Source organism: Salvelinus alpinus, chromosome 12, assembly GCF_045679555.1.
Source record: "Salvelinus alpinus chromosome 12, SLU_Salpinus.1, whole genome shotgun sequence".
Classification (NCBI taxonomy): Eukaryota; Metazoa; Chordata; class Actinopteri; order Salmoniformes; family Salmonidae; genus Salvelinus; species Salvelinus alpinus.
In genome coordinates, this window is record NC_092097.1 from 10419539 (window position 1) to 10489613 (window position 70075).

Here is a 70075-nt window from a genome sequence, read left to right on the forward strand (position 1 = left end):
GGTGTTTTCACACTGTTTGTTTGTGGGTGGTTGTCTTCCGTGTCTGTGTCTGTGTCTGTGTCTGTGTCTGTGTCTGTGTCTGTGTACCACACGGGACTGTTTTCGGTTTGTTCGTTTTATGTAGTCTGTTCCTGTTCATGCGTTCTTCACGTTATATGTAAGTTCGTGTTCAGGTCTGTCTGCATCGTTTATTTGTTTTGTTAGTTTGTTCAAGTATAGTTTTGTTCAAGTATAGTTTGTTTTTTCGTCGTGTTCTAATAAATTCATTATGTATTCACAACCCGCTGCGCCTTGGTCGAATCACTACTCCTCCTCTTCCTATGAAGAGAGAGAGGAACACCGTTACAAAACCTAACATAGCAACAAACTGGAGCAAAAGGTGCCTTCAGATCGAACGAAACCCTGGTCCGGCTGAGAGGGACTACCTCGGATAGGTTAAAACGGGAGGTAAGGGAAGACAAAAAAGTCAGATCCATAACTTCGGGATAAATAGTACTGTAGCCCTTGGAGGGCTCTTCCAACCCTCACTCTGTGTGTCACCTGTTTGAGGGAGTCTCTCCAACGGCTAGGAGACAAACTGTCTCTAGCATGTTAGTACAGGGGGGTAAGGGAGATAACGAGGTAGCCCTCTAGCAGGGCTCTTCCAATCCCTCCCTGTATGTCACCCATTGTCAGGTGTCGCTAACGATGCAAACCAAACGGGAGTTACCTGCAAATGGTGACGGCTGCTGATCGTTTACGGAAGGAAGCAGTTGGTCCTGGAATATGGGACTTTCGGTCAAGCATAAAAATGTGAGGGCAGTTCCACCAGACTCAATGATCTGCTGCGGGGCTCTTGTAAACGAATCCTGACCTTGACAGGAAGCCAATCTGAAAATGATGACTCGAAAAAATCCCTGGCTTTGGCTGGGAGGGGGGAGTTAAGTCCTGGGAGACGGCTGATGAAAGTGTACTGCTGGAATCAGTCTGATCACAGAGCGGCTGTGGTGAAACGTTTAAACACGCGTCCCCCGTATACTTAGCTAACTCTAAACCGCAAAGGTTTGAATCGAACACTTGCTCGGGCTGGATCTGCTAACAGTGGAGCACTAAATAGAGATGGAATGTGCTTAGCGGTTATGGACACTGCCAGGTGCGGGACTCTACACATTCTATGTGGGAGCTCTCCTCCACGCTCCCAGGCACATGTAGTGGAGATGACATGTGCATGACCATAAGCTGACACTACCAGGCCTCAGGCTTGCCTGAGTGCGGGACATCGCACATTGTCGGTGGGGAAGTCTCCTCTACGCTCACTAGACTCGAGGTGGAGACTAAACGCATTGGCCCCGCAGTGATAGGGCATTGCATGGATCTGGCTCATGCCCGACGGAGTCGGGAGAGGCATCTCCAGCTTGTCCCGGGAGGGAGGCCTATATCTGATGTGGGTGGTACCATCCACGGCCATTAATTTGCTGCGGACCCTTAAAATGTACGGAATAAGTTTAGATTCCTACTGGGCACGGATCACTGAATGTCAACTTGATGAAATTCAAAGGAGTGTGCCCACCTGTAGTACTCCTGCTCAGTACGAGAGGAATCGCAGGTTCAGACATTTGGTGTATGTGCTTGGCTGAGGAGCCAATGGTGCAAAGCTACCATCTGTGGGATTATGACTGAACGCCTCTAAGTCAGAATCCACCCTAAACGTAACGATACCATAGCATCGCGGATCTTCGGTTGTAAAATTGTTTGAGATAAAAATTGACAAACAAAATGGTGTGCTATATATGGCTTGTCAGTGGATATTCTGACAGCAGTTTGATGGTTGTAGGTCACATTCCCAGAGAGCTATTGAAATTAGAAACATTAAAAAACATTTAAAATTAATGTAAAATCATGTGAGATGAAAATGGACAAACAAAAATGTGTGCTACATGTAAGGCTACTCAGTGGATATTCTGAAAGTAGTTGAGGGTTGTAGGTCATAAGACTAAGGAGCTATTGAAATTTGAAACGTTTAAAAATTATCGTCAAATCTCATGAGATGCAAATGGACAAACAAAGGCCCAAGTGAATAAGTGTGTGAATGACACTGTCCTTCACGGGGGCATAGCAGGCTAATTTAATGTAAAATCGTGGGAGAAAATGGACAGATAAAAGGCTGTGCAATGTGTAGGCCCACTGAGTGTACTGTACATTCTGAACCTTGTTTGAGGTCAGTAGGTCACATGACTAAGAAGCTATTGAAATTCTAAAGTTTAAAAAATTAATGACTAAGGAGCTATTGAAATTTCAAACGTTTAAAAATTATCATAAAACTCATGAGCTGCAAATGGACAAACAAAAGGCTGTGCAATGTGTAGGCCCACTGAGTGTAGATTATTAACCTTGTTTGAGGTGTGTGGGTCTCATGACCAAGGTGCTATTGAATTTCAATTTTAATTTAATAAAATTAAATAGTGCGAGATGTAAATCGACAGAAAAAAGTGTGTGCAATGTGTGTCTATGCCATCGGGTTAGCTAGAACCAGTTTTGAAAGTTTTAGGAGTAATGGGGGGAAATGTGAAATGTCACTATGTTGACGGTCCCTAACTGCTGTTGGTGGACATAACGAAAACTACATGCAAATATCCGTCGAATATTCAACCTGAATCTGTCTTTACCTCGGTCAGGTTTTTCTTGATTTCATGAAGTGCAATGCGGCATACCTATGCAATGGAATTGTAAGATTACTTGTTAGATATTACTGCACTGTCAGAACTAGAAGCACAAGCATTACACTCGCAATAACATCTGCTAACCATGTGTATGTGACCAATAAAATGTTGATTTGATGGTGTGTTTCTCTTTTACAATGTCAATTATGCAACTTTAGCTCTATTTTTGTATCTGAAAACAAGCAATTCTATCGTACTAGCTGGTTGAACGCGGTACTGCGGCAAGCAGACTGTGCCTCTCCTTGAACGCGGTGGTGAAAGCGTTGCTGAGATCCCACTGGCTATCGAATGGCCAATAGCGTGACGCATGGGTCTTGATGGCTGCACGCTCGATTTTGTTTATCCTTGGGGTGGATCAAATTTCCGGGATTTTCCGGGGATTACTGTTTCCGATTTTTCGCTGCAGTAATTGCAGCTGCTGTACAGTATGGCCACAGATGGAACAAGGAGCTAGTTATACAAATATTTGCCACGCTGCTTCAAAAGTAAATATCCGGTACAAAATACAAACGTCAGTAGCTAATGAGGAACTGATTTCGGAAGAAGCTGGGCTCAATGTGTGCGGAGTCAAACGTCAGGCTGGGCTCAATGTGGGCTCAATGTGGGTGGAGTCAAACGCGTTTAACTCTAACCCATCCCGCCTCCTTCAAGATCACCCAAGTTGAGGTCAACGAAAGCGAATCTTAATCGAACCTAACCTACATGGATAAAAATACAAACCATGGAAGTAGGTGAGACTGTCATCATGCATATGGTACTTTGTAATATTCATGTTATACCAACTACCGCATCGATGTTAGCATAGCGTTAATCAATCTTATTTGGACTAATTTGCGTACTTGAGCAGTAAGCCTAGGTTTACATGTACAGTTATGTAATCGATTTGATCGTTGATTTAAAATGTTAAAAAAGTTTTGCGTTTCTTCAATGTATGCCTTGTTGTGTTTCGCTGGCTCTAAATGTGTATCGTTGATGACATCCCCTTAGTTACATAGTTTACACATAGTATATACAATAATGAAATTACCTGGTCCCAACATACATGGCAAGTCAAGAAAAGTCATTGTAACTTGTTCACAATGCAAACTGAAGTTAAATAAGAAAAACTTCAAAACACATTTATTGCTTTGAAACAGTGTCCAAAGAAAGATTTTTGGCATGTGAGTGCGTTGATGTGAAAAATTGTGTTTGCAATTGAAAATACATTTTACGGTCCAGCAACACCCATACATGTTGTGAAAAATACTTGGGCCAGTTCAGTTCCAACTGTGTTCAAAACTGTTATGCGTGCTGGAGTATAAAAGCTGTTGAATTGTACTTTTTCTTTACTTTCACATACACTGTGTTCACAGAAACATTGCTCTGATCTTGTCCCCTGGACCTTGGAGGACTTTTGGTGTGGATGATCAGGTTAGATATTCTTTAAATTATTCCACTGAACTGTACCATTTGATTGTCATTCCTCTATTGAAAATATTACCTTGTTCACACCACAGGACCTACCAAAGCAAGGTTTCTCAAACAACCGTGGGGTGTTTGTTTTGATGGTAAGATGCTGGCTATTCAGTATATTATATTAGTCCTGTTATCTGTTATAACATATGAAAAGTTATTTCTGTGCTTGCAGCATGCAAAGCACCCTATTATTGCTCATACTTTTTCTTGTTTATTATTCTTGACACTTTTTGGGACCTATTTCCTACAATGTTCACACTACATACACAATTCATACATCAAACTACTGCATAGCTGGATGCTGATGTGACATGCTGTGACTTCTTGGGGGGGGGGGTGTCTTTTACATCCGGAAATATATTCCTGGGGGGGGGGGGGGGGGTTCATTATTATTTACTATTATTGTTGTTATTGTCATAACTATCAAACTTAGCCTACTCTTTCTTAATGTACAGTATGCTCTGTACATTGCAATGGAAGTACAGTGTGATTTCACTGAGGTATGTATAAATTATGAAATTCTCATCACTAGTGGATATGTTTTTTAGGATCCCCATCCGATTATGTGATTTTCTTTTTCAAAGGAAAACATGCAGTAAATAAGTCTGGTGGTGCCTAGTTCTCCTGCAGAACTTTCCCATGCCGTAAGTCTTGAACATGATAAACTTAATTTGCATCCTTAAAATCACTTGTTTCACTGTAGCCAGACTGACCTGAATATATTGAATGTATGTAATGTATGTCATTCACTCACTAAGGTCTGAAGAAGAGAGGTTGAAAGATGGAAAAAGGCGGCGAAAACAAAACGCACTACAGGTAGGAGGTGTCATATGATGAGTGGTATAGTCTTAAACCAATGTTTAAAGACTTAAACCTCCCCTCTCCAATATATTTCAGGATGATATAGAAGACGCCCCCCACAAGAAGTCACAGCATGTCACATCAGCATCCAGCTCTGCAGGATCAGGTACTGTATAGGCTATTAGCTAAAGTAAGGTGCATTCTTGACACACATCCCTAGATGTTCCCTTACATTACTTAATGACCACAATCTGTTAACTTTCTAGACGATACTGATACTAACAAAATGCACGGCGAACTGGGAGCTGTGAACTGGGTATGTAGTCTACTGTGTGTAATGCTGAAGGCTTGATGTATGGAAAGATATAATAGCTGTGATGACTTAGTAGTTATAGATATCACTGAAAACCCCTTTAGTAATAGTGGCTCTTGTTTGCATGGTGGTATTGTGAAAGTGGGGTGTAATTGTTCTTGATCACCCAATGAGGCACTACTCCTAATATTAATTCTCCTTTTTCTTCAAGGAAGCAGATGTTCTTCTAAGGGACACTCTAGAGGCAGCAAGGTGGTGCGAACGCCAAACATTTAAAGGAACCGTTTAAATGGGATGAACGGGGTAGACCGCATTACAACCCTTAAAGAACAACGGTTGTATGATGGCCTGGATGAAGAAAAAAATATTCTCCTCAAGGAACCATTCCTGTTACAGAGATTATGAGATGTTCTATGTGGAGGCAGTTGACAACAGGAAAATGACTGTCTTTGCCTCTTGAGGAGCAGGAGTGAAGCCATTTTTGAGGAGTGGTCAAACCTTGTTTTTGTCTGCTGTTTTAATTGTGTTATGTTGTTTAGTAAAGATGACGTAGAAGTCACCCGAGTCTCTGATCTCTTTACTGTAGCTGGTATAACTTAATGTACAAAAGCACATGCAGCGTGTCAGTATGTCTATATGGTATAGTCTGTCTCCATTCTCATGAGGAAAGTAAATAGCATTATAACTCAGGATAGGTAGTAACTGTATATGCTCAATGAAATAATATAATTACAAAGTTATAACATTTATCAACACAATTTTAACAGTACATGACATGCATAACAAGTCTGTTGTTCACTGCGACATCAGTAGCTTGTCTCAAATGAAGCAAAAAGTGATACAACACATGTGCTGGTACGACTTTATATAATATTTCTTACGATCTTCAAAAATGAAATACGTTTGTATTCAGTGTGCGACTGTCAAACCTCAGATGGACAAAAAAAGGTAGGTGGGGTCAAGCGTGGGTGGAGTCAAACGTTTGACTCCGCCCACATTAAGGCCAGCCCAAATTGCACACTGCAGTCAGGGGTACTTGGATTTCGGCGAGTTATCCGGTAAAAAAAATATATACAAAAGTCAGTAGCTAATGAGGAGCTGATTTCGGCGGGGTTTGTTGCTGATAGCTAGCACAGGGACAAGCAGTAACCTATTGCTGTAGCCAGACACGACATGAAGCACCAATATTGTTGGATCCTTCATTTGTTTTTGCACTGACGTTACACAAACGTTACAGAACAGTCGGCCCCTTGAATGCTACTGTTATATATCTAACATGAGCTATCAGGGATTGAAATCTAACTAGCTACATCCTATTGTTGGGTTGCGTCAATCGAATCTGGTGTCGGAACAGAGTATGACGCTGAGTCACCGAATATGTTCTTGCTGAACTTTTATTAAGTATAATCAAACGATAAATGGTAAATGATAAATGCAATCTTCGTGTTCACGGGCTCACTGTAATACCACGCAGGGCAAAACAGAGAACTGGTCTGTTCCTCACAAGGTTCTTCTCAAATACTCTGACAGAAATAGTTCCCGCTTCTGAGCTGGCCTATCAGAGTAGAGGCTGAGTGTGGTTTAAACTTACTCAGCCTATCGTTGGCGCACAGGCTGGTCCCAGCCCCCAGGCGCTTCAGTTGACAGGCGTAGTTGTTGCTGTGCAGATTATCTATGTGATCGCACCCTAGAGACTGCGGCCGCAGGCTCAGTTCCTCTTGTTGTTTTCCAACCTAAAATTTACTCTTTGCAACACTTCTTCTATGCATGTGTCAATAGCTCAATATACCGTTTCCGCCCAAGCTTAACCACAGCCTATCAGCTAGTCACACTATATGGTGCACAACACACTATATGGTGCACAATACACTATATGATGCACAACTTGTCAGCTTTAGCTCAAACACAAGCCTGCATAGCAAACAAAACATATTTTCAACTCTCACACTATCAAAACTAGTCTGTGTTTGGCTAGCCAGCTAGCTAATGTTAGGGTAAGCAAGGTTAGGACTCTAGCTAGCCTGTTGTGCTAGCAATGATGCTAACCGTTTAGCTAGCAGGCATCACACATATAGGGTCACATTAGTTACAGTTTGGTGGTGAATTACATTATTCAACATATTGCTAGATTTTTATCGTTTTTATCAAACTAAAATAGAGACACAAAAACGGAACTAAGGTCAGGACGTGACAGTACCCCAAATCAAATCAAATCAAATCAAATTTTATTAGTCACATACACATGGTTAGCAGATGTTAATGCGAGTGTAGCGAAATGCTTGTGCTTCTAGTTCCGACAATGCAGTAATAACCAACAAGTAATCTAACCTAACAATTCCACAACTACTACCTTATACACACACACAAGTGTAAAGGGATAAAGAATATGTACATAAAGATATATGAATGAGTGGTGGTACAGAACGGCATGGCAAGATGCAGTAGATGGTATAGAGTACGGTATATACATATGAGATGAGTACTGTAGGGTATGTAAACATAAAGTGGCATAGTTTAAAGTGGCTAGTGGTACATGTGTTACATAAAGATGGCAAGATGCAGTAGATGATATAGAGTACAGTATATACATATGAGATGGGTAATGTAGGGTATGTAAACATTATATTAAGTGGCATTGTTTAAAGTGGCTAGTGGTACATTTTTACATAATTTCCATCAATTCCCATTTTTAAAGTGGCTGGAGTTGAGTCAGTATGTTGGCAGCGGCCGCTAAATGTTAGTGGTGGCTGTTTAACAGTCTGATGGCCTTGAGATAGAAGCTGTTTTTCAGTCTCTCGGTCCCTGCTTTGATGCACCTGTACTGACCTCGCCTTCTGGATGATAGCGGGGTGAACAGGCAGTGGCTTGGGTGGTTGTTGTCCTTGATGATCTTTATGGCCTTCCTGTGACATCGGGTGGTGTAGGTGTCCTGGAGGGCAGGTAGTTTGCCCCCGGTGGTGCGTTCTGCAGACCTCACTACCCTCTGGAGAGCCTTACGGTTGTGGGCGGAGCAGTTGCCGTACCAGGCGGTGATACAGCCCGACAGGATGCTCTCGATTGTGCATCTGTAGAAGTTTGTGAGTGCTTTTGGTGACAAGCCGAATTTCTTCAGCCTCCTGAGGTTGAAGAGGCGCTGCTGCGCCTTCTTCACAACGCTGTCTGTGTGGGTGGACCAATTCAGTTTGTCCGTGATGTGTACACCGAGGAACTTAAAACTTTCCACCTTCTCCACTACTGACCCGTCGATGTGGATAGGGGGGTGCTCCCTCTGCTGTTTCCTGAAGTCCACAATCATCTCCTTTGTTTTGTTGACGTTGAGTGTGAGGTTATTTTCCTGACACCACACTCCGAGGGCCCTCACCTCCTCCCTGTAGGCCGTCTCGTCGTTGTTGGTAATCAAGCCTACCACTGTAGTGTCATCCGCAAACTTGATGATTGAGTTGGAGGCGTGCATGGCCACGCAGTCGTGGGTGAACAGGGAGTACAGGAGAGGGCTCAGAACGCACCCTTGTGGGGCCCCAGTGTTGAGGATCAGCGGGGTGGAGATGTTGTTACCTACCCTCACCACCTGGGGGCGGCCCGTCAGGAAGTCCAGGACCCAGTTGCACAGGGCGGGGTCGAGACCCAGGGTCTCGAGCTTGATGACGAGTTTGGAGGGTACTATGGTGTTAAATGCTGAGCTGTAATCGATGAACAGCATTCTCACATGGGTATTCCTCTTGTCCAGATGGGTTAGGGCAGTGTGCAGTGTGGTTGCGATTGCGTCGTCTGTGGACTTATTGGGTCGGTAAGCAAATTGGAGTGGGTCTAGGGTGTCCGGTAGGGTGGAGGTGATATGGTCCTTGACTAGTCTCTCAAAGCACTTCATGATGACGGAAGTGAGTGCTACGGGGCGGTAGTCGGAAACCCCCAAAGGTGTGGATTCCGGCCGCAAAACCTAAACCCATAGGGGAGGGTCTGGGTGGGCATCTGTCCTCGGTGGCTGCTCTGGCGCGGGACGTGGACCCCACCATAGTCTTGGCCCACTCAAGTGGCGCCTTTGGAGCGGCGACCCTCGCCGCCGACCTCGGACTGGGGACCCTTTCAGCAGGCCCTGAATAGACGGGAGACTCCGGCAGCTCAGGACAGACGGGCGGCTCCGGCAACTCAGGACAGACGGGCGGATCCGGCAGCTCAGAACAGACGGGAGACTCCGGCAGCTCAGGACAGACGGGAGACTCCGGCAGCTCCGGACAGACGGGAGACTCCGGCTGCTCCGGACAGGAGGGAGACTCCGGCTGCTCCGGACTAGAGGGTGTCGTTGGAGGCTCCGGACTAGAGGGCGTCGCTGGAGGCTCCGGACTAGAGGGCGTCGCTGGAGGCCCCGGACTAGAGGGCGTCGCTGGAGGCTCCGGACTAGAGGGCGTCGCTGGAGGCTCCGGACTAGAGGGCGTCGCTGGAGGCTCCGGACTAGCTTCCTTCGTTGGAGGCCTCATGCCATGGATCCTCACCAGAGGCTTCGTGCCATGGATCCTCACAGGATGCTTCGTGCCATGGATCCTCACAGGAGGCTTCGTGCCATGGATCCTCACAGGAGGCTTCGTGCCATGGATCCTCACAGGAGGCTTCGTGCCATGGATCCTCACAGGAGGCTTCGTGCCATGGATCCTCACAGGAGGCTTCGTGCCATGGATCCTCACAGGAGGCTTCGTGCCATGGATCATCACTGGAGGCCTCGTGCCATGGATCATCACTGGAGGCCTCGTGCCATGGATCATCACTGGAGGCTTCTTGCCATAGATTATCACTGGAGGCTTCGTGTCATGGATCATCACTGGAGGTTTCTTGCCATGGATCACCACTGGAGGCATCGTGCCATGGATTATCACTGGAGGCTTCTTGCCATGGATTATCACTGGAGGCTTCGTGCCATGGATTATCACTGAAGGCTTCGTGCCATGGATTATCACTGGAGGCTTCGTGCCATGGATTATCACTGGAGGCTTCTTGCCATGGATTATCACTGGAGGCTTCGTGCCATGGATCATCACTGGAGGCTTCGTGCCATGGATCACCACTGGAGGCTTCGTGCCATGGATCACCACTGGAGGCTTCGTGCCATGGATTATCACTGGAGGCTTCTTGCCATGGATCATCACTGGAGGCTTCGTGCCATGGATTATCACTGGAGGCTTCTTGCCATGGATTATCACTGGAGGCTTCGTGCCATGGATCATCACTGGAGGCTTCGTGCCATGGATCATCACTGGAGGCTTCGTGCCATGGATTATCACTGGATTGGAGAGACACACAGAAGGCCTGGCTTTGGGAGAAGGCACAGGACTCACCAGGCTGGGGAGACATGCAGGAGGGTTAGTGCTTAGCACAGACACAGAACTCACCAGGCTGGGGAGACATGCAGGAGGCCTTGTCCTTGGCCGAGGCACCGGATGCACTGGACCGTGGAGGCGCACTGGCGGTCTCGAGCGCAGAGCTAGCACCACTCGTCCTGGCTGGATCCTCCCTGTAGCCCTGCAAGTGCGGGGAGTTGGAACAGGCCGCACTGGGCTGTGCTGGCGAACTGGAGACACCGTGCGTAGGGCTAGTGCAGTATACCCGGGCCGAGGAGACGCACTGGAGACCAGATGCGCTGAGCCGGCATCATCCCTCCTGGCTCGATGCCCACTCTAGCCCGGCCGATTCGAGGAGCTGTGATGTAGCGCACCGGGCTATGCGTGGGCACTGGGGACACCTTGCGCTTCTCCGCATAACACGGTGCCTGCCCAGTCACTCTCTCGCCACGGTAAGCACGGGGAGTTGGCTCAGGTCTCCTACCTGAGTCCGCCAATCTACCCGTGTTCCCCCCTCAAAAGAAATTCTGGGGCTGTCTCTCGTGCCCGTTACCTCGTGCCAATTCCTCGTAGTGGCGCCGCTCCGCTCTAGCTGCCTCCAGCTCTTCCTTGGGACGCCGATATTCCCCAGCCTGTGCCCAGGGTCCCTTACCATTCAAAATCTCGTCCCAAGTCCAGGAGTCCAGAACCCTCTGCTCCTGGTTACCACGCTGCTTGGTCCTTTTTTAGGTGGGTGGTTCTGTAACAATTCTCGTTGGTGGAAGGAGAGGAGGACCAAAATGCAGCGTGGTAAGTGTTCGTCATATTTAATTAAAACTGAACACTACACAAAACAACAACGAGGAAAAACGAAAATGAAACAGTTCTGCCAGGTGAACATACACTAAACATAAAACAATCACCCACAACACACAATGGAAAACAGGCTACCTAAATATGGCTCCCAATCAGAGACAACGATAAACAGCTGCCTCTGATTGGGAACCACACCAGGCCAAACACATAGAAAAACAACAACCTAGAAAAAAGAACATAGACTGCCCACCCTAACTCACGCCCTGACCAAACTAAAATAGAAACACAAAAACGGAACTAAGGTCAGGACGTGACAGAGGTCTCTTTCAGAATGATCCATAAGTATTACCCTGCAAATCATTACCCGAAGAAACTCAAAAAAGACATTAACATTGATTTTACTTTTTGTGTTGAGCATCCAGAAACAGTTTCACATTTATTTTGGCATTGTCTACATGTAAAACAATTATGGAAAGATATTCACAGTTTTATAATTATTAATATTCTTGATGATTTTTGTTTGTTGTGGGAGAATGTGCTGCTCGGTTTCCTTAACCGTAATAAAGATAAAGAACAACAATTTTACCTCATAAATCTAATTGTGCTAATGGCAAAATGTCATATTCATAAATGTAAATTCACTAATAAAAAAACACTTCCGTGTTTTCTATAAGGAATTCGAGCAGTACATTAAGACCATTCTACATTATTATTATAAGAAAGATGTTAAAACAATCAATGTGTGTTTCTTTTAAGGTCTTTGTAATTTGTTGTACCCCCTAGCATATGTTATCATTGTCTATTTATGTACTTATTGTATGTATACAGACTTTTCTACATTGGTAATAAAAAATACAAATAAAAAATGATAATCTAAATTTACGTGACTCAGCTGCCTGCTGCAGCGCTCTCATCACACACATCTCTCCGACTCTCCCCACCATTAGCCTAATTTCAGGAAAACAGCATACATGGCAACCCTGACCATACGCCTTAAAACAGATACAGATTTTCCTTAAACAGATTTGGTGTAACGGATGTGAAATGGCTAGTTAGCGGGTACGCGCTAATAGCATTTCAATCGGTTACGTCACTTGCTCTGAGACCTGAAGTAGGGTTTCCCCTTGCTCTGCAAGGGCCGTGGCTTTTGTGGAGCGATGGGTAACGATGCTTCGTGGGCGACCGTTGTTGATGTGTGCAGAAGGTCCCTGGTTCGCGCCCGGGTCGGGGCGAGGGGACGGTTTAAAGTTATACTGTTACATTGATGCTGTTGACCCGGATCACTGGTTGCTGCGGAAAAGGAGGAGGTTGAAAGGGGGGTGAGTGTAACGGATGTGAAATGGCTAGTTAGCGGGTACGCGCTAATAGCATTTCAATCGGTTACGTCACTTGCTCTGAGACCTGAAGTAGGGTTTCCCCTTGCTCTGCAAGGGCCGCGGCCTTTGTGGAGCGATGGGTAACGATGCTTCGTGGGCGACCGTTGTTGATGTGTGCAGAGGGTCCCTGGTTCGCGCCCGTGTCGGGGCGAGGGGACGGTTTAAAGTTATACTGTTACATTGGCAACCCGGAAACGAGAGAAAGGTCTATCTACAAATAGAGATAAATAGTAATTGCACCTTTTTGTAGGCACTAACCCCGCCACTAACATTTTGCAGGCACTAACAAAGCCTACAGGAAAAATGAATGGGGGTTTTGGATAAACGCCTCAAGTAAAGGCGAAGCAAAGGTAACTAATTTCCGGGGTTTAGGACTACAAGCTGGCGAGCTCTATAATTATATTATAATAATAATATAATTTATAATGCAAGGTGATTTGTAGGTCCTTCATTCAGTCGCCTGTGTCCTGGAAGATTTTTGAATTACAGCCTGCGCTGTTGACTCGCTCCTTTTCAACTTCAAACTGCAAACACTCAGCCATCACTTTTTATGTGCAGTTTCAAGTCAACAACCGCACTATTTTTTTCTTGTGACATTTAAAAAATATATCTTCTTACAGGAACAAAAATTAAAACGTATTTGCATCCAACCTGATTGTTTGTGTAGGATTCAAATGTAATTGACTGAACAATTATGCTTTTGGATTAAATGTATGGGACGCATTCAAGCTGATCACTTTTGTCAAATTGGTGACCATTGTTTAGTCACCGCCTTTCAAAGTGTGTTGCATTATGGGGATACAAATTGTCCAATGCAAGTCGCTGCAGTTGCTCTACAGTAGCTAAAGGCTTCCTGCAGCCATCGCCTGCATTGTGGGAGGCTCTATTGTCTTCATCATTTTTGTTTGACCCACACGCACTAAGACAAGACTGAAACAGGAACCAACTTTGCCGCGATTCAAGTCGCCTTATACAGGGGATATATACAAATGAATGTAATATAAAATGCTCTCTCTCACTTAGACACAGATCATTTCAGTTTGTGAGTGTGTGATATGTTTATTTCGACGTTATAAAGAAACACTTTTATAAAAAAACAATGGCAACAGTGCGGTGTCGATCTGAGCCTTGCTGTTTGAAAACCACATTAGTGTCCGACTTTCGGTTGTCACAGATGCACCTCCCCCAACTTCACATCTCCCACTGTTGTCTACAGTCGGTTGCTTAAAGCTACTCAAACGCCCCCATGGTTTTTACCGTGAAGCGCATGTGTCACGCTAGCCTCCGCTGTCACGTGACCGCTCTAGGACGTAGTCTATCTTTTGACACAAATATTGAACTATGCGATCATTCATCGAACTCGACATTTGCGGGAACAGGTACGCTACAATTCCATATAACGTTAGTGTTTAGACTAGGTTCGATTGAATAGTTTGAGTGAGAGGGATTTGGTATAGAAACGGACTTTATTGTGATTGTAAATGGACAGAAAAGCTTTTGTTTGGGTAACATTGTATGCATCAACGGCATGCTGTGGCTAAAGTTATACAGCTAGCAGGTGGAACTGTCAGACCTATTGTATGGGCATAGATAGTGATGGCCATGCACATTAGCGCACATGGTTTTCAATGGGGACTTCACGTGACATATTGCAGCGCCATAAGCTACGGTAGAGAGGACACTTCATGACAAGTGCATCATATTTGAGGGGGTCTTTTCTTTGTACATTTTTTGTTTATCAGACTAAATGGAATAATTGTAGGAAATAGCATCCATAAACTGGCTATTATTTCTTGTTATTTCTTATTCAATGTCTATCCTATAGTTTGGATGAAGTGGATAACGACACTATACAGAAGGGGTTTGTTAAATCATTTAAAATCACATTTTATTGGTACACATACACATATTTAGCAGATGTTATTGCGGGTGGAGCAAAATGCTTGTGTTCCTAGCTCTAACAGTGTAGTAGTATATAACAGTTCACAACAATAGACTAATGTAAAATAATGGAATTAAGAAATATATAAATATTAAATCGAGCAATGTCGGAGTGGCATTGACTAAAATACAGTGGAATAGTATATACATATGAGATGAGTAAATCCGTATGTAAACATTATGTAAACATTATTAAAGTGACTTGTGTTCCATTATTAAAGTGGCCAGTGATTCCAAGTATATAGGGCAGCAGCCTCTCAGGTGTATGGCTATTTAACAGTCTGATGGTGTGAACAGGCCGTGGTTGATGTCCTTGATGATCTTTTTGTCCCTCCTGTGACATCGAATGCTGTAGCTGTCCTGGATGGCAGGTAGTTTGCCCCCGGTGATGCGTTGTGCAGACCGCACCACTCTCTGGAGAGCCCTGCGTTTGCGGGTGGTGCTGTTGCCGTATCAGGCGGTGATACAGCCCGACAGGATGCTCTCGATTGTGCATCTGTAAAAGTTTTATGGGCCAAGCTGTTTTGAAGCTGGTGTACAAAACCAAAAGTAAGATGCAAAAAACAAAACTTAAGAAATGGAAGCATAGAAATAATGCACATAGAACAGATGTACCACTTCTTTAACTTGCTTTCAATGTGAATCACAGATCTATAACTCACATTTCTTTGTGAATATGGTCTGGTCTCCCCAAAAGTTACATATTGCAACTTCAGAAGTCTCTTAAAGAAGTTGAAAAAGTACATTTATGTTCACACCAAATGACCCAGCCTATGTTAATCTTTATTTTAAATATATTAGGCTATTGTACATTAACATTGCAGGTAGGTCAACATCCTGCAGCCAGAGCTGTGATCTTGGTGGTTTGGGATAGCACAAATCTTGACTCACCGTCATGCATCAGCTAAAAATGTTAGTGTCCATCCATACCAATAGTATGATTCACAGGAGAATTCAGTGGCAATGACCTTTGTTGTTTGCTGTGTAAACTTGATCAACACGACTATGATTTCAGATGTTTCGGTAAAGTTACGCAAACCATTTACGGTAGATGCCTCTTCTGTGTATCTTGTCAATGTTGACTTTACTCCTTTGAATGGGTTCAGTCTAGAAACCTGTGTTTCTCCATTGATCTGTTGTCTCTAACCTTCAACCCAAAACATGTAGGCCTAAAGGTTCAACCACAATACAATGAATGCGGGAAATGTGTAGAGAACAGGATTGGCCTGTTATCTACTGACAGAGGAGTTGCCTCTGCCACAATAAAAAAATACTTAATCTATCTATGACACATGTAGGAGGGTGATGGTGGTGGTGTCCATATGTTGTAGTTCCTGGTATAGCTAAGAGCTGACCATTTCCACCCACAAACCAAATATGCCACAGTATTAAGAGTAGGCTAGGCTGCCTCCCAGAAATCCTACTTGCATTGTCAGAAAAACAATCCACGACTGCAATCAATGTGTGTTTTAAGCCAGTGAATCAGCCACTGTGATTATGAGTTAATAACAACTGAATACTTAGCAATCCAAACCCAGGTCTGTAAATCAACTTTTTGAAGTTATTCCTGATCTGTCTTGCTCTGTCTCTCTCTCCTGTAGGAGCTGATCTGTGTTGGACCAGAGAATGTGGAAAGTTGTGTGGGCAACACTGCTGCTCCTGGCCACTGTGTGTGCCCAGAGAGGCTATGCCAAGGAGACCAAGGGAGCACCGAAGGTGGGGCACGTGTCAGTGGTCATAGTGGGAGGTACAGGTGACTTGGCTAAGAAGTACCTGTGGCAGGGCTTCTTCCATCTGTACGCTAACCAGGTGAGTAGCGGCTACAGTTTCTCCTTTTATGGCGGAGGCCTGTTGCCCAAGGATAAGGCCACGCCGTTCCTGTTTGAGGCGCTAAAGGGAGTGGTCTGTCCTCGGGAGCTGTCTGTGGAGCGCTGTGCCCTGGTGAAGGAGCAGTTTCTGAAGCTGGCAGACTATTGGCAGCTGAAGACTTCAGAGGACTACCAGGCCCTGGGTAAACACCTGACAGAGCAGCTGACGCAGGAGGGCATAGTGGAGGCAGGCAGGCTGTTCTACCTGTCAGTGCCAGCCTTCGCTTATGCGGACATTGCAGAAAGGATCAACAACAGCTGCAGACCGACCGACGGGGCATGGTTGAGGGTGGTGCTGGAGAAGCCGTTTGGCCATGATTTCAGTAGTGCCCAACTACTGTCCACTCAACTGGGTACCTCCCTCAAGGATGAGGAGATGTACAGGATCGACCACTATTTAGGGAAGCAGGTGATGTGCTTAGGCCTCCTTATCAGTCCGCCGTAGACATTAACAGAAAACTTTGCCCGTGAGGCAGATCTTTGTTTTAATTATAATTGTTTGCTTTTATACTCAAAAGGTTGTCTCTAAGATTTTGCCATTCAGAAGGGAGAACAGTAAGCACCTGGATCCGATCTGGAACAAGCACCACATTGAGAGAGTGGAGATTGTACTGAAGGAGACCCTGGATGCCAGAGGTACTGTGTGGTCCCAGAAAACTGAGCATTTCATATTTTATGTTCGCTTAAGCATGTGTAGTAACCCAATCTATAAGACTGTGATGGTGCCAGTAACATCGCCTGTCATGAGGTGTTTGATTTACCCAACTTTTGTCACAGGTCGTATTCCCTTCTATGACCAGTATGGTGTGATCAGAGACGTGATACAGAACCACCTGACTGAGGTCATGACCCTTCTGACCATGGGGCTCCCAGCCAACCTGAGCGACGTGAAGGAGGTCCTCAGGAACAAGCTGAAGATCTTCAGTGCCTTGCAGCACCTGGACAGGAACTGTGCTACCATTGGTCAGTACCAAAACTACAATCTAGAGGTACAGGAAGAACTGAACAAAACAAAGGAGTACTACAGCCTCACCCCCACCTTTGCTGGTAAGTGACATGAGAAAGTTTTTCGCTTTGAGCCTGTGCATGAATAAAAAAAGTTGGCGGTAGTATAACAGGAGGAATTTGAATCGACATCCCTAGTTATTAGTATATGACAGAGTGCATCATTTAAAAAAAACATTTTTTAATTCAATCATTTTTTTGTTTTGTTTGACAGCCATAGAGATAAGATACGATACATAGATTATTCGGGGGGTTTCAGTGATGAGACATACTTTTTGTTTTTCTATTTCAGGTATCATGGTGCATATTGACATAGCCCAGTACGAGAAAATGCCAATCATCCTGACCTCAGGGAAGATGCTGGATGAGCGCTTAGGCTATGCTCGCATTTTGTTCAAGAATGACATCTTCTGTGTCCAGAGCCACAGCAGCGTCCACTGCAAGCCCAAGCAGATTGTGTTCTACTTTGGCCACGGCACTCTGCAGTACCCAGCCATTCTCGTGAGTAAGAACCTGTTCAAGCCAGACCTGATGGACACTGAGTGGAAGGAGATAACGGAACACAAAGATGTCAGTGTATTAGGTATGCCCATCTCTGACTACTATGTGCTGACACCAACGGTACAGAGAGAGGCTTACGCAGAACTCATTTTGCACATCTTCCAAGGCCGGAAGGACAGCTTTATCAGTACTGAGAACCTCCTGGCCTCCTGGGGTTTCTGGACTCCTCTCCTGCACGGTCTGGCCAAAACCTCCCCCCGCCTGTACCCCGGGGGAGCGGACAATGGCAACATGCTGGACTTCAAACTGTTGGGACGGGAGGTGACCTTCGCCAACGAGGCTGTGGTCATGATCACCCAAGACCACATGGGCGTGTCTGGGACGGAGAGCTTCCAGGTGATGCAGGGGAAGTACCGCAGCGCTGAAATGGTGTCTGCCTGGCCCGAGGAGCTCATCGTGCGGCTGGCCGCAGACCTGCAGGCTTCAGCGGAGAAAGCGGTAAGGGAGGGCGGCCGCTTCCATCTGGCCCTCTCTGGGGGCTCCAGTCCCCTAGCTCTGTTCCAGAGGCTGGCCCGCCACCACTACTCCTTCCCCTGGAGGGACACCCACGTTTGGATGGTGGACGAGCGATGCGTGCCTCTCACAGAGTTGGACTCCAACTTCCGCACCCTGCACGACCACCTGCTCCAACACGTGAAGATGCCCTATTTCAACATCCACCCCATGCCTGTGCAGATGAACCAGCGGCTGTGTGTGGAGGAGGATAGTGGAGCGCTGCTCTATGAGAGAGACATCAACCAGCTGGTTAATGCCTCCAGCTTCCACTTTGTCCTTCTAGGAGTGGGCTACGATGGCCATACCGCCTCCCTCTTCCCAGGCAGCAAGCTTGACGCCCATGGGGACAGTCTGGTAGCCCTCACCGAGAGCCCAGCCAAGCCTCACCAGCGTATGAGCCTCACCCTCAGGGCTATCAACCAGGCCCAGAAAGTAGGTGTGCTGGTGATGGGTAAGAGCAAACATGAGCTGGTCACCCAGCTCAGCCGAGTCAAGGACAACCCAAACAAGTGGCCCATCACTGCTATCCGGCCGACCAGTGGCAGGCTAGTATGGTACATAGACTATGATGCTCTTTTAGGATAGCGAACAGCTGCTTTTGGCTCTGTGATACTGTAGCAATGAAATGATGTACATTTAAATGGAAATGAATGATTTGCTGTAATTTTACTATTTTGCTGTATTTTGACCAAGAATGTAAAGTAATGATGAAGTTCTGTTGATTCTGGGCACCTTAAAGTATGGAAGTACATATGGTATACTGGCATATATTTTATTTTTCAATATACAGGATGTAGGGGCTCATGTGATATGTTTGTGTGTGTGTGTGTGTGTGTGTGTGTGGGGTTGTATATTTACCAAATGGACATCTCAGGAAAGCAAAGTGGATATGGAAGTTTGTTAGTCTTTAATCATTACTCATGATCTGAATAACTATATTTTATTTAGTTGTAAAAACAGTATATACTTCACATAAAGCTACCCATTCCACACTGAACCTGCATAGAATAGTATTGTTAAAAGTGGACTTTAAACTGTGAAAGACCAACAATTTTGGTTAAAATTTCATTCAATGAAAATGCCCCTATGGTAAATGGATTTGGAGCTCCTATGGTCGACAGATGATGTAGTCTATAGCCATGTATCATTGTATTTGTGCCTCAATGACAATTGAAATCAAAATGCAGTACATTAAATGTCCAGTACATTAAATGACATAAAAAAGCATATTATGATCCATTGCTGCCTTTGTTTTAATCTATGCTTGTGGATAAAAAAAATAATAATACAATTATCTAATATATTATTTGATATCTATGAGAAATGTACAATTTCCACAGCCTTTGACCTAATGTGTGTATTCTCCCCTATGAGCCAGCCCAGTAGTTCCTAATACTTCCTCTTTTAAAGACATGCTCTGTTACTTTGGCGACTTAGAAATTATTTTTTAAACCTCTCGCTTTGGGCTGTATGTGTCAATCTGCAGTTCATACATGCAGAATTACTGTCTTAGCCACAAAAGCCCTAGTTTGAAAGTGATTGTTTTCTTGAACCTGTGCAGTGCCATTTTCCCTACATTTCCCCCTCTTGGGCCAGCCCCGTAGGAATTTGAGTTCTAGCCAATGAGCTTCAGCCCCTCACATTTGAGTGACAGCTAGCAAGAGGCCTGCCCGGCATTATCCAATGAGGTTGGACACAGCAGAGAATGAGCAATGACGTGGTCTGAATAAGTTATGTTATGTTGTATGCAATTTTCGGCGACCACTTTTTGCTCATGAGTGCTACTTTCAGAACTACTGGCTAAAATGTATACAAATGTATCAGAGAATCTCTTAATGTGAGTGAAATGGGGCTTACAAGATGTCGTTGATGTTTTATTTGTCACATGCACAAGTACAGTGAAATGCTTAACTAAGTTGTGACCTTCCAACTTTGATACTGTGAGTCTCCTCGTTTGAGATGTCCTTCACTGGCATTCACACAGATTGGCTCACTGCACAACATTTGATTTCAAAGTGTGTAACTGAGTTCATCAATGTTTTATTTGTGGATTGAATTAGGAGAGTTCCTCTTACGTAAAGGGCCTTTTTAGGATATTGAAATGGATTTAAAATGGGTTGATGAAGTTTAGTTCAACCGCTTCACTGCGTTGCCTTAATTCATTATACGGACAGGTGTATGTTAATATATATGTATTAGCTGAAGGTTATTTTGCCTGGGAAAAAGATGTAATTAGGTTTCAATTTGATGTTTGCACATACAAATGTTATAGCACTTGATTATTCTGAATGCTGTAAGTGAAAGTGTGGTTTGTTCCTTATCACTTTGGGGTTCAAACAGTCTATGAATAAATGATTTACAATTGTTTATTTTTATACATATGGGGACCTAACACCATTTTTCTACATACTGTACACACATGGAATTAATGTAACAGTTAATCACTGTTTTACCACAAGGAAATAAACTACAGCTTTCACAACCCTTTCTGCACAGATGATTTCTTTTTAACTGTGCGATTTCAAACGAAGGAATGTTTAAGCAGAAATGTTGGGTACTTGAAAAATGTATATGCCCCTTTACGATAGTGGTAGCCATTTTAATAGTTAATTTGATACTCAAAACGCAGTAATTGAATGCAAATAAACATATGCACACCAATTGATTTCAAGTGTATCAAATTAAGGAAATGGGATATGTAAATTCACTACATACTACACTAGTCACCATACTGTGCAACAGTATCGCTTGCTGGTGGTAGCCTGGAAACAGCATCAATTATAGATGGATGGGTCTATGGTGCATATCTAATTGCAACCTGGAGCAGCTGTAGACTGTTTGGACTAGTTAGCCATTGTTCCCTCTCTGGCAGGGCCTGGGTAGCATATTGGTTTTTACCCAGAATCCTCCCTTCACCAAGAAGAAGGCTGAGAAGAAACATAAGCATCAGTTCTGTAATATGTGCATTATTACTACTGCAGGAAAGATGATGTGTCTGGATCAGAGAGATTGGAGAATATGTTGTGGTGAAGGCCTACCTGTACTCAGGATACAAGCCAATGATAGAATAAGGGACAAATAGTACAGCTCAGGAGTTGTTTTCGCCTGCGAATGGAGAAATATTCAAGTGCTTTATGCATAATTTCCTTTGGAGCATTAAAACCTATTGACCATACCATAATGCCAATAATTTTATCAGTATTGAACAATTGGGATATTCTCAAATGCTACTTACACACTGTTGTGCAGTCAGAGTCAGGGCGATGGTGCATAGTCCCTGGACAAAAGATACAAGTCCAAACCCATGGTAGGCTGCCCTGAAGCTCTGGGGCACTGGGTCTATCAGTGTGAATGTTACTGCAAAACCTAGTCAGGAGGCATAATTTCATCAGTCAAACCGGTGCCAATTAACCTGTGTCTCCTACCATTTGTAGATGTGTGATAAGTGGTTTCCAATAACTAAAATATGTATACATACTTCATACATTTAGATTGTTGCAATGAACACAATATCCCAATCTGATTAAGCTATGAGGAAGATGGGAATGAATCAAGTGTATCTCTACTGCCATCTCTCTTTCATCATAATCAAATCAACGTATGATCTTGGCTAAAATAAAATGATCAAACATTGCTTTTCACAAAAGTCAAACAATCGCGAGGAGCACAACCCATTAAAACTATTAGAAATAGTTGCCAAGACATGTTCACAAAACAGGATGTACTCCCTCTATACTATGACTAGACGTGCTCTAGCCTACCTGTTGCCATGAAGGACAAGACAATGAAGGCAGTGAGATTGTTCAGAAGAGGCTGTTGGCAGTATCTAGAGGATTTGGGCCTGAGAGATGTAAACTCTCAATCAGAAACTTAACATAGTACACATGTAACATGCAGTCAAAATGAATTCAAATGTGAAGCTTTTACTAGCAAAATATTGACATATTGTATAGTTTGCATTTACTTACCTGGTTAGCACAAACAATTGAGGGATGAGAACTAGTGCCACAAAGACTGCATTAATTATTTGACTGAAAATAAAAAGTTTATAACCCTGGAGTTAGATTCATGCTCATTTAGAATAAGGCACTAATAGAAAACATATATCAACGTTTTATTATCAGTTAGGATGTTTTGTACACATTCTCAGCTAAAAGCTGAATTGCAGAATACAGGCAAAAAAATAAAAGACAAAAGTAGATAACAGATATAGAGTGAAGTCTAGTCTTGACAGCTTCGGATGGTGCATTTAATAGTACAAAAAAAATTAAGAAATCACCATCAGATCATGTTTGACACAAAAAGTCAACATTAAAAGTAGAATACATTCAAATAACTAGTTATCATTATCATAGACATACGGTAGAAATTAGACCCAGACCCAATCTCTATGGCTCTGTGACTCGACCGTTACATCTCAAAAACTTACAATTTTAACCTTTCATCCCTTGGAAGCCATCTGCTGGTATGATATGCCATGTACACTAAAGCGTAATGTAGCATTGTCAGCATAGATTTTGAAGAAACTCTGCCAAAGAAGTGAGAGGTGATGGGTTTTGATGACACATCCTTTCCAGTTCTGACTACTGTGCAAATAATCCCCCAGCCACGCGTTGCATCATACCCTGGGGTGTCCATGCGTGGCCTTCACTGGCCTGCCTATAGGGATCAGATTTCCTCGACCGAACACTACCGTAAAAAAAAGGGGGGTTATAGTTGTCTTTGATTGCGGGCGCGCTCTAACGACCTTGAATGAAACTGCATATCACTCTCATTTATAGTGGCCCTTTACATTGTTGGAAAGAGAGCAACCAAAGAGTGTGTACATGCGTTACAGCCTATTCTATTTGCAAGCGCTTATCTCAAATGTTATTTCGTCATATAATTGTGCAAAAAGTCATGTTCCGCCCTCCACTGGGCTACTCTCTCCACTCTATTGTCCAAAATAGCTACCAACTATGAAAGATGACCCCTGCCCTATATTAACACGCCATAGGACAACACATCCCAGAGACTTTAAATCGGTTCATTTAACAACTGCTTTCAATTGAAGTTTTGACAGTGCCACACAAGGATTCACCATGCCTATCGACTACAGTGGCACATGGGACATGACTAGTAATGAACACTTTGAAGGTTACATGGTTGCTCTTGGTAAGTTCTCTCTTTACTTGTTTATTGAAGCACACATTTTCTCATGTTTTTAGGCAAGTGACTTCGATTACATTAATATTGCCTATTTCTTGATTATTCATTAGCTGTTGGTAATTCAATCATGCGTAATGATATTAGGCAGTGTGCCATTTCATTCAACTGAAATTAATTTTCTTTGATTCATTTATTAGATACATTTTCAAACCCATAACATTTCATAATTTTCATTTCCCTTTTCTGTCAATAATTCCAAACACATTTTAATGTTGTAGATAATAAAATGTATGTGATTCGTATTGTCTTGAACTCTATGATTCCTTTTTTTTAATGTATGGGGGCACATGGGGGGAACCTGTGTCAGAATTACTTCAGATGTCAATTCCTTCTATCTTCATCAGTAGCTATGAATTCTTAGCCTGGCAGTCTTTTTAGCTAACATTAAACTCCTTGACACTCATTTCACAAATAACTGAAGTGCCGGGGAGTGGAACTTAATAGCTGAACAGAGAAGGCAACCGGGCTAATGAATGAAAACTCCATACAATATGAATGGCAACTTCTTTCGAAAGACATTCGGAAGAATTCAAATTTGTAAAAAGCCTCATCTTTGGAGATAGGATTCATACCATAGCTCACCAGTAGCCTACTGAGAATAGATTGGAATGTTCAGTCTCTTTGGATGTATTTGTAACACATGGAGAATCTATTTCCCTACAGGCATTGATTTTGCAACACGCAAGATTGCAAACATGTTGAAGCCTCAGAAAGTGATTGAACAAGACCGTGATTCTTTCACCATCAAGACACTCACTACCTTCAAAAACTATACAGTCTCATTCAAGATAGGGGAAGAGTTTGAGGAGGTGACCAAAGCCATGGATAACAGAAAAGTCCAGGTAAACACGTGTAATCCGAAGGGCGATGGTATTTTATCATTGATGTCATGTCATTTAAATGTTGCTCCTAGTTGCTTATTGAACTGTGGGCTTCATTAGAGCAACATGTAACAGAGCTATCCATATGCCTATTTCAAGCCAGCTGCAGCGACTTCCCAGGTGTTTGAGAGTTATGGTCTACACTGCACATTTTGATAAATGCTCTGTTTTATAACAGACGCTGGTCAACTGGGACCATGATAAACTGGTGTGTGTTCAGAAGGGAGAGAAGAAGAACAGAGGGTGGACACACTGGATCGAAGGAAATGAGCTCTATCTGGTATTTTGCATGTACTCATATCCTCGTTTTAACTACATTGGTGACAGTGACAAAGCATTAGTAGGCATAACTGTTATGCATTGTTTCTCTCTCTTATAGGAACTCACCTGTGAGGATAAAGTCTGCAAGCAAATTTATAAAAAGAGTGCTTGACCATGCTTTCACCATAATATTTCTGCAACCTTATATTTAAAAACATATATATGCTTCAATCATAAATGTATTACTAATATGATATGCTCATGGTACACATGCTTTGAGTAGCCAAAGAATTTGAAGAAAAAATATTAACATCATTAATAGAAATGGTAATCATATGCTTGATGTGCATTGAGGATTTGTATTGTATTGTTATTTTTGAGTGACTTGATAGTTCATGATTATCTACAATAAATGTGATTTACCCACTACCATGAATAAAGCCCTGGACCATAATTCAAATGTATTGTATTGTGTTGTGTTGTAATACTCCAACCCAGCAGGTGGTGCTGTAGGCCTATTGGTTTGATTGAATGACACCATCCAACTTTTCAAGTTTACTGCAATTAGATTTCTCATAAAGATGGTTCCATGTTAACAAGCCCATTACTCTAGAAACAATTGTACATCTTCTATAGTTTTCTGTTTTAAATATCATCTGGTGAAGAAGTCTATTCCTTGAGTAAACCGGTGTGGTAGCTGCTATGTATGCTATCCACTAACGTTACTAGCTAGCAAGCTGGCTAACATGACAGTGTCAGCAGAAAATGTCAACAACAATGGACGAGGAGGAAAGAACTTCAAGGGATCAAGTTGAGTGCATTGGGCATTGGGGGACGTCTGTATAACTGGATCATGGACTTCCTGTTCGATCGCGTCAAACGGGTGAGGGTGGCGTCAGAATTGTCAATGGGGTTTGAAGTGAACAATGGCACTCCTCAGGGATGTGTGGTTAGTCCGGTGTTGTTCACCCTGATGATAGATGACATATTTAAGGGACAGGGAGTGGGTCTGGCCTTGTATGCCGATGATGGAAAGAGAGGTGGGAATGTGAAATATGTGATGAGGAAGATGCGAGAAGCTGTGGGAGATTGGCCTTTAACATGGGGGTTTAGGATGCCTGTGGCCAAGTCCTGCTTTATGGTGTATTCTAGAAGGAAGGTTAAAGATGTTAGGCTGCACATACAGTGGGGAGAACAAGTATTTGATGTGAGATCTTGCATGGAGCCCCAGACCGAGGGTGATTGACCGTCAACTTCAACTTCTTCCATTTTCTAATAATTGCGCCAACAGTTGTTGCCTTCTCACCAAGCTGCTTGCCTATTGTCCTGTAGCCCATCCCAGCCTTGTGCAGGTCTACAATTTTATCCCTGATGTCCTTACACAGCTCTCTGGTCTTGGCCATTGTGGAGAGGTTGGAGTCTGTTTGATTGAGTGTGTGGACAGGTGTCTTTTATACAGGTAACGAGTTCAAACAGGTGCAGTTAATACAGGTAATGAGTGGAGAACAGGAGGGCTTCTTAAAGAAAAACTAACAGGTCTGTGAGAGCCGGAATTCTTACTGGTTGGTAGGTGATCAAATACTTATGTCATGCAATAAAATGCAAATTAATTACTTAAAAATCATACAATGTGATTTTCTGGATTTTTGTTTTAGATTCCGTCTCTCACAGTTGAAGTGTACCTATGATAAAAATTACAGACCTCTACATGCTTTGTAAGTAGGAAAACCTGCAAAATCGGCAGTGTATCAAATACTTGTTCTCCCCACTGTATATACGGTCAGGATATGGGTAGGGTGTCTGAGTTTAAGTATTTAAGTATGTGGTTTGATGAGAGGCTTAAGTGTAAGAGGCATGTTAAGCATATTGAAATGAAGTGTAGGAAGCTGCTGAACCTTATAAGGGCAGTGGCAGGATATGATTGGGGGTCGGATAGAAAAACACTGTTGTATGTGTACAAGGCATTGATCAGGTCATCTTTGGATTATGGGTGCTTTGTATATGGATCAGCATCCAAAACTGTACTCCAGTGCCTGGATGGGATACAGTCAAGGGCCCTGAGATTGTGTGTGGGTGCATTCAGGACGACAGCTGTTGTGGCATTGCAGGTGGATAGTGGGGAACTGCCACTGAGGATAAGGCAGGACAAACTTGCATTAGCGTACTGGGCGAGGTTAAAAGGGAGTTCAAAAGGACACCCTGCAGTCATGGAAACTGGGGAATGCTGGGAGTGAGGAGTGGGTAAGCAGAGGGCGTACGGGTGTACAATCGGACAGAAGGTGGTAGAATATGGACTGGGTGAGAGAGAGAGATAGAGCCGGCAATTGCTTTGGAGAATGTTCCTCCGTGGCTGTTTCCAAAACCAAGTGTAGATGTGGACATGATTGAGGGCAGGAGAGAATGGGGTGAGGACGTGAGACTGTGTGGAGAGATATATAGAGCATCGTTTTTATTCATTTTTTTTAAGGAAATATACAGATGGCTCAAAGGATCCAGTCAGTGGATGAGTGGGGGAAGGGGTGTATATCCCAGATTTCAATGTTAGAGTATGTAAGCGGTTAACTGATTATGTGCCGGTGTATGCGGCCAAGTTGATGGCCATGATTTTAGGTTTAAGATGGGAGGAGGTGAAACCACTGAGTGTTGATCTGCTCTGATTCGGCTGGAGTGTTGAGTAGTGGGAAGACGGGCAGGTCGGATAGGGGAGACTTGTGGAGTTGATGGGAGTGATGGTAAGCTTCCCTCCATTGTGGGTGTGGAGGGTAATGAGAAGGCAGATGTGGTGGCTAACTGTGCTGTGAGGAGAGAGGGGGTAGATATTCAGGTCCCGCTGAGCCGCAGGGGAGTCAAGTCCTTGATCCGGCAAAAGGGCTCGATCTTTGGCAAGGAAAGTGGGAGGCTAGTAGTAAGGGGAGGCAATTTTATCACATGCACCGGTCAATAAAGGAAGAGGTGGGGAGTAGACTACGGTTTGGGCACACAGGTTTAAATGCCACGTTGTGGATGATAGGGAGACATGAAACAGGTCTGTGTGATGAGTGTTTAGTGGAGGAAACGGTGGAGCATGTGTTGATATTTTGTGAACTGTATGACGTGGATAGGGAGAGATTGTGTGGAAGGGTTAGAGGCTGGGCGGTGTTGGGGTTGGGGTGGTGTAGTGGGGGGAGGGAAGTGGTGGGAAGTGGTGTCTAGGGCTTTATTTCACTTTCTTAGAGGAACAGGACAAATGAAAAGAATTTAACGTAGGTATGCCTTGACTGTGTATGCACCTTAAAAGTTGGATGTGATCCGCCAACCCAATCCCAAAGAAGAGGAGGAAGAAGAAAAACTCCAGGCGCAACATTTGTCATTAGCTACTTGCATTGATTTACACTGATACATATATATATATATATATATATACAGTGGGGAGAACAAGTATTTGATACACTGCCGATTTTGCAGGTTTTCCTACTTACAAAGCATGTAGAGGTCTGTAATTTTTATCATAGGTACACTTCAACTGTGAGAGACGAAATTTAAAACAAAAATCCAGAAAATCACATTGTATGATTTTTAAGTAATTAATTTGCATTTTATTACATGACATAAGTATTTGATCACCTACCAATCAGTAAGAATTCCGGCTCTCACAGACCTGTTAGTTTTTCTTTAAGAAGCCCTCCTGTTCTCCACTCATTACCTGTATTAACTGCACCTGTTTGAACTCGTTACCTGTATAAAAGACACCTGTCCACACACTCAATCAAACAGACTCCAACCTCTCCACAATGGCCAAGACCAGAGAGCTGTGTAAGGACATCAGGGATAAAATTGTAGACCTGCACAAGGCTGGGATGGGCTACAGGACAATAGGCAAGCAGCTTGGTGAGAAGGCAACAACTGTTGGCGCAATTATTAGAAAATGGAAGAAGTTCAAGATGACGGTCAATCACCCTCGGTCTGGAGCTCCATGCAAGATCTCACCTCATGGGGCATCAATGATCATGAGGAAGGTGAGGGATCAGCCCAGAACTACACAGCAGGACCTGGTCAATGACCTGAAGAGAGCTGGGACCACAGTCTCAAAGAAAACCATTAGTAACACACTACGCCATCATGGATTAAAATCCTGCAGCGCATGCAAGGTCCCCCTGCTCAAGCCAGCGCATGTCCAGGCCCGTCTGAAGTTTGCCAATGACCATCTGGATGATCCAGAGGAGGAATAGGAGAAGGTCGTGTGGTCTGATGAGACAAAAATAGAGCTTTTTGGTCTAAACTCCACTCGCCGTGTTTGGAGGAAGAAGGATGATGAGTACAACCCCAAGAACCCATCCCAACCGTGAAGCATGGAGGTGGAAACATCATTCTTTGGGGATGCTTTTCTGCAAAGGGGTCAGGACGAATGCACCGTATTGAGGGGAGGATGGATGGGGCCATGTATCGCAAGATCTTGGCCAACAACCTCCTTCCCTCAGTAAGAGCATTGAAGATGGGTCGTGGCTGGGTCTTCCAGCATGACAACGAAACGAAACACACAGCCAGGGCAACTAAGGAGTGGCTCCGTAAGAAGCATCTCAAGGTCCTGGAGTGGTCTAGCCAGTCTCCAGACCTGAACCCAATAGAAAATCTTTGGAGGGAGCTGAAAGTCCGTATTGCCCAGCGACAGCCCCGAAACCTGAAGGATCTGGGGAAGGTCTGTATGGAGGAGTGGGCCAAAATCCCTGCTGCAGTGTGTGCAAACATGGTCAAGAACTACAGGAAACGTATGAGCTCTGTAATTGCAAACAAAGGTTTCTGTACCAAATATTAAGTTCTGCTTTTCTGATGTATCAAATACTTATGTCATGCAATAAAATGCAAATTAATTATTTAAAAATCACACAATGTGATTTTCTGGATTTTTTTTTTAGATTCCGTCTCTCACAGTTGAAGTGTACCTATGATAAAAATTACAGACCTCTACATGCTTTGTAAGTAGGAAAACCTGCAAAATCGGCAGTGTATCAAATACTTGTTCTCCCCACTGTATATATGTACACTACTGTTCAAAAGTTTGGGGTCACTTAGAAATGTCCTTGTTTTTGAAAGAAAAGCAAATTTTTTGTCCATTAAAATAACATCAAATTGATCAGAAATACAGTGTAGACATTGTTAATGTTTTAAATGACTATTGTAGCTGGAAACGGCTGATTTTTAATGGAATATCTACATAGGCGTACAGAGGCCCATTATCAGCAACTATCACTCATGTGTTCCAATGGAAGGTTGTGTTAACTAATCCAATATTATCATTTTAAAAGGCTAATTGATCATTAGAAAACCCTTTTGCAATTATGTTAGCACAGCTGAAAACTGTTGTGCTGATTAAAGAAGCAATGAAACTGGCCTTCTTTAGACTAGTTAAGTATCTGGAGCATCAGCATTTGTGGGTTCGATTACAGGCTCAAAATGGCCAGAAACAAAGAACTTTCTTCTGAAACTCGTCGGTCTATTTTTGTTCTGAGAAATGAAGGCTATTCCATGTGAGAAATTGCCAAGAAAATGAAGATCTCGTACAACGCTGTGTACTACTCCCTTCACAGAACAACGCAAACTGTCTCTAACCAGAATAGAAAGAGGAGTGGGAGGCCCCGGTGCACAACTGAGCAAGAGGACAAATACATTAGAGTGTCTAGTTTGAGAAACAGACGCCTCACAAGTCCTCAACTGGCAGCTACACTAAATAGTACCCGCAAAACACCAGTCTCAACGTCAACAGTGAAGAGTCGACTCCGGGATGTTGGCCTTCTAGGCAGAGTTCCTCTGTCCAGTGTCTGTGTTCTTTTGCCCATCTTAATCTTTTCTTTTTATTGGCCAGTCTGAGATATGGCTTTTTCTTTGCAACTCTGCCTAGGCCAGCATCCCAGAGTCACCTCTTCACTGTTGACGTTGAGACTGGTGTTGTGTATTTCTGATCAATTTTATGTCATTTTAATGGACAAAAAATGTGCTATTCTTTCAAAAACAAGGACATTTCTAAGTGACCCCAAACTTTTGAACAGTAATATATATATATATACACAGTCCCTTCAGAAAGTATTCACACCCCTTAACTTGTTCTACATTTTGTCGTATTACAGCCTGAATTTAAAATAGATTAAATTGAGACTTTGTGTCACTGGCCTACACACAATACCCCATAATGTCAAAGTGGAATTATGTTTTTAGACATAAAAAATGAAATGCCTGGAGTCAATAATTATTCAAACCCTTTATTATGGCAAGACTAAATAAGTTCATGAGTAAACATTTGCCTAACATGTCACATAATAAGTTGCATGGACTCACTCTGTGTGCAATAATTGTGTTTAACGTGATTTTTGAATGACTACCTCAACTCTGTGCCCCACACATACAATTATTTTTAAAGTCCCTCAGTCAAGCAGTGAATTTCAAACACAGATTCAACCACAAAGACCAGGGATGTTTTCCAATGCCTTGCAAAGAAGGGCACCTATTGGTAGATGGGGAAAAAGCAGACATTGAATATCCCTTTGAACATGTTGAAGTTATTAATTACACTTTGGATGATGTATCAATGCTTCCTAACTTAGTTGCTGGAGAGGAAGGAACCCACTCAGGGAGTTCACCATGAGGCAAATGGTGACTTTAAAACAGTTACAGAGATTCATAACTGTGATAGGAGAAAACTGAGGACGGATCAACATTGTAGTTACTCCACAATACTAACCCCAAATGACAGAGTGAAACGAAGGAATACAGAATACAAATATACCAAAACAAGCATCCTGTGTAACACATTTGCAGCCGAAAGCCGACGTTTGTCTCTGGTGTTCAGAGATGCAGACAGCAATTTAGCGCAGGTAGTCCACTCTGTCTTCCTTCTGTTTTCCATAAACAAGACTGTGACATGGAAATATGTCAGTGTGGGACTCCCTAACCCTATAAAGGTGTGTATTAACAATTTTTGTGTAATTTAATGGAACTGACAGTCATGATCATGGGCTAACCCCACCCTACCGTGAGACATCCATCCATGTCTTCATCACTGGAAAATATCAACTTTATCATTTACAAATAGTGTTGTCAAACTATTTAATAATTTCTTGAAAATGTTAAATAAAACACTAATATACCTTGATTACATAAATATTCAACCCCCTGAGTCAATAAACGTCGGAATCACCTTTGGCAGCGATTACAGCTGTGAGTCTTTCTGGGTAAGTCTCTAAGAACTTTGCACACCTGGATTGTACAATATTTGCACATTGTTATTTTGTAATTCTTCGAGGTCTGTCAAGTTGGTTGTTGATCATTGCTAGACAGACATTTTCAAGGCTTGCCATAGATTTTCAAGCCGATTTAAGTCAGAACTGTGACTAGGCCACTCAGGAACATTCAATGTCATCTTGGTAAGCAACTCCAGTGTATATTGGCCTTGTATTTTAGGTTATTGTCCTGCTGATAAGTTAATTGGTCTCCCAGTGTCTGTTGGAAAGCAGACTGAACCAGGTTTTCCTCTAGGATTTTGCCTGTGCTTAGCTCTATTCCATTTATTTTTAATCGTAAAAAAAATCCCTACTCCTTGCCGATGACAAGCATACCCATAACATGATGCGGCCACTACCATCCTTGAAAATATGAAGAGTGGTACTCAGTGATGTGTTGTATTTGATTTGCCCCAAACATAACACTTCATTTTCAGGACATAAAGCTAATTTCTTTGCCACATATTGTGCAGTTTTACTTTTGTGCCCTATTGCAAACAGGATGGTTGTTTTGGAATATTTGTATTCTGTACAGGCTTCCTTCTTTTCACTCTATGATTTAGGTTAGTATTGTGGAGTAACTACAATGTTGTTGATCCATCCTCAGTTTTCTCCCATCACAGCCATTAACCACTGTAACTGTTTTAAAGTCACCATTGGCCTCATGGTGAAATTCCTGAGCGGTTTCCTTCCTCTCCGGCAACTGAGTTAGGAAGGATGCCTGTATCTTTGTAGTTACTGGGTATATTGATACCCCATCCAAAGTCTAATTAATAACTTTATCATGCTCAAAGGGATATTCTGCTTTTTTTACCCATCTACCAATAGGTGCCCTTCTTTGCAGGACATTGGACAACCTCCCTGGTCTTTGTGGTTGAATCTGTGTTTGAAATTCACTGCTCGACCGAGGGACCGTATTTCATTTTTTTATTGAATTAATTTGTAAAAATTTAGAAAAACCTAATTCCACTTTGACATTATGTGGTATTGTGTGACAAACTATTTAAATTGAATCCATTCTACATGCAGGCTGTAACACAACAAAATGTGGAAAAAGTCAAGGGGTGTGAATACTTTCTGAAGGCACTGCTCATATAAAGTGGTTAAAAGAGTATGTAAACATTATTAAAGTGACCAGTGTTCAATGACTCTATGTACATAGGGCAAAGCAGTCTCTAAGGTGCAGGGTAGAGTACCGGGTGGTAGCCAGCTAGTAACAGTGACTAAGGTTCAGGGCAGGGTACTGGGCGGAGGTCGGCTTCTGGTGACTATTTAACAGTCTGATAACCTGGAGATAGAAGCTGTTTGTCAGTTTCTCGGTCCCAGCTTTGATGCACCTGTACTATCTTCTACTTCTACATGGTAGTGGGGTGACCAGGCCGTGGCTCGGGTCCTTGATGATCTTCTTGACCTTCTTGTGACACAGGGCGCTGTAGATGTCCTGGAGGGCAGGCAGTGTGGCACCTATGATGTGTTGGGCTGACCGCACCACCACTGGAGAGCCCTGCGGTTGTGAACGGTGCAATTTCCGTACCAGGCGGTGTTGAGCCTTCTTCACCACACTGTCTCTGATGTCAGTGATGTGCACGCCCGAGAAACTTGAAGCTTTTGACACTGCAGCCTATCGATATGGACGGTGGCATGCACTCTCTGCAGTCCACGATCAGCTCCTTTGTTTTGTTGACGTTGAGATTATTTTCCTGGCGCAACTCAACCAGGGGCCTGTTGCACAAAAGTAGAATTAAGACATCCGGGATAAATGACTCAGCTGAGCTCAATGAAGCCAAAACATGTGCGTCCAGGCTTAATTGGTTGCACAAAGACCAAGCCAGGATGAGCAGACACGGATTCATTAAGCCAGGTGAAACCAATCCTGGATAGGTGCGCGCTCACGGCTCACTCAAATAGACCCCGCCACAGATCACAGATTAACTGATTTACCATGGCAACTAGAGCCGCGTACTTTTCCCCGTCGGAAGCACAAATCCTCATGGAGGCATACGAGGAGGTAAAAGATATAATTAAGAAGAAAGGCAACACCGCCACAGTGATAAAGCAAAGAGAAAAAGCGTGGCAAAGTATTGCAGACCGCCTGAATGCGTAAGTAGTGCACAATTACACACTCACCGCTCCGCTGAAACATCACAATTACAATTCAAATATTTAATTCACATCTCCAAAAATGCAGTTGTACTGTAATTATGAAACGGTTAAATTTTTAATTGAAATGCACTGCAGATATGAGTGAAATTGTGTAAAGTAACTCCATCACACTGTATAAAGCTATGATAAATTTTTTGATATTTTTACTGAAAACAAGACAAAAATACCAAGTAATTTTTTGCAGTGTGACTCCATTAAATGTGTGTGTGTGTGTGTGTGTGTGTGTGTGTGTGTGTGTGTGTGTGTGTGTGTGTGTGTGTGTGTGTGTGTGTAGATTAAACATGAACGGGCCAAAACGGACATGGCAGCAGGTCAAAATCAAATACAAGAACATTCTGCAGAATGGTATGGTCCCTGACTAATATTTAACAAAGCACAAGCATATATTGTACCCAGAAGGTGCCTGCTCACACATTGTCTGTACTGTTTTAGCAGTGAAAAAGAATACCCACAGACAAGGCACGGGTGGTGGGTCACCAAAGGCTGACCTTACCCCAGCAGAGGACATGGCCTTGGAGCTAAATAAAGGCAGGCCCGTCTTAGAGGGGATCCCTGGGGGGAAAGAGACGAGCATAGGTTCCTCCCAAGATGCCACCCGCTTCATTCAAGGTATGTCCTTCCATCTCTACATGGGATACAACCACATTCATATTGAATCAATTTGGACTGTCTGACTTTGGTTTACCTATTGCCTTGCAGTGTCTGGCAGCACTGTGTTCCTGTTAGAGCCACCAGCACAAGCACCAGACGATGCTGATCCAGTGAGTACTCCATCAAAGGCATACTGTAGGCCTGGCATGTCTTGTCTACTAGCTTCAATATGAATCCGATTAAATGTGATAGGGTGAAGGCCCCAGTGCAGCAGCAACAGCACATGATGGAGACGATGATGAGGAGGAGACCATCTCTCTGGATTCCAGAAGGCATGAGGTATCATGTTAAGACTGTGAAAGTACTATTTACTCTACAATGGTGAGGAGTCCTCATCAAAATCAAAAAATCTAATTTCTTTTACAGGACCCAGATGCTATACAGTGGGAAAACCAGCCTGGCAACATAGTGCGTATTAATAAAAGGACACCACATCCTGCCAAATTCCAGCTGCGCTAATTGTATTGTGTTCACAGAGCTCACAAGCTATCAGAAAGTTGTATGGCAACCACCTCCGGCGCCAAATAGAACTGGCAGACATAGACATTCAGTACAAGAAGAAAAAGATGGAAAATCTTGCACTGGAGTCCGAAATAAAAAAGAGGACAATTAGGAAACTGGACCTTGAAATAAAAAAACTTGAGAGGGAGGTGAGATATGCCTTCAATGTACACTGTATGCTAACTGTAACACAAATGTATTAATCATTATTTTTCTTTCCTCCCCCAGCTCCAAGAAGATGACACAGCTCAAAATAAAAATTTGGTATATTCTCGTAAAGTCAAGTGAGCCATGACATATGAGCTCTTATTGTGAGCACACAGGACGGTGGCATCTTTCTAAGTTTTTTTTTATTTTCCCAGCAATCAGTACAACCAAGTCATCGTTATAAGGCATCGCCCTCTTTTGCCCACCCCCCCAGCACCAGGTGTGGCCACTAGCCTATATGAAGGCCCAAAATTGTGTGTTCCTTTCTGCTCTGACAATGGCATGCCCATTCGTGCGAGATGTGGTGGATGAAGAAGCACTTGTGCTGAGGAGAGCCTTCAGGCGAGAAAGGGTCTTCAGGGACCGGTTGGACCCACTGGCCTTCCCTGATGACCATCTATATGAAAGATACAGGTTTTCTGCAGATGGCATCAGGTATCTATGCAGACTACTGGGTCCCAGGATTAAGCACCGCACTGCACGGAGCCATGCACTGAGTGTGGAGCAAATGGTTTGTGTGGCCTTGCGCTTTTTTGCTAGTGGAGCCTTCCTGTACTCAGTGGGGGATGCAGAACAGCTGAACAAGGCCACAATTTGCCGCACAATAAGGAGTGTGTGTCTGGCTATCAAAGCATTAGCAGATGTCTTCATCTCCTTCCCTGGCCACAGAAGACTCTGTGACATCAAAGAGGAGTTCTATAGGATTGCAGGTAAGAGGATCTACAAATTACAGGACAACTGTTAACACATAGTAGGATACTCATTACTTTGTGTGACAGGTTTCCCCAATGTCATTGGTGCAGTGGACTGCACACACATAAGGATAAAAGCCCCCTCAGGTGCCCATGAGGCCGATTTTGTGAATAGGAAATCCTTTCACAGCATTAATGTTCAGGTGAACATAACTTTTTGATATTGTCCATTGACGAACACTCTGCATTGCCAGTGATGTGCATTGATTGGTGTAATATTCCTCATCTTATGATTTCAGATGGTCTGCAATGCTGACTGTGTGATCAGCAATGTTGTGGCAAAATGGCCTGGCTCAGTCCATGACTCCAGAATCTTTCGGGCCTCTGAAATCTATCAGTGCCTATCACAAGGTAAGCCACACAACCCCTATTTATAACCATCATGGCTGTGTCAAGAATATCACTGTGTTTATGAGGTAGTAATGATGAGATTTTGTGTTGACAGGTGAATTCTCTGGTGTGTTGCTGGGAGACAGGGGGTATGGCTGCCAGCCTTTTCTCCTGACACCTTTCACAGACCCCCAGGAAGCACAGCAGGCCTACAACCATGCCCATGCCAGGACCAGGGCCAGAGTTGAAATGACCTTTGGCCTCCTGAAGGCACGCTTTCACTGCCTTCACAAATTAAGGGTCAGCCCTGTTAGGGCATGTGATATTACTGTGGCTTGTGCTGTCCTCCACAATGTGGCCTGCCTGAGGAAGGAGAGGGCCCCCAGAGTGCCACCAGCCATGGACTGGGACAATCCGGCAATCTTCCCTGATGACGACAGTGGTCGGCTGCTGAGGGACCAATATGTGTTGAATTATTTTAGTTAGTATGTGTGCTTTCAATTTTGGTTAAATATGTCCTGCGGTGGCAGAGGAATTTGGGTTTTTTTGGGTTCGTTTTTTGACGAATTTGGCCTCTTATGATGTTTGTGCGGTATACTGTGTGTAATACAAGGCTGCAGGGAGGCTACTGCATCCATTCATTTGTCTGTTCAGTTGATGTGTATGGATTTGTCCTGCATTTATTTTAGTGTGCAGACATGCAGGGTGTGTTATATACAGACCTTTGAATGTGTATGTATCATTTTGTATAATATGCTTGGATTCTGTGCTTTCCATCTTGTAGAGTCACTGTGACTTCAGTTTCGAAAGGAGCTGATGGTTTACCTGCTTTGTTTTGTCCTTATTCAATAAAGGAACATAATGTTACACATTGTGTTTTTATATTCATATGGAATGTGTATTTGTTTATATGACAGAGTACTAGGGCCACACTGAAGAAAAAGGATAAAGTCATAAATTTATGAGGCTGGTTCTTTCTGCAGAAAAGCTACATATTGTTTTTACAGTTTTGATACTTATGACAATGTGATACTTAATATTCTGGCACATCAGCATGTCTTTGTTTATGAAACCATACTGAAGTACAATTTCACGAAATGCCCCACATCTGTCATTTTAACAACTGTCCTCCTTTAAAACAACTGGTTACAATATTATGACTTGTGTTTTTTTCCCCTCTGTGGCCCTAATATTCTATCATTTTATATATAGCCTTATAGTCTATGGGAAACTGTAAATTATCTAATGATAGCAACATCATCTAAAAATCATTTTTTATCCAAAATCATTGAAATTAATGATCACAAACGTTTAAATAATAACAGTGGGTCTAGTTATATGTGATAACAATGTATAGTGAGCAGTGAAATAACTATTGGTTTCCATTTGTGGTGACTGCTGACTGACATTAGGGATGAGATTAAATAGATCCTGGAATTTAGCCTGGTCTGGAGCAGGCTAGCTCCACAGAATAAATCTCCATGGTAATTTATACCATAACATATCCTCCTGCCCCCTATCCATCTTTAGTGCAACCGGATTACGGATCAATTGAGCCAGGATCACCAAGATATCCTGGCTTAATCCCTTATCCTAGTTTTGTGCAACAGGCCCCAGGGCTCTAACCTCCTCGCTGTAGGCTGTCTCGTCATTGTTGGTAATCAGACTTACCACTGTTGTGTCATCAGAAAAATAGATGATTGAGTTGGAGACGTACATGGCACCATAGGTGAACAGGGAGTACAGGAGGGGGGTGAGCACATACCCCTGTGGAGCCCCCGTATTGAGGATCAGCGTGGCCTTCACCACTTAGGATAGGCCAGTCAGGAAAACCAGGACCCAGTTACACAGGGAGGGGTTCAGACCCAGGGCCCTGAACATTGTGATGTGCTTGGGGGGCACTATGGTGTTGAAGGCTGAGCTGTAGTCGATGAACAGCATTCTTACATAGGTACAGTATTTATCTTCTCCAGGTGGGATAGGGCAGTGGCAATTGTGTCGTCCGTGGATCTGCTGGGATGGTATGTGAATTGTATTGGGTCTAGGGGTACTGTATACAGTTAATAACAGTAAGTACAGTTATTTTAACAGTAACATTCCGTCTTAGAGCGTAACATTAATGCGTTCAAGCTAAGTACTTGGCAAATGACTGTCCCAGTTTAAGCAACATGTGTCCCGCATTGGAGGTTATCCGTAAACAGTTCTGACTAGATCTTCGTTTGCGTCGCTGAGCAGAGCCCAGTAAATCATGAAATCCAGTTGTTAGGTGCATGCCGCCATCTACTGTATTGGCTGTGTATCAGCCTACTATTCTGTAGTATGCATGAATTATTTTCACGTTGTGAAAGAAATCCTAACAGTCACTTGCTTCAATGGCTCCCTTTCCTAGTTTATTTTCCTGAATGACCACAGATGAATAGTCAGCAGTGTTGGAGAAGCTACTCAGAAAATAAAGTTTACCAAGCTACTTCATTTACTTCACACTAAAACTACCCTTAAAGGGAACATCCACTCAAAAACTATCTATTTTTCCATTAGTCCACTGTTAATACAGCCCCAACATGTTTTGCATGTCAGCAGTCAAATTGTCAAGATATTGGACTTTCAAGAATCAAAGTGTCACCGGCCACAAAATGACTTTGTGAAAATGTATCATAGCTAAATCTGAAATGTCATAGGTCTGCAAAGAACAGATAACTCTACAGTCAACGTTGACAGAATGTGGAATTGAGTCTATAAAACACAAAAAAATGTTTTAAGTGAGAATTAGGCAGATCGGAAAGTAAATTCTTGCCTACTTCGCCCAAATTTTATTTCTCAAAAAAAGTATTGTGTAGTACCAGTAGTTAGCTACACCCCTACATGGCAAAACTACTGAAACACTACCAAGTTTTGAATTTAGTTAAACTACCACCACACTACTTCAAAATGTAGGTTAATTACTATTTGAATTACATGTAGTTCACTACTCCCCAACACAGATGGTCAGACGAACATACATCGACTATCATGCCTCAGAAGTATCATCAATGAAAAGAAACGAAGGAACATGTAGAGAAAAGGAAGCGCTGCTGGGATACAATAGAACTTTGTAGGTAGAAGGTGATCTTTGGTAAAATGGTTAAATGGTCTCCAAAAACAAGGCAATTGCATAATTAGTTTTAAAACTATTTTGGTGCAGCTCGATGGTCAAAAGTATATTCTTCCCCTTGTCTCCTTTCCTTCGACTGTACTGTGGGGGGAAAAAACTTGGCAGGTGAAGATAACTTTCCCTTGGGCCTAGAGGTCATCATGGCTTTCACCCGCCCTGCTTTTTCAGAGTAATGCAGATGAGGGAGCGACAGGGAGAGGAATCCACTATACACAGAGATGCACACACAAAGTCTGCTTGTATGTTTCAGATGATTGACAGTATTCTTTATCTTTTAAGATATTTTTGCAAAGGCCTTTGCGAGGTAAAAGGTCTTCATTCAGTTTGCAGTGACGTTTTAAAATCTGTGTTTATTCAGACGGACAATCCTCCAGTTACAGATGAAGGACTTGATTTCCAGGCTCTCATTTATGCAGTGTACAGTTACATTCTTGCTGTTCAGAAGTAGGTAGGAAACAATTTGGCATCAACTGCACTGCAGGGTCAGTTGTAAACAGAATAACACGTTCATTCAACAGCATTACACATCTTTATGGAAACGTAAGGCAATACCACGCGGTTTCATCATTTGCTTCTGTTTCATAAAGTCAGATGAGTGCAACGACCTGGCAATGAAACTGTCGTCGTCTGACAATGTATTCGCCTTTCTTGTAACTTCACACAAAGGAAGAGGGAAGAGTTTGTCAGCACGAACCAGGAGCAGACAAAGAGTGCAGGGAAGAACAAGGCTACGGAGGCTATTGAGTAGGAAGGAGCAACATTCTAGAGCTAAGAGGCTACCCTAGTACTAAGTGAATAGGTTCTATTATGCAGACACTACTAGGTAACGGCGGCAATTATACTAATATTGCACATTAAAGGGCATCAACTGGCTCAACCAACATGTAGAATAAATTTATTAATTATCATCCATCAAGTGGTACAGTGAGAATATATTAATTGGCTGAAATGTAAGAGCACGGTTTCAACTTCATCTCCACAAACAGGTTATACTAAAAAATCTGTTCAATAAAAAATATTATTAAAAATAGGACAACTGGTGTTTCCATTTAGCTTCATTTCAACACATGCCATAGCATCCTTTATGGACACTATTTCCCAGTGTGCAAATCTGAAATAACATAACCTGTTCATTATTTGTCTTATGTCCCAAAGAATACATTAGACATAATAAATGACTCTTCTGCCCAAATAATGCATTCACGTTCATTTAAAATGAAGCCCATTGAAGAAGAAGAAAAAAATAATTGGTTATATCTGACAGAATAGATCATAAATGTATCCAAACTTACTACCCAATTCTGACTCCTTTTAAGTTGGCATAAATATAAGAGGCCCCATTTCAAGCCTGTGAGGACTTCTGTCTTCATCCTTCAGGACACTGACTCCAGTCTGGGTTCAGATGGAAACCTCGGCCAGCAGTGTCCAAGGTCCCTAGATATGTGAATTAAGTTAGATTTGACAATTCAAATGACACAAAAGTAACTAGTATTCAAATAAACATAACTATTCAAACATTTTATTAGAGACCTCCATTTCACATATCTAAAACACACCGGAGAATCACACACTGGGAAACATTTGACAACCACACCACGTTCTCACACCATCACTCACGTCCCCAGTGTCCTCAGCAGGTGTCATCCACATCAAAGTTCACACATAGAGAGCATCAATAACAAGGAAAGAAACCACACACACCATACAGCACTCAGGTCATGTAGGTTATATAATACAAGACAAATATTCAGCACAACATTCCACACTACATTTGGGTACCACTTCTGCACTTGATCAATATACTACAGGAGGGTGGGACAAATTGCAAAGAGAGATCTTGAAGTACTAGTAAATGAAAGTCCATTTAGGGGAGGGGGGGGCTTGTAGCATCTGCAGATTCCATTCACACTCACATCAGCAGTCAAATTGGGCTCTTTCATCGCACAACCAGTCCGTTTCACGCTTTCTTTTTCTCTCTCTGTTCGCTCACTCATCGATTCACTCTTCGCCACAAGCCATCCTCAATCGCACTCACGAGTTCTTAATGTCAGTTGCGCAGTTCTTTCCATTAAAAAGTGGATAAAAATTAAACACCCACCGTCTCTTAGAACATGCGGAGTGAAGCCGTTCTTTGATGGCAAAGCATTTATAGATGGAAGAGAGTGATATTGACATCACCCAAAGAATGCTGCCAAAGAGGAGCTTCTTCCCGGGAAAATGGAAGAGAGGTGAACTGCAGAAGAGATTGTAGTGAAGGCTTTTCCATTTAACTAGAGACTGAAAATAAAGTTGCACTTAAAACATTTAAGTTTCAACCAGATTCTTTCCAATGCAAGATTGTTGTCAAATATATGGATGGATGGTGAACCAGTGATTTCTCATGCATTCAGAAACATCACAACTCACAATGCATGCATCAAAGAATCCAGTTGAAAATAAGTCAGGATATAACAAACTTAAGAACAAATAAATTTGACTTCAAAAGTAGCACTACTCGGGTAAACAATAAATCACTTCAAACACTTTCTAAATTAATCTTGAGTCTTTCTTTCTCCAAATATACAAAACAGCCTTCACAAAAGCGTTTAAGTATCAGATACACATAACACCAGAAATAAATTAGGAAAAAGACATCTCACAATACTTACCAAACTATTTCACATACCCCACCCAGAAGACTTGGACTCCATACTGGAGCCAAATCCTGAGCTAAACCCACTACCACTGGCTGTTGCGTTAGAACCGGTACCCCAACCTAGACTGGCTGAGTTGGTGCCGTAGTTACTGTTGCCTGTGCTGTAGGCCTGGCTCTGATCCCTGGTGGAGTTAGTCTGCCCAGTGGAGGCGGTGCCTGAGGTGGCAGTTTGCCCTTGCTGACTAGCCAACATACCCATCATTCCCCAACTGCTCTGTAGGGCAGCCTGAGCAGCAGCCATCATGGCAGGGTTCAGACTAAAGTTGCCAAAATTAGCCATATTACTACTGGCGCTGGTCCCTAACCCTGTGCGGTTACTACCAAAGCCCTGAGCCCCAAACCCGTTTCCAAACCGCCCTGCTCGCTCCGTCATCTGCCTACTGCCGTGCTTTGGCTCAGCATTTGAGATGTGCACGCTGACCCCCTTAATAATCAGGTCCTCTCCACATAGGGAACTGGCAACCTGGAGAGAAGACATGCGGGTCAGTCTGACATTAAAGGGGCAACTCAGCAGATGGCAAATAGAACAAGGTCTTTGAATTTGCGGTGGCACCTACCTGGTCATCGGCAAAGCTGACGAAGGCAAAGGCACGGAAGGGCTTGGGGATGAAGACGTCAGTGACCTCACCATACTGCATGAAGAACTGTCGCAGTTCATCAGCGGACAAGTCTTCAGTGCAACGGCCTACAAACACTTTCCTGCTTCTCATGGGCTCATCTGGGCCTTGCTGTTTTACAAAGAAATGGAAAGGTTCACGCATTAACAATATAGCAAACATTAGGAACACCTTCCTATTATTGAGTTGCACCCTTCCCCCCCAAAACAGCCTCAATTCGTCAGGGCATGGAATCTCCAAGGTATCGGAAGCATTCCACAGGGATGCTGGCCCATGTTGACTCCAATGCTTCCCACAGTTGTGTCAAGATGGCTGGACGTCCTTTGGGTGGTGGACCATTCTTGACACACATGGAAACTGTTGAGTGAAATACCCAGCGGTGTTGCAGTTCTTGACACAAACCGGTGCGCCTGGCACCTACCACCATACCCCCCCGCTCAAAGGCACTTATCTTTTGCCTTGCTCATTCACCCTCTGAATGACACGCACACAATCCATGTCTCAATTGTCTCAAGGCTTAAAAATGATTCTTTAACCTGTCTCCTCCCCTTCATCTACACTGATTTGAAGTGGATTTAACAAGTGAAATCAATAAGGGATCATAGGTTTCACCTGAATTCACATCTGAAACAAGTGCTCTTGCCGTTAATAATCCACGTAACACACCATACAGAAACAAAACACCTACCTTGGAGTTGGGGAGTTTGCAGTCACACCATCTTCCATCAATCATGTGGCGTTGTGAGATCACTTTGTCTTGAGTCTCATACTCAGTAAACCTCACAAAGCCAAACCCCTTTGAGTTTCCAGTCTTCACATCTCGTTTCACCTGTGAAGAGGAGCATGTAGTGAAGGCACCACAGACATACCAAGGCATTGCACACTAAAGAGGAACTGACCAGATTTAGCAACATCAAAAACAAAATTTATATTCTTATCACATACAACCTCGGAAAGAATGACAAATTTCTCATTTTGCAACAAGCAGAGCACATATCTGGTTTGGAAATGACGTAGAGTCAGGTATTTGTGAAAAATCTAGAGTGAAATGAATGGGAAAGTGGCCGTGCGTTTGGGCAATTAATAGACACTGCAGTGAATAAAAGAAATGTCAGTGTTGTCCAGGTCGACTCTACACAGACCAGTGCGCCATAACCAATCACAGCTAGAGTTGGCCTATTATGAAAATAGGCCATGCCAAACAGTCCGATGCCATTCACGTTGATGTTGCACTACTACACTGTTTACATGCAGCAGGAGAACTCAACTTTGGTTAGAAAGCAGTAGCAAAATTCACAAGAAACCGGAATGGTTTTCTGCAAATATATAATACCACGGCAGTCTTACTTCTGAGAACTTCATATTGATCAAAAAACCAACAGGTGGCCTCCCGAGTGGCGCAGAGGTCTAAGGCACTGCATTGCAGTGCTAGCTGTGCCACTAGAGAATGGGTTCTGTCGCAGCCGGCTGCGACCGGTAGGCCCATGGGGCAGCGCACAATTGGCCCAGCGTTGTCCGGGTTAGGGTTTGGCCGGCAGGGATATCCTTGTCTCATCGTGCACTAGCGACTCCTGTGGCGGGCCGGGCGCAGTGTACGCTGACACAGTCGCCAGGTGTACGGTGTTTCCTCCCGACACATTGGTGCGGCTGGCTTCCGGGTTGGATGGGCATTGTGTCAAGAAGCAGTGCGGCTTGGTTGGGTTGTGTTTCGGAGTACACATGGCCCTCAACCTTCGCCTCTCCCGAGTCCGTACGGGAGTTGCAGCGATGAGACAAGACTAACTACTACCAATTGGATACCACGAAATTGGGGAGAAAAATTAAAAACAGGTATGCTCTCTCCCTCAGTTGCCGATGCACAACAGAACGATGTTAGCCAGAGCCAGATGAGCCAAAATCTAGCACAGGGAATGATAGATAAAACCTAACTATTTCTGTCAAAATTGCACCGTGAATACAATGAGGAATAGTAGGCTACCCTGCCCCATAATAACACACATTTTAACAAGTGGATGGATTTACAGCTTGCCTGCCTGCTCAGTGCTAATTTCATCCATGTCAAATACATTTTGACTGACAACTAGGAGATATGCTAACAGTTGTTCAAGTTTGAGTAAATGAGTAGCCATCTTAAACTAATGAGTGAGTCACATTTCTTAGCCAACCAAGTGACACCTCAATCCCAATCGCTGTAGCCACCAAAGCTGACACTTCCAGGTAATAACCTCCAGCAGCTATCTAGGTAACAATACAGGCAAAGATTCTTATAACTAACCCAAGAGACCACAGCCTATCATTTCCAATGGAAAGAAATGTGTCAGTGGGCAGAACAAGCAAGGAGGGAGGCAGAGCCAAGCATGAGCTAGCAAGATCCTAATGGCGTGTTCTAGCATGTATCTGCATATTTCTGTTAGCGAACGCCTTCTCTGTGAAGTGCGCATGTGCAATAACTCAATTTACCCTTCAACTCCTAAACAATGCTATTTTTACTTTGGAAAAGGGTAAAAATCTACAAAAAACTTTGTCCATTTTTGGCAACAGACTCTAGTTTTTGCAACAGAAAACTGCACTGAGATCAAATGTTTCATCAACGGCCAAAACACATCACCTCCAACTGGGCTTCCTCTCATCAACGTATCTGGTAGTGAGTAGAAACGCCTACTGTATGCTTCACACATACATCCGGTGAAATATCTGGCACATTGTTCTGTGGTACAAGGCTCCATGTCATTAGGTTTTAGCTAGCTAGATGACTTGGCTATCAAGTCATATTGCTAGCTTGCTAAATAAGTAGGCCTACATAAATAGATACGCTATAGCCTTAGCTACATACTGCATATGATTGTGTTGAGATTCCCAATCAGGTTTTGTCTAAAATATTGTTATATTTTACCTTTATTTAACCAGGTAGGCCAGTTGAGAACAAGTTCTCATTTACAACTGCGACCTGGCCAAGATAATGCAAAGCAGTGCGACAAAAACAGTCTTACACATGAGATAAACAGTCAATAACACAATAGAAAAATCTGTATACAGTGTGTGCAAATGAAGTAAGGAGGTAAGGCAATAAATAGGCCAATAGTGGCAAAGTAATTACAATTTAGCAATTTACACTGGAGTGATATGTGCAGATGAGGATGTGCAAGAAGAAATACTGGTGTACAAAAGAGCAGAAAAACAAAAACAAATATGGGGATGAGGTAGGTAGTTGGATGGGCTATTTACAGATGGGCTGTGTACAGCTGCAGCGGTCGGTAAGCTGCTCTGACAGCTGACCCTTAAAGTTAGTGAGGGAGATAAGTCTCCAACTTCAGTGATTTTTGCAATTCTTTCCAGTCATTGGCAGCAGAGAACTGTAAGGAAAGTCGGCCAAAGGAGGTGTTGGCATTGGGGATGACCAGTGAAATATACATGCTGGAGCGCATGCTATGGGTGGGTGTTGCTATGGTGACCAGTGAGCTGAGAGGCAGTGAAACAGTACAGTCCCTGAATGACTAGGGGCAGCCAACACACTAGCTGTGATTTAGAAACTGATAGGACTATTTAGACTATCGAGCTATTCATTGTTGAATTTTATTAATCATGCATTGGCTGCATCCATTTAATTCTGCCAACAAAACCTTACTATATGTAATGGAAGGTTGAGTGAAAAACCTTCTTTTTTTTTTACTCTTAAAAAGTTTGTTTTGAAGCATAAACTGAATTTGACATTTTAGACCGATACGATTATGCATTTGTTTTATAAAATGGTTAAAACAGTGTCAGTTCCAATTTAAAGCTGGGAGAACAAAAATAGTGAAGGTACCTGAAAGAAACATCTGCAAAGAACAACGTCGCAAATTTGCAACTGTACCTGCACCATGATGACTTCCCCAAAGGTGCTGAAGTAATCTTTCAGGTCCTGCTCAGTTGTCTTCCATGGCAACCCCAGTACAATCAGATCAGATGTCTTCATGTCACCTCTCTTCATCTTCACAGCAGAGGCGGCATCGATCTCGTCCATTTTCCTTTTATTGTCTGAAATAGTGTGGTAGGGATCATCATTCATTCCTTGATGTAGCACTTGAGACTGACATTTGCCTAGTTAGATATGCATCATGTGGAATGAGTATAGCTAAGGAACCTTTCAATCTTTAATTGAGTATGTAAATATTATAATACAATTGTCCACTAGTTGGTGGCTAATTAAAATAAACATGTCATAGTTTAGTCATCATACCTTTGGGATAATTGACGACATAGACCAGATTGCCCCAGCCGTTCTCAGGCGCATGAAGAATCCCTTCCACCAAACGGACCCCTCTCATGCACTGTGAAACAGGACTCCTGAATCGTAGGCCGCAGGCCCCAGGAAACTGAGCTGCCACGGTAGAAAGCAACACAGAGCCATCATCCTCAGATGGGATCTCCATGGGCTCCTCATTCTCTTCTTCGGCCACACGAATGTACAACTCTGCCATTTGTACCGTTTCTCAGTCAAAAACACTGCACTGGCTATGTAAAGTTAGCGCTCTACTCACTTCGATATGCCCGACGACTAGTTGATTAATACAAAAATAGTCCCGAAAATACACCGCGGTTTATAAAATAAAAATCAGTTCAGATGTTGAAATGGACGCTGCTTAAATGAAATTGTATTTAAACGATTTAGTTAACTAGATCTCGTGAGATATTCAAGCAAACGAACCTGCCTCGGTCACACTCCGTGTTCCTTTGTTAGGTTAGTTAGCTTGCTCTGTCATCTACACCGGACGACCTAGCTTTAGCAATGGGGCTTTCAGTGAGCTAACGGCGTCTCGTGCCGTGTTGGTCCTAAAAGTTGAAATTTCGTCCAAGAAATTTGAAATCGAGCAATCGTATAATTAACGTTAAGTCTTAACTAAGATTTTCTAAAGTAGCATACACGTAATACTGCGCGTTTAGAGCAAATATTCAAACTCAAACACACCTGCGACGAAAATAAACACGCTATTCTTTCCGATCAAAATGGCATCATCATGGAGGAAGTGTGTCATTATCTCGGATCATCTCATTGTAAAAAGGAGAGGGGGTGTTGTGCAGCTAGGAAATAACAGAAACTGATAAATAATTATTTCCAGGCAAATGTTACACATTTTTTACTATGATCTCGGTAAACGTATTTGTGTAAAATAATTTACTTGTGTAAATGATAACCACAGAGATGCATAGTCGATAACTACTGCGGCGTCCTCCCTATGTAAAGATTTGATAAACCCAGTTTTTCAAACTTAATTATGAGTTCCTGTGACAACTGGGACCCGGGAACAACTAGGCGTCAACTTGAACGCCTTCTTTCATGCCAGACATGAACTCCAGGCTACTGCTCATCTCTTTGTGTTGTTAGCCAGAAACGTATTAATTTCTTCCTTAAAAAAACACAGTCATGCGAAGCACAAATAAAACATCACAAATCAACCAGAAAAACATTCCTCACAAACTTTGTTCCAGCAATACGGTGCATTAAAACCAAAAGCATATTTACTTAGCTCAGGGAGACGATAGGAACTCAGGTGTCTATATTTCAACAGCAAAGTTAGATAGGAAGTTTATGAAGTATGGGCCTTGTAAACACCATAATCAAAAACTGGTTGACTGAATAATCTGCTTCCTACTGCTTAGAGAAAGGCACGATCTGTAAGTAAGCATACTATACGGTGCCTTCGGAAAGTATTCAGACCCATTGACCTTTTCCACATTGACCTTATTCTAAAATTGATTAAATATTTTTTTTTCAGCAATCTACACACAATACCCCATAATGCCAAAGCGAAAACAGGCTTTTAGAAAACAGGTTTTTAAAAAACATAAATACCTTATTTACAATAAGTATTCAGATCCTTTGCTGTGAGATGCAAAATTCAGCTCAGGTGCATCCTGTTTCCATTGATCATCCTTGAGATGTTTCTACAACTTGATTGGAGTCCACATGTGGTAAATTACATTTATTGGACATGATTTGGAAAGGCACACACCTGTTTATATAAGGTCCCACAGTTGACAGTGCATGTCAGAGCAAAAACCAAGCTATGAGGTCGAAAGAATTGTGCGTAGAGCTCCAAGACAGGATTGTGTTGAGGCACACATCTGGGGAAGGGTACCAAAACATTTCTGCAGCATTGAAGGTCCCGAAGAACACAGTGGCCTCCATCATTCTAAAATGGAAGAAGTTTGGAACCACCAAGGCTGCCCGGCCAAACTGAGCAATCGGGGGAGAAGGACATTGGTCAGGGAGGTGACCAAGAACTCGATGGTCACTCTTACAGAGCTCTAGAGTTCCTCTGTGGAGATGGGAGAACCTTCCAGAAGGACAACCATCTCTACAGCACTCCACCAATCAGGTCTTTATGGTAGAGTGGCCAGGCGGAAGCCACTCCTCAGTAAAAGGCATATGACAGCCCGCTTGGAATTTGGCAAAAGGCACCTAAAGACTCTCAGACCATGAGAAACAAGATTCTCTAGTCTGATGAAACCAAGATTGAACTCTGGTCTGAATGCCAAGCATTACGTCTGTAGTAAACCTGGCACCATCCCTACGGTGAAACATGGTGGTGGCAGCATCATGCTGTGGTGATGTTTTTCAGCGGCAGGGACTGGGAGACTAGTCAGGATCGAGGCAAAGATGAAGGGAGCAAAGTACAGAGAGATCCTTGATGAAAACCTGCTCCAGAGCATTCAGGCCTCAGACTGGGGTGAAGGTTCACCTTCCAACAGGACAATGACCCTAAGCACACAGCCAAGACAATGCAGGTGTGGCTTCGGGACAAGTCTCTAAATGTCCTTGAGTGGCCCAGCCAGAGCCCGGACTTGAACCTGATCAAAAATCTCTGGAGAGACCTGAAGATATCTGTACAGCAACGCTCCCCATTCAACCTGAGAGAGCTTGAGAGGATCTGCAGAGCAGAATGGGAGAAACTCCCCAAATACAGGTGTGCCAAGCTTGTAGCTTCATACCCACGAAGACTCGATGCCATAATCACTGCCAAAGGTGCTTCAACAAAGTACTGAGTAAAGGGTCTGAATACTTATGTAAATGTGATAGTTAAGGTTTTTTTTAAACCTTTTTTGCTTTGTCATTATGTGGTATTGTGTGTAAATTGATGAGGCGGGAAAAACAATTTGATCCATTTTAGACTAAGGCTGTAATGTAACAAAATGTGGAAAAAGTCAAGCGGTCTGAATACTTTCCAAATGCACTGTATACAGGGTCAGTTCTATTACCATATTTACAATGGGCAGGGATACTGGAGTGATGGAGGTAGATCATTACACATGTCTTTTAGATTGTCTGAAACCTGCATTTCCCAAACATAATTTAGGTCACCCAGGATAATAACTTCTGATTTAATAAAAGAAGACAAACCTGTTAACTCCTCAAGTGCACGAAGGTTAGACGAGGGAGGACGGTAGACCCTTATAACAGTTATGGATACATATTTCACCAGACAAAGGCTTAAAGATAGTAGCAAATATTTTTGGGAAAGGGAAATGGCCACTATACCACCTCTACCCTGTCTGTCAGCTCTGAACACATTATAAACCTCAATATTAAAATCAGAGTCCAGAATGTCCCCAGAGATCCAAGTTTCCGTCAATACCAGAATGTCCGGATTCATCTGCATAGCCTAGATCTTGATGTAATCCAGGAAGTAAGATCCTAATGTAAAGATGCATCAACCTAAGTCCTTTACGGTTTTTGAAGTCACTTGGGGTCTCCAACTCAAACAAGCTACGTTCAATAGGTGGTTGCAGGCCCTGTCTGATGGTTGGTATGGTAATAAGATTGCATAAAACAGCACCATTTGGTCTATCCTATTAGTAATAAAGGAAGGAGTCGAAATTGGAATTACTTTTCCAAGGTTAGCACCATAGGGCCTGATGCCGCAGCCAATGTCAATATGGGGAACTCTTAGAGTAACCAATGATGGAATGTTATAAACGGACTTACATGGACTTTGGTTGCTATCGTGAAACAGGCCAAGCCCTCTACGTGATTTGAAAATTGAGGGGGTATTCAAGTTTATGGAATTCACATTTAAAAAGTAAGGGCGGGTGAGATGGGAGGGGAGAGGTGACTTCATTAGGGAGGGATCTCTGCAGGGCAGGCCTGGCCAGTCAGTCGGAGAGTGGCGACACGGTGGCGAGGCAGTGGCACGACGACCAGGCTGAGGAGTAGAAAAGGAAAAGGTCTTGTGATGGAACAGAACCTATCCAGGACTCCAATGTCTTGTGATGGAAATCTCTTGTGTTTATGTGATCATAGTATGTTTAGCACAATGCTGCTTTTGTAATAACCTGTCTTGTTTGGGTCAATGCGAGTGACGAGTTGACTGCACAAAGGAGTAAACCACACTATCACTCATAATTTGGCAGTACGCCCAGAGCATTGCTCTGAGAACTAGAGAAGTGATAAAATATCTCACTTTCAAGGTAAGAAGGCTTGTGTGGTAAAAGTCAATCACATGTAGGAACCAATGCCTATGTACATAATGAATCATGTAAATAATTGTCACGCCCTGACCTTAGTTATCTATGTTTTCTTTATTATTTTTGTTAGGTCAGGGTGTGACGAGGGTGGGTATGCTTGTTTTGTATTGTCTAGGGTTCTTTGTATGTCATGGGGTTTTGGTAAGTCTAGGTATATGTATGTCTATGGTGGCCTGAATTGGTTCCCAATCAGAGGCAGCTGTTTATCGTTGTCTCTGATTGGGGATCATATTTAGGTTGCCATTTTACCTTTTGGTTTTGTGGGTTCTTATTCTATGTTTAGTTGCCTGTCTGCACTAGCCATATTAGCTTCACGGTTAGTTTTGTTATTTTGTTCAGTGTTCATTCTTGAAATAAAGAAGAATGTATGCTTATCACGCTGCGCCTTGGTCTCCTCCCTACGACAGCCGTGACAATAATGCTTATATAAAGGGCCTGAAAGGGAACCTCCCCTTCAGAGTTTTTCATCAAGCTTGTATTGAGTTTGTGAACCTCTCCGCGCGTTAATAAAGGTTGCTTCACTTACTTTGAGTTTGAGTCCTTAGTGGTGAATTTCCACGACAGTCTCAATTTGCTTACTCTGGATGTCCAGCTCAGACATACAGTGTATTCCTCAATAAGCTGACAGTTTCCACGTTGGAAATTTGTCCGGTCTACACTATCCTGGAATTGTGCAAAAGAGGTGCAGCTCCTACATGGGATGAAACGATTACCATAGTCTCTGAAGGTGGTATCTGCCAATTCTCAAAATATCAGTTTCCCCGTATGACGGAAAGTGGTAGACGCCATTTAGGAAAAAGTCAGTTAAAATCCACACTATAATAAAATAGGTTGGCGAGGTAATCAGATAAAAGTTCAACCCACGCAGTGTGATATTTAGATTGAATCACACAGTTTGTAGGATCACCACAGTTATAGGTAGCAAGCCAGAACCCAACCACAGACTAGAATAAAGCCAGCACCCACAATAAACCCAACCAAGGCACAAAACTCGCAAGCATAACAACAGCAAGGAGAGAGCGGTGACTTTATGCGATTAAATGCTGGGGCCCATCAAAACAGCAATGCAACAGAGGCCGTTTTACCAGTATGATAGCCAGAAGAGAAGCACCTTGGAGGAGAAGTAGTTTCCAGTACAGGCGTTCAAATTTGTTCAAGTTTGACAGTTGTCCAAAAACATCCAAGGCGCAACGTCAAGTGGAAGGATGAAAGCAGCCGTAGGCAGATGTCTGCTCAGATAATGCCCCAGTGCAGGCCCCAGTGCAGGTAGGGTAACCAGGTATGTCTAAGTAGACCTAAAAAAGTCTCCTTAAAAACTCTGTATGCAATATTGCACTACAGTCCAATGTGTTCACAGCCAGATGAAACAAAGCTAAATGGAGACAAAAATCTAAACATGGTTTATTCACAGATCGAACAATAAGGTTAGTTATAATAATCTTTGGTTTAATGTTTGATTTGTTACATTAAATAATTCAGTAATGACATGAAAAAAATTATGGCAATCATCGTTTTTTATCGGCAGTAAGAAACTGCAAGCAGCTAAGAAGTGCTCCTAACTGGCAAACACAAAACATTTAACTTCCAGAAATCGTTTGATCGCAAAGTAAGAATCGTCAAAAATGCAGTCAAAGCAAGTACGGGTAGCTGGCGACCGGAGTATGGGTGAGTGGGTGTGTCGAAAGGAGTGGGTATATGGAAAGTGAATCAGCTATTGGTCAGATTTGTTGGCACTGAAGACCATTTTGTGTGGCTGATTGTGCTGCACGACGATGAACTGGCGACCAGTGTGCCGCTGTTGTTTCGAGGTTCCTGCTGACCACTTAGAGGTGCTTACTACTCTGCAGCTGTCGCCGGCGGTACAATTTATTTTCCTCCCTCCCATGATTCTATTTCAAGTATGTTAGCAGCAGCCTACTCTAGAAATTACTAATATTGATAGCCATATACTAGATGTCACCTTGATACATACAGTCTACTAAATGGGGAGCCTGGCCGGCCCGCTCATTAGGCAGGATTAGGCGGCAGATGACGAGGGTGGCATTTTCTGAGTTAAACTGACCAAGACGCACCTCCCAACAACAACACATAAAACCTCATAATTATTCCCAAAAACAATTACATTTTCTCTCAACCAGTGGCATATGAGCTTTTTAGGTGAGCGCTGATGTCGCACTGTGATAAGCAGTGTCCACTTTGTCAAAGGCAGGGTGTACAAAATATTTTGCTTGTCCATTCCCAGTGCGCCTCAAGGTGCTGTTGGAAAGAGGCATCCCTGGGCCTCCCGAGTGTCGCGGCGGTCTAAGGAACAGCATCGCACTACAGATCTTGGTTCGATCCCGGGCTGTGTCGCAGCCGGCCGCGACCGGGAGACCCATGAGGCGGCGCACAATTGGCCCAGCGTCGTCTGGGTTAGGGGAGGGTTTGGCCGGATGGGATGTCCTTGTCCCATCGCGCTCTAGCGACTCCTTGTGGTGGCCGGACACATGCACGCTGACTACGGTCGCCAGCTGTACGGTGTTTCCTCCATCACATTGGTGCGGCTGGCTTCCGGGTTAAGCAGCGATGTGTCAAGAAGCAGTGTGGCTTGGAGGGGTCGTGTTTCGGAGGACGCATGGCTCTCGACCTTCGCCTCTCCTGAGTCTGTATGGGCGTTGCAGCGATGGGACAAGACTACCAATTGGGGAGAAAAAGGGGTAAAAAGTACCTAAAATAAAAGAAGAAAAAAATTAAAGAAAGAGGTATCCCTGTGGTGCTCCACCAACATACTGTCAAAAACATAATCTAACATAAATCATGTAGCAGATTTGGGATACGGTAGAAAGAGTATGTGGCCTTTTCTGTAGCCTACAGGCTGGAGATAAAATGTATGACAATCAGACAAACACTTTTTACATCATGCGATCAAATAGCCTAACCTAAATTGCATCCAATGCGTCATGTCAACAAAAAACACAAAAAACAACAAAAAACACAAACAGGACAGGTCAAAGTAAAATATGGAATGGACATTCACAACTGTTGTCCAGGAGTTTCACCCCATTGTCATGATCAGTGGTTTCATGTTTGTATCTGTCCATTTTTGACAAGCTGATCATAGCAAAAATGAAAATGCTTCTGCATTTCCCGCTGTGTTAACCCATTGCAAATAGGTTCACGATAACTCCTGATAAAGTTGGATAGTTGATATTCGGAGCTTAAATAGCCAAATTGATTAATCATAGGAATACGGACTAATAGAAAACCACGGTATGAGTCATAATACCCAGCGGTCAAACTGTGTAAATCTCTCTAGGACAAGGTGACTTTTATCAATATATTTGCCTGTATTTACCCCCCCCCCCAAAAGAAAATTCAATGCTAATTAGCTGCTAATGTGGCTATTATAAAGAACTACAAATGCAATGATGATCTGGACAACACTTACGAATTGAGGCAAAGGTAAGAATCTCTGGATTAACAATCTAATGTTAGCTAAATTTTGTAATTAATAAATTGGAGAAAAAAAATTAACTGTCTTGTGCAAGTTTTAAATTGACACAATACTTGTTAGCAAAGGTGTCAGCTTGAGATGATGTGCAGGAGCTTGCAGGGATTTGTAGTCTTGCATGATGTCTACTTTGATGCTAATTACCATTTTAGAATATGAGAGTAAATAGAGCCGAATATATTGATAAAAGTCACCTTGTCCGAGAGAGATTTACATGGTTATCAAAACGTCATGCCAGGGTAAGCCTACATAAAACACAGCACTCATTTTAAGTGTTTCTAAAATTCCCTATGGGAAAAAATGAATGGTGCGGCTCTATAAAGGCAATGCAACGGCCTGTTTTACAAATGGTGGGCCTACCACATGGAGGGCATTCATAAAATTACATTGCAGGCTGACATGATAGGCTACACCCCAGTAAGCACGAGCCAACATCTTTTGGAAGTCTTTTTTTGGTCCAGTCCAAATCTGAACCAATCATAGACGTCTATGTTTGGTTCAGATTTTTTCCAGTCTGGACCAGCCTTGATTTGGCCCAAATATAGACGTCTATAAATGACATATTTTCAGCTTTCATTCAGAACAAAAATTACCCTGATTTCAACACCCGGGAAAAATACTTATTTTAAACGTCTGGAAAATACTTATTTTCACCTTTTATTCAGAAGCTAAATTGAACCCAACTTCAACGTCTGTAAAAAGATGCATTTTACACGTCTTTTCAATGTAATTTCGCTTACTGGGACTATTCTAGTTTTGCCAGGGAGCGGCAGTTTTTGGTCTCGCTTTGGCGGCAGAACGGCAAGGACCGGCCCTGATGTGTCTTGTTGAGCTCAAAACAATGTTTTCTGCAGACAAGTTACAAAATTAATTCTGAAGAGGGTGAATCCTCGCATGTCAATCTGGTCCACGCTTATATTTCCATTTAATAATTTACGTACATTTCACGATTTGACATCCTACCGTTTGGGCGTTATATTGGAGATTTGCACATTTATTCATGATTCTAGGTCGATTTTTAAGCATTTTGAATGAAGAACCGTTTGGGAGCCAAATGAGCCGGCTCTTTTACGTGAACGGAGCCAAATTATCCGGTTCACCGAAAATGCACGGAATGCTCACTACTGTCCGGCAACGGCGTGGGAAGTAGCTACTTAGTAGCCTAGCCAATATCAGGGTGACAGTCGCAGTAAGCACATGCATACAAAGCATGAGGTAACTACACCCATCATGAGTAGGCCTACTTTTGACTGACTCATCCTTTGACTAAAAACAGAAGTACAAACTCTTGCGGTAATGTATGGTATTTGCTTGGTAAGAAACTAAAGAAAAAACACAGCTCTATCGAAACCATCTAACCTAACTAGGGTTCATGACCTATGAAAATGGGTGGCCTGAAATTAAAATAGGTTTCCACCCCCCCCACACACACAAAAGAAAAGCCTGCAAAAAAGGACATATTTATAATATCGTCTTTGTATCTCAAAATCATTGTAATGTGGTTAACCTTAAAAATCTAAATGAAATTTATTCAAATCTTAAAGAAAAAATTCAACCAGAGAGCACCCTTAGATCATGGGAAAAGGCTGCACTTGATCGTCGCACTAATCATACCCACAGTGAATAGCTAGGCCCGCTAAGCTATGAAACCACACACTATTGCAGACTTAATTGATATTACCGGCCGCAATTGATATGGTGAAAACAATGTGTAGGGAGGGAGAGTCACAAAAACTCCCATCAATACCTTTGTCAGATAACACTGTTAAATGGGGCTGTAGTGGAGCAGGTTGAGAGCTTCAAGTTCCTTGGCGTCTACATCACCAACAAACTAACATGGTCCAAGCACACCAAGACAGTCGTGAAGAGAGCACGACAAAACCTATTCCCCCTCAGGAGACTGAAAATATGGATATATGGGATCAGGGTACACCATGTTCTATTTCACACCGAGGCTTGGTGGTTATCGAGGGGGAGTGCTAGAAAGATTTTTCGAGAGGACCTGTTGTCATTCACAATGGATTAAAAAACAGATTTGGTTGACTTTCTGTGTAATGAAAATAAAATATGTCTCCTTGCCTATGTAACAGAAATATTTGGGAAACTGAACGAACTGAATGCAAGCATGCAGGGGAAATACAAAAACATTCTACAGATGAGTGACCTAATCAGTGAATTCAGAGGAAATCATTCTTATTGGAGGGAGTCTTTCAAAAGGTAAACATGCCTCCTTCCCTTGGCTGTGCATGTTTCTAACAGAAAACAGCGTCAGTAAGTGTCCCACACGAGTGATGACTGCTCACCTCCAACGCTTGGAAGAGCATTTCGGGACCTACTTCTCAACCCGTTTTACTGTGATCCTGGCTCAGTTGACATGCTGGAAAGTGAAATCGAACAGCTGATCGAGCTGTCGTGACCGAATCCTATGGAGGAGTTTTGGTTCCTGACTCAAAGGGAATACCCTGCCGTCTCCCTCTGAGCATCAATGTCACGTTCAAGACAACTGGGAACTCGAAAATAAACAAGCTGACTGGGAATATTTGTTTATATATTTTTTTGTGATACAGACCCGGGTTCGATCACAACCGGCCGTGATTGGGAGTCCCATATGGCGGCACACAATTGGCCCAGAATAATTATTCTGTGAAGAAAAAAAAAAGAATCTCTCGAAATAGAGTCATACTAAAATGAAAGAAATGTGAAACACTGTGTAAATGACAACACATTAGTGCAAGAAATGAAGACATTTTTCAAAATGGCTGTAAGTGAATGGTTAAACAATTAACTATGTAAATTAGAAAAAACTGAGTGTATTAAAGAAATAGAGGCCTGGCTCAAATAGAAGTCTGTCTCTAATAATGACCTGGAAAGAATCCTTTATCCTCCAAGGTAAAAACAAATATGTTCCAGGCGCCATATGGCATATTCACTGTAAATTTCAGCCTCCTTGTTCCAGTCTGTAATCCCCACGTTTTAAGATGACTACAATCATTCCTGTCCTAAGAATTCTAAGGCTTCATGCCAAAATTACTACCGCCCTGTAGCACTCACTTCTGTAATCATGAAGTGCTTTGAGAGGCTGGTTATGGCACACATTAACTCCACCATCCCAGCCACACTAGACCCACTTGAATTTGCATACCGCCCCAACAGATCCATAGACGACACTGCCCTCACCCACCTAGATAAGAGGAATACCTATGTGAGAATGCTGTTCATTGACTATAGCTCAGCGTTCCACACCATTGTCCCCTCCAAGCTCTTCACTAAGTTTAGGATTCTGGGTCTGAACACCTCCCTCTGCAACTGGATGCTGGACTTCCTGACGGGCCAACCCCAGGTGGGGAGGTAGGCAACATCACCTCCACCACACTGACCCTTAACACAGGGGCCCCACAGGGGTGTGTGCTTAGTCCCCTCCTGTACTCCCTGTTCACCCACACATGACTCCAACACCATTATCAAGTTCGCTGACAACACAACGGTGGTAGGCCTGACCATCGGCAACGATGAGTCAGCCTACAAGGTCAGTGACCTGGCAGTGCTGTGCCAGAGCAACAACCTCTCCATCAATGTCAACAAGACCAAGGAGTTGATCGTGGACAACAGGAAACAGGGAGCGCGAACACACCACTATCCACATCAACGGGGCGGCAGTGGAGCAGGTAGACAGCTTCAAGTTCCTTGGTGTCCAAATCACTAAAGACTTAAAATGGTCCAAACACACATGCACAGTAGTGAAGGAGCGACAGTGTCTCTTCACCCTCAGGAGGTTGAAAAAGTTTGGCATGGACCCTCAAATCCAGAAAAGGTTCTACAGCTGTACCATTGAGAGCATATTGACTGGATGCATCACTGCTTGGTATGGCAATAGCACCGGCCTCGATCGCATGGCGCTACAGAGCATTGTGCGGATAGCCCAGTACACCACTGGAGCTTGCCGCACTGCAAAAGGTACCGGTGCATCAAGTCTGACACCAACAGGCTCTTGAACAACTTCTATCCCCAAGCAATACAACTGATAAATAGCTATATGGACTGAGTTTATCTTGTATCTTTAATGACCTTTTATTTCAATATTTGCAGTCGATGCACACTCAGTGCCCCACACACTAACTCCATCATTTGCTCACTCACACATAATACATACATTTAAACTGACTATACATATTCTGTTGCCTAGTCCCCTTACCCCTATACATAGCTACAGTACCTCCATCACAACAGTATTCCTGCACATGTACATTTGGTATCAGATCTGACTTTCATATTTCCTGTATATAGAATACTTGCTTACTTTGTATTTCATATTTCTCGTGTTTCTTTCTAGTAATACAATGTTACTGATTACTGCACTGTTGGGTTTTGAGATGGCAAGAAGGTCATTTCATGGTTCTTATGCATGAGACATCAAAACGACGTAAAACCATGCTAGTTAAGTTGCCTATTGTGCTACGAATTTGTTTTGTTGGAATGTGAACGTTTAGTGTAGGGTTCTTTTCTCCTTATTTGCATGGATCATTTCTGTACTCAGGCAACATAGTAAATGTACATATGGGAGAGAACATTTACGACAAGTAATCTGAGAATAAATTTACAAGAGACACCTCAAACATCTTTTTATTACATTTTTCAATAACAGTACATTATCTATCTTGCATCCAGCTCGCTGTGGTACACCAACATCCTGAAATAAAATACAAAAAAAAAGGTGAAGAGTACAAGGATGCAGAGCTCTATCTTATCAATGGAAGGAGAAAAGGGAATCCATCTCAATTGAATTGCAAATCATTTTACTTGTGGCCACACACAAATACATCACATTTATTGTACATTGCAGAAAAAATAATAAAAAATGTCACAACTATTAAAGAAAGTGCTTCTGTATACAGTGAAAAAATGTCAGATGCTTTTTGCAATATTTAAAAGAAAGAAAAAAATATTACAAAACATTTTAGTATGGACAGAAATCTGAGAATGTGTTTTGTTCCATTGGTTGTGAAAATTTAAAGGTGAGATTGTGTGAACCACCCAACAGAGCTCCCAATCATTCCTTTATGAATTATAAAAAGTGGCATCATTAGAACTGGTAAGCATATTTCAGAGTCTGCAGTCAATAGGAAATCATTCTTCACTTTCAATTCTCTGGTGCATAGCCTTGCCAGTGTAAGTACATAAATGTATGCAGTCTAGCCAAAAAATACCTTGAATAAAGTTCAAATTATAGTTAACAGGTTACTATCCTTACGAAAAAGACAGACGACTTGGGCCTTTGCACATTGGAAAGCAATTCTACAGCATGCACGCCTAAATTAACCCATGGCAGACCCAAAAAAATATGACATTTCAGATCATTATTTTCAGACATTGATTTGTACATTTCATTCACAGAATAGCAAATGCAGTTCCAAGCACAGGAAGGGTCTGTCTATTTAGTCAGGTGAGGTCCATCACTGAGAAGTGGACAAAAAAAAAAAGAATCCCCCACCCATTTAACTAAATCCAGCCTTGCCACAAAAATAACAGAACCCCACCCAAATAACAAGACAGTTAACTGAAGGGGTTAACTGAAAATAAGTTACTCATACCCTTTTGCTTTGGAATGAGCGTTCATCACAATGTATAGCATGTGCTTGGTTAGTTAACAATATTAGTTGAAGCAAATTTTATTTTCTGTGCAAAAAAAGCTGTGATTAAACAAACCGCTACTATATAAATACATCATAGAAACGTTCTGAAAGCTGCTCATGTAATCTGGTCAAGCTTTTGCTTTCAAACTCTCTTCATGGTATTTTGTCCCATCTTTCTTACATGATTAAATTAGATTAAAATGAAAAGCTTTCATTTTAAAACATATCTAAAACCACAGAGGAAACATGACAAACGAAAGCCATTGAATAAAACTATAACCTTCAGAGAATAGAATTCTTCAACAAAAAAAAGTTAAATATTTGTACAATTATGCTCCAACATTTGCTTTTGAAACGCATACATTTGCATGGGATGATAGTGTTGTTTTTTCATTCAAGGTAACATAAATGGTCCAAGAAGGAATGCACAAGTTTGATTTGATACCACAGGAAATCTTTTAAACTAGGTGATAAACAATTGTGCTCTTCTTTGTGTAGGAAAGGCATTGGTTTCCCTTCATTTTTGTGGTTTCCAAGTCAGTTTAAAACAGTGTTGAAGAAGATGCTGTGAAAATTTTACATTCTTAAGTTGTTGTAAATGGTCTTCCAGTCAACTTGAGTTCAAAATTACATCTGAAAAAGAAAAAGTGGAAAAGGGCAAAGAGCGAGTCAGGGTTGAACTATAGCGAACAATGCACTGTATACAAGTAGCTAAGGCTGAGCAATACGAAAAGGGAAAGCACCTTCAGGTTTCAATTCCAGATCTTCAGAAAACTGTCCCAGGATCCTGTTGCAACTGCCATGCCATCATCAGTGACTCCCAGGCAGCTAACACGATTGTCATGTCCAGCCAACACACCTAAAACAGCACCATAGCATTAGTCTAAGGACTTTTTGTGCCGGGGATCTACTAGGATGCTGGGAATGATGCAGTTTCATTATACTGACATGATAAAGTTAAAATAAACGTCAATTTGTAGTAGACAAGTTTTTTTGAATAAAACATTCCCAGGACATGTTGTTTTTGACTAATATATGTGTACAAGATAAACTTTGCGACATGCATGCTTGGTGTGCAATGAGACGTCTCTGCAGGGGTCGCATTAGCTTTCAGAAAACTGCATTTTCAAAACGCAGACCATCCAAAGAATGTGTTTTCAACCATTTCACCTGCATTTTATATTCAAAGTCGTGTTTTTTGTTGTTGTTGCTTCGTTAGAGCGATCAGGGGCCTGCAACTGTACTTTTTCTTCACACCCCCCAAAAATTTGTTTCACGTTTTCATTGGATGACAACAAAAGTGCAACACTATTTGGCTTAGCAGCCACACAAGTAAATTAGCTTGCAATGAAAGTTGCTTGAAGTTAATCTTGCCGTTTAACTTGCTACCGGAAAAAAAAGACACCGGAGAAAAGTACTGTACATATCAGTCTGAGCGCTGTCTGATTGGTCAAGACGAGAGCAAAGATCTCTCATCTGATTGGAGTAGTGCAACTGAAATCACAAAATGTGTTCTTTTATATTCACGATTTGGAGCGAACTGTGACTGAAGCCGAGCAGAAATGACAATAAGAAGCATTTTAGATCGGAGTTTACAAAAACGCAGCAAAATATTTGTCCCGCTTTTTTATGCGGGAAAATATCCTGCGTTATTGCAACCTCTGCTCAGGGGGGTGGCAGGGTAGCCTACTGGTTAGAGCGTTAGGCTAGTAACCGAAAGGTTGCAAGTCCGAAACCACGAGATGACAAGGTACAAATCTGTTGTTCTGCCCCTGAACAAGGCAGTTAACCCACTGTTCCTGTACGTCATTGAAAATAAGAAATTGTTCTTAATTTTGTCAATAGGGGGTGCTGTTAGCACTTTTATTTTTTTGACATTGCCAAATTAAACTGCCTAGTAGTCAATTCTTGCTCGTACAATATGCATATTATTGTTATTATTGGATAGAAAACACTCTAGTTTCTATAACCGTTGGAATTATGTCTCTGAGTGGAACAGAACTCTATCTACAGCACTTTTCCTGACAGGGAGTGAGATTTCAGAAATCTTGGCCTCTGGTCCCAGGTCAGTTTTAATGTCCCTGTGAATGCTATGAGGATACAAACACTGCCTACACCTTCCTCTAGATGTCAGTAAGTGGTGACAATTTGAATGGAGTCGATTGCGCAATCAGGGCCCGTATAAAACACAAAAGACTGGAAGTAGCTTTCTTTTGGATCCTGCGCTGGACGCATGAAGGGCGTCGGACCGACCCCTTTCCAAGCCTTGGTTTAGCCAGTAATATATCGCCGGTCATGTTTTTACTTGTTATAGGTGTTAAAAACATCATAAGGTAGTTAATTTAAACCGTTTTATAGCAATTTATATCCGTTTAGTGCGATTTTGAGGCATTTATTTGTGACGCCCTTCCATGAGCTGGGCACGTTTCCTGTACATACCGAACGTTATTGGCCATTTCGACGGGACAAGAGGACATCTTTCGACCAAAAGACGATTAGACCGGAGAAAGGATACATTACCCAAGATTCTGATGGAAGAACAGCTCACAGTAAGAACTATTTATGATGATAAATCGCTGTTCTGTTGAAAAAATTTAAACGCATATATCGCCATTTTGTTATGTGTAGCTTCGCTTTGGCGGACCCGGTATTGCACAGTAAGGATAATTTTAGAAATGTAAGTCAGCGATTGCATTAAGAACTAATTTGTCTTTCGATTCCTGTCAACCCTGTATTTTTTAGTCAAGTTTATGATTAGCTATCGATTAGACTAGATCACTCTCAAAGATAGCGCCCGACATATTCAGGCCAGTTTTGCTACTATTCTCATTGTATAACCACGTTTTTTTGTGGCTAAATATGCACATTTCCGAACAAACTCTATATGTATGTTGTAATATGATGTTACAGGAGTGTCATCGGAAGAATTCTGAGAAGGTTAGTGAAAGAATTAATATATTTTGGTGATCATAACGTTATTGCTCCCGTTGCCTTGAATTCATGCTGGGGTAACGTTTGCACATGTGGTATGCTAATATAACGATTTATTGTGTTTTCGCTGTAAAACGCTTAGAAAATCTGAAATATTGTCTGAATTCACAAGATCTGTGTCTTTCCATTGCTATGCTTTGTCTATTTTTATGAAATGTTTTATGAGTAAATTGGTAATACACGTTGCTCTCTGTATTTATTCTAGTCGAGTTGTGATGGTGGGTGCAATTGTAAACTATGATTTCTACCTGAAATATGCACATTTTTCTAACAAAAACTATCCTATACAATAAATATGTTATCAGACTGTCATCTGATGAGGTTTTTTCTTGGTTAGTGGCTATCAATATCTTTATTTGGCCGAATTGGTGATAGCTACTGGTGGAGAGAAAAAATGGTGGACAAAGAAAAATGGTGTCTTTTGCTAACGTGGTTAGCTAATAGATTTACATATTGTGTCTTCCCTGTAAAACATTTTAAAAATCAGAAATGATTGCTGGATTCACAAGAAGTGGATCTTTCATCTGGTATCTTGGACTTGTGATTGAATGATATTTAGATGCTACTATTTACTTGTGACGCTATGCTAGCTATGCTATTCAGCTTTTTTACTGGTGGGGGGTGCTCCCGGATCCGGGTTTCTGACTCGGTAGAAGTTAACTGACTTGCCTAGTTAAATAAAAGGTAAAACATTTTTAAAAATCAGTGACTCACCGGCACGGTCAGCCTTCAGTGTGTCCCACACGTTGCAGTTGAAGTCGTCATATCCAGCCAGGAGGAGACGGCCACTTTTGGAGAAAGCAACAGAGGTGATGCCACAGATGATGTTGTCATGCGAGTAGCACATCAGCTCCTGGTCGGCACGAAGGTCGAAGAGTCTGCAGGTGGCATCATCAGAGCCCGTACAAAAGGCATTGCCATTGGGGAAGAACTGTAACGCACAGATCAGATCACACAATAATGACTTACTGAGACTATAAGACCTGGGAATTCCCAGTGATCTCACGATACGATATCACGAAACTTAGGTGCCGATACGATATGTATTGCATTTGTCATGACTCTATATGTATTGCGATTCAATTTGATGTTCCAAACATAATGCTCACTATATGCCTTCTGCAGAGAGACAAGAGCATGAGAAAAGAAGTTTTGATCAGGGATGGAAATAAAAAGTGCTGAAAACATGCTGGCTCACTATTTAAAAAGATGATGAGAACAAGCTATAGGATGAAAAATAACTGAGTTTTGGTACAGGCACAGCCGTCTAGTTCTAACTAGATTTTTTTGGAGTCAAAGTATGGACATAATATCATCCAAAATAATATTGCGATAACTATCTATTTTTCCCCCCACCATCACTAGAGACAACAGTAAAGGGTATAATATACTGACTATATTTTACTTAATAATAATTTGTATCAAATACATTTTTTGAAATCAAAGTAAAATGTATACATTTTGATTGAATGGCATTATGTAAAATACAATAATTGCCAATATATGTGCATAGACGTATGTATTGATAACGGATGCTGCCCTTACACATATGGCGTTGATGTCAGACTCATGCCCAGTGAAGGTCTGTCTGCACATGCCCTCTCTGACGTCCCAGAGCTTGGCGGAGGCATCACAAGCACCTGAGACAAATAGCCTTGTGTCGGGGGCCAAGGAGAGGCTCATGACATCACCGCTGTGCCCAGCAAACGTGGTTGTCTGCTGGCCAGTCTCGATATCCCAAAGGGCACTGTAAAAAAAATTAACATCTAGTCAAACAAGCATGAGTTTCTATCCAAATGCACATCTAATCCACTTCAGGAAAATGAACAGTGTTGTAGTATTGAAAATAGACAGAGCGCAGCATCCCTACAGGAGGGGGAGTAATTCCTTTACTTACCAAGTGGTATCTCCAGAGCTTGTAATAATCTGGTTGTCATCAACAAAGCGACAGCAGGACAGATAACCTGGAATTGAGAGATATCATTTGTACATTACAACAAAAAATCTTCAGAAATTCAGAAATGTTCCCACAGTAGTTTAGGTAGAAGAAAACGAAAGATAAGGATTTCATAGGAAAACAAAATGGAATGAAAACCCTGCCACCAAACAGAAAATGTAGTCTACCTGTGTGTCCAGCGAGCTCCCGGCTCACACGTACATTCCCCTCGCGTGTCTTCAGGTTGTAAATAGAGCAGATGTTGTCCAGACCTCCACAGGCCACGTAGTTTCCTGAAGGTGCATATGAGCAGGTCATGACCCAGGAAGAGCGTAGAGGAATGGCATGGACCTGCAAGGTGATAAAATAAAACAAAAAACATGACACCTTTGCAGACCTGAAGTAATAATCTCGTATAGCAGGTGCGTAGGTGAATAAAAAAAAACTGAAGTAGAATGGTTGAAGGGACTGAATGCAACGCCTAGAATTGCAATGGAAACGTATAGTGCAGAGCTTTGAAAGGTAAGCCACTGAAGTATATGACCTTGTTTGTGGTATAGCTGTCCCAAATGATGAGTTTACCATCTTGGGAAGCACTGACCAAGAGCCTGTAAGAAAGAGTAGAAACATGTAAGGTCATGGAATAACAGTTCCCTATGAGAAATAGTAAGTATACTTTTGTTTTTAACAATAACTCCTTTCTGCATGAAATAGCAGACTAAAAGCAATTTATCAAGACTGCTTTGCCTTGTAACTTGACAATAATAGCAACACATGCTTAGTCATAACACCTACTTACATTTAAAGCTCTCCCACTATGACTACTGTATATCATGTGGAATCATAGAATCACCAATTCATGCCAAAGGTCATACACATGTATACCATACCAACTTCTACACTTGACAACGGGAGTCATTCAACTATTTGTCACTGCAAAAAAAATCCCTAGTTTGCGAAAGACACTATAAAAATTATACTTGGGTTTACCTGGAATCAGTGCCCCAATGCATGGCATAGATCTTAGCCAAATGTCCCCTCAGTGTCCGTCTTGTGCGCATCTGAATACGGCCAACAGGATCAATGTTGGCAGTGATCTGCAAAACACAAAAAGACTGTTACATAATGCCATCGATAGCAGATCGTGTTGAATGTTTTGGATATCCCCAGGTAAAAGAGCCCAATATAAATACTTTTTTTTATACCTGTGATAGTGTGGCATCTGCACATGCTTTCCTGGCATCCTGAAAAAGTAGGACGATAATTAACCATCACACAAATGTATTAAATAAAATAAGATGTTGAAGATGGTGTAGCTTTGTTATGACTTGATTATGAGAGCAAAATGGCAATTCAATGGGCCAATTGCAACCACCGCTTTCCACTAGATTATCGCTTGCTGAGGTCTCGTTAAACCATCAATACGTGCTAACAATCACCCAATCTCAATTGCAACTTTCATCCGACACCAATTTACCACTCCGTAACCCCGGCATCCGCGTTCTTTTTAAGTCCTGATTGTAACTAACATTTTGCAAGATGACTTCGCCCTCTGGTGGGTATTATCGGAACATTTTAAATCTTGCTTCTTGAGCAGACTAACATGCTGACCACACTGCAAAATACATTTACACATACACGTTATTCAATCATTTCATCCAAACTGCTCGCGCACGTCTGCGTAGCCAGGCACTAAAATAGAACTTTGAATTTTTGACGTGCAATTTTGGTGTGTCAAAATTATACAAAGGTCCAGAAAAAAAGGACCTTGTGCATTTCAGGTCAAATAACAACCCAATGTTTACAGTGCATTCGGAAAGTCCTTGACTTTTCCCATTTTGATACGTTGCAGCCTTATTCTAAACTGGATTAAATAGCCCCCCCCCACTCAAACTACACACAGTACCACATAATGACAAAGCAAAAACAGGTTTGAATAAATATTTACAAAACAGAAATATCACATTTACATAAGTATTCAGACCCTTTACTCAGTACTTTGTTGAAGCACCTTTGGCAGAGATTACAGCCTTGAGTCTTCTTGGGTATGACGCTACAAGCTTGGCACACCTGTATTTGGGGAGTTTCTCCAATTCTACTGGGGACTCCGGGATGCTGGCCTTCTAGGCAGAGTTGCAAAGAAAAAGCCATATCTCAGACTGGCCAATAAAAATAAAAGATTAAGAAGGACAACACACAGACACTGGACAGAGGAACTCTGCATAGAAGGCCAGCATCCCGGAGTCGCCTCTTCACTGTTGACGTTGACACTGGTGTTTTGTGGGTACTATTTAATGAAGCTGCCAGTTGAGGACTTAAGGCGTCGGTTTCTCAAACTAGACACTAAACATGTACTTGTCCTTTTTCTCAGTTGTGCACCGGGGCCTCCCACTCTTTCTTGCACAAATTATATAATTAAGAAAACATTGTGGTTAGGCTGGTAGTTAAGAGTAATATTCCCTGTTGTGTGCAGAGGAGATTTATTTGTAGAACATGAACGCTCAATAGTGAACCATTACATTTTCTTACAAGACTACAAGGCCAGTAGGCCTACTGTAGCATATTATACTTTATTGAAGAAACAAAAATGTCTTGATTGGAAAGACATTTATTATTATTTGGAAGTTATTTAAATGTTTTATATATTTTTGGGGTACTTTTTACCCCCTTTTCCCCCCAATTTCGTGATATCCAATCAGTAGTTACAGTCTTGTCCCATCGCTACAACTCTCGTACGGACTCGGGAGAGGCGAAGGTCGAGAGCCACGCGTCCTCCGAAACACGACCCTGCCAAGCTGCACTGCTTCTTGACACACTGCTCGCTTAACCCGGAAGCCAGCCACACCAACCTGTCGGGGGAAACATCATACAACTGGCGACTGAAGTCACCTTGGAGGCGCCCGGCCAGCCACAAGGAGTCGCTAGAGCGCGATGGACAAGGAAATCCGGGACAGCCAAACCCTCCCCTAACCCAGACGATGTTGGGCCATTATGCGCCACCTCATGGGTCTCCTGGTCACGGTCAGCTGTGACACAACCTGGGATCAAACCCGGGGCTGTAGTGACGCCTCAAGCACTGCGATGCAGTGCCTTAGTCCACTGCGCCACTCAGGAGGCCCTGGAAGTAGTTGTGCTTAGTTTTATGCAAAGTGCTTAGTTTTATAATGATATTTAAAATCGTCTGTCACCCGTTGCTGCATTCTATATCGCTTTACTATGTGGAAATTCAATAAAAAGTTGTTCATTAATTACTTAATTTTTGCATAAGATTAGCCTCGATGTAGGCATAGTAATTATACGCAATTAAAACATGTTAACTAAATCATTGTAATTGACAGACTACATTTCCTGTCAAATCATTTTAATTCAGTTCTAATACCGTAAAATGTTTAATAAAAGCGGTGAGTAGCCGCCGGATCCTTTTAATTACCAGGCATCGGCACACATTTTAGCAAATAAACTCCTCTTTCTAAATTAATTGTTTACGAGTGAACGTCATGAGTACCGTAAAGATTGAACAAAAGATGATAAAGGAGAGCTACATCATTGCCATGGATGAAATTACATGGTCGGCTCAACTACGGTGGATACAAGAGATGCAACGAGTGAGAATGGTGCAGCCAGTCAGCCTGCCCAGTAGGTGGTGGGCCGTAGTATGTCGAAGGAGAAGCGTTTTATTAAAAAAAAATATATATATATATATTTTTTTACATAGTGTAACTGTATTATTCTGAACACATTTCAGTTCTAAATACTTATGTTCGCTAGCTGGATAGGCAAACGCAGCAAAGTACTACACTGTAAACCAATCAAAACTCGTGTACTATACCTACTGATCACGTCTGCCAATCACGTTATCCGTATCTAAGGTAGTAGACAGGTTGGTGATGACGGCTCCAGAGAGATCTCTGTCCGAGTATCTATTTATTTGCAATCGAACCATTTAGTTATAAACATCATACCATCAATGCAAGCTGTAAATGACTCCCAACTTAGAACACAGGAACCTTAGTAATGTAGCTAGCTTGCTAGTTAGCTAGTTATCAGTAGCTAGCATGTAATTCCTGGAAAAGGAGCATTTTAGCTATCAGTTTATTCGTAATAATTTACTACAAAAATCTATAGGACAAGTAGTGTAAATATAATACAGTCATCAAGGCAGGAACCACTAATTTCATTCATGCTGACAAATAAGAAATGCCACATTATCCCTGCCA

The 70075-nt window shown here is 42.5% G+C and overlaps 6 protein-coding genes across 11 annotated transcripts in view; 3 read left to right on the forward strand and 3 right to left on the reverse strand.

Moving 5' to 3' along the window:
• The first annotated feature begins 14001 nt into the window (after positions 1 to 14001).
• On the forward strand, positions 14002 to 21121 carry LOC139535468 (GDH/6PGL endoplasmic bifunctional protein-like). The gene is made up of 5 exons (XM_071334888.1): positions 14002 to 14148; positions 16312 to 16987; positions 17097 to 17214; positions 17356 to 17625; positions 17876 to 21121. Exons 2-5 carry the CDS (start codon positions 16337 to 16339, stop codon positions 19222 to 19224), a joined length of 2388 nt encoding a protein of 795 aa, XP_071190989.1. The 5' UTR covers positions 14002 to 14148; positions 16312 to 16336; the 3' UTR covers positions 19225 to 21121.
• On the reverse strand, positions 19451 to 23322 carry LOC139535469 (uncharacterized). The gene is made up of 6 exons (XM_071334889.1): positions 23069 to 23322; positions 22608 to 22670; positions 22401 to 22480; positions 21875 to 22005; positions 21678 to 21744; positions 19451 to 21566 (listed from the first exon to the last, which is right to left on the reverse strand). The coding sequence occupies exons 1-6, from the start codon at positions 23275 to 23277 to the stop codon at positions 21487 to 21489; spliced, it is 630 nt and encodes a 209-aa protein (XP_071190990.1). The 5' UTR covers positions 23278 to 23322; the 3' UTR covers positions 19451 to 21486.
• LOC139535470 (retinoid-binding protein 7-like) lies at positions 23305 to 25449 on the forward strand. Its single transcript, XM_071334890.1, has 4 exons — positions 23305 to 23793; positions 24511 to 24689; positions 24907 to 25008; positions 25108 to 25449. The coding sequence occupies exons 1-4, from the start codon at positions 23721 to 23723 to the stop codon at positions 25159 to 25161; spliced, it is 408 nt and encodes a 135-aa protein (XP_071190991.1). The 5' UTR covers positions 23305 to 23720; the 3' UTR covers positions 25162 to 25449.
• An 8501-nt stretch (positions 25450 to 33950) lies between these two features.
• On the forward strand, positions 33951 to 37710 carry LOC139535473 (putative nuclease HARBI1). Of its 5 annotated transcripts, none has more exons than XM_071334896.1 (11): positions 33951 to 34339; positions 34677 to 34747; positions 34835 to 35011; positions 35102 to 35163; positions 35246 to 35332; positions 35420 to 35461; positions 35530 to 35703; positions 35783 to 35818; positions 35917 to 36656; positions 36753 to 36864; positions 36959 to 37710. In XM_071334896.1, the coding sequence occupies exons 1-9, from the start codon at positions 34182 to 34184 to the stop codon at positions 35992 to 35994; spliced, it is 885 nt and encodes a 294-aa protein (XP_071190997.1). In that variant the 5' UTR covers positions 33951 to 34181; the 3' UTR covers positions 35995 to 36656; positions 36753 to 36864; positions 36959 to 37710. The 5 variants fall into 5 exon arrangements, with proteins under 5 accessions (XP_071190997.1, XP_071190998.1, XP_071190993.1 ...); XM_071334897.1 differs by having other exon boundaries at positions 35917 to 36471; XM_071334892.1 differs by having other exon boundaries at positions 33951 to 34747; positions 35420 to 35703; positions 35917 to 36471; positions 36541 to 36656.
• Positions 37711 to 40872: 3162 nt separating this feature from the next.
• LOC139535472 (TAR DNA-binding protein 43-like) lies at positions 40873 to 48304 on the reverse strand. 2 transcript variants are annotated; one of them, XR_011667136.1, is made up of 6 exons: positions 47526 to 48304; positions 47160 to 47323; positions 43995 to 44135; positions 43247 to 43417; positions 42093 to 43152; positions 40873 to 41428 (listed from the first exon to the last, which is right to left on the reverse strand). XR_011667136.1 is itself a non-coding variant. In XM_071334891.1 (5 exons), the coding sequence occupies exons 1-5, from the start codon at positions 47764 to 47766 to the stop codon at positions 42652 to 42654; spliced, it is 1218 nt and encodes a 405-aa protein (XP_071190992.1). In that variant the 5' UTR covers positions 47767 to 48304; the 3' UTR covers positions 40873 to 42651. The 2 variants fall into 2 exon arrangements, 1 of the variants encoding a protein (XP_071190992.1); XM_071334891.1 differs by having other exon boundaries at positions 40873 to 43152.
• Positions 48305 to 59905: 11601 nt separating this feature from the next.
• LOC139535489 (guanine nucleotide-binding protein G(I)/G(S)/G(T) subunit beta-1-like) overlaps positions 59906 to 70075 on the reverse strand; it is a 27066-nt gene continuing 16896 nt past the window's right edge. Inside the window, exons 3-11 of the mRNA XM_071334928.1 lie at positions 67064 to 67102; positions 66849 to 66955; positions 66403 to 66466; positions 66047 to 66209; positions 65820 to 65886; positions 65468 to 65669; positions 64637 to 64853; positions 61675 to 61790; positions 59906 to 61564 (exon numbers count right to left, since the gene is read on the reverse strand). Of these exons, the coding sequence (XP_071191029.1) occupies positions 61684 to 61790; positions 64637 to 64853; positions 65468 to 65669; positions 65820 to 65886; positions 66047 to 66209; positions 66403 to 66466; positions 66849 to 66955; positions 67064 to 67102 (966 nt within the window). The 3' untranslated portion in view covers positions 59906 to 61564; positions 61675 to 61683. The remainder of the gene's footprint in view (positions 61565 to 61674; positions 61791 to 64636; positions 64854 to 65467; positions 65670 to 65819; positions 65887 to 66046; positions 66210 to 66402; positions 66467 to 66848; positions 66956 to 67063; positions 67103 to 70075) is intronic.

What these genes read in the sequence shown, in the direction of transcription:
- LOC139535469 (XM_071334889.1), bottom strand. Translation starts at nt 23,277, where the DNA reads ATGGACACCCCAGGGTATGATGCAACGCGTGGCTGGGGGATTATTTGC. An exon ending in CAATTGTTTGTGCTAACCAG is followed by an intron (nt 22,481 to 22,607) that starts GTAAGTAAATGC and finishes TACATCTCTCAG; the next exon opens with GCCCAAATCCTCTAGATACT. An exon ending in CTTGTCCTTCATGGCAACAG is followed by an intron (nt 22,006 to 22,400) that starts GTAGGCTAGAGC and finishes CCTCCTGACTAG; the next exon opens with GTTTTGCAGTAACATTCACA.
- LOC139535472 (XM_071334891.1), bottom strand. Translation starts at nt 47,766, where the DNA reads ATGGCAGAGTTGTACATTCGTGTGGCCGAAGAAGAGAATGAGGAGCCC. An exon ending in TGTCGTCAATTATCCCAAAG is followed by an intron (nt 47,324 to 47,525) that starts GTATGATGACTA and finishes ACACTATTTCAG; the next exon opens with ACAATAAAAGGAAAATGGAC. An exon ending in GCAAACTCCCCAACTCCAAG is followed by an intron (nt 43,418 to 43,994) that starts GTAGGTGTTTTG and finishes TTTGTAAAACAG; the next exon opens with CAAGGCCCAGATGAGCCCAT.
- LOC139535470 (XM_071334890.1), top strand. Translation starts at nt 23,721, where the DNA reads ATGCCTATCGACTACAGTGGCACATGGGACATGACTAGTAATGAACAC. An exon ending in AGGTTACATGGTTGCTCTTG is followed by an intron (nt 23,794 to 24,510) that starts GTAAGTTCTCTC and finishes ATTTCCCTACAG; the next exon opens with GCATTGATTTTGCAACACGC. An exon ending in TGGATAACAGAAAAGTCCAG is followed by an intron (nt 24,690 to 24,906) that starts GTAAACACGTGT and finishes GTTTTATAACAG; the next exon opens with ACGCTGGTCAACTGGGACCA.
- LOC139535468 (XM_071334888.1), top strand. Translation starts at nt 16,337, where the DNA reads ATGTGGAAAGTTGTGTGGGCAACACTGCTGCTCCTGGCCACTGTGTGT. An exon ending in ACCACTATTTAGGGAAGCAG is followed by an intron (nt 16,988 to 17,096) that starts GTGATGTGCTTA and finishes TATACTCAAAAG; the next exon opens with GTTGTCTCTAAGATTTTGCC. An exon ending in CCTCACCCCCACCTTTGCTG is followed by an intron (nt 17,626 to 17,875) that starts GTAAGTGACATG and finishes TTTCTATTTCAG; the next exon opens with GTATCATGGTGCATATTGAC.
- LOC139535473 (XM_071334892.1), top strand. Translation starts at nt 36,000, where the DNA reads ATGAAGGCCCAAAATTGTGTGTTCCTTTCTGCTCTGACAATGGCATGC. An exon ending in GGAGTTCTATAGGATTGCAG is followed by an intron (nt 36,472 to 36,540) that starts GTAAGAGGATCT and finishes TTTGTGTGACAG; the next exon opens with GTTTCCCCAATGTCATTGGT. An exon ending in TTCACAGCATTAATGTTCAG is followed by an intron (nt 36,657 to 36,752) that starts GTGAACATAACT and finishes TTATGATTTCAG; the next exon opens with ATGGTCTGCAATGCTGACTG.